Source organism: Gopherus evgoodei, chromosome 7 (genome assembly GCF_007399415.2).
Source record: "Gopherus evgoodei ecotype Sinaloan lineage chromosome 7, rGopEvg1_v1.p, whole genome shotgun sequence".
Taxonomy (NCBI): domain Eukaryota; kingdom Metazoa; phylum Chordata; order Testudines; family Testudinidae; genus Gopherus; species Gopherus evgoodei.
Genome location: NC_044328.1, coordinates 72,047,257 through 72,119,345, shown reverse-complemented (window position 1 = coordinate 72,119,345; position 72,089 = coordinate 72,047,257). Strand labels below are relative to the sequence as shown.

Here is a 72,089-nt window from a genome sequence, read left to right as displayed (position 1 = left end):
TAAAATGGGAATAGTAATGCTCCCTTTCTTCTATCTATTTAGATTGCAAGTTCTTCACTGGAAGGGGGGGGTGCGTGTGTGTGTGCGTGCATGTGCACACACGCCTAGTGCAACAGAGCACTCTATGTGATACATACAAATCATCATCAGCCACCTCCTAATCTGGGGAGGGAGGCGAGAGTGTGAGAGAGAGAGCATGTGAGACACGGGTTCGGTCACAGAAATTCCCTTGGGACTGTCCCCTGATGTGCTGAAGTTACCTCTGAGCCCGTTTTCCCTGCCAGCTTGGGACTTCCAGACATGCTAGCTTGCTGCAACACAGACCAGGGTCTGGTCCATGAAGACTTAACTGAAAACAGCTCAGCAGGTTGCACCCAGACACCCAGTTCCCAACTCCAAATAAATCCAGTTTACTCTGCATAAAGCTTATAAAGAGTAAACTCAAATTGTCTGCCCTCTATAACACTGATAGAGAGAGATGCACAGCTGTTTGCTCCCCCAGGTATTAATTACTCACTCTGGGTTTAATAAAATCACTTTTGTTTATTAATAAGTATAAAAAGTAGGATTGAAGTGGTTTCAAGTAATAACAGACAGAACAAAGTAAGTCACAAAGCAAAATAAAACAAAGCATGCAAGTCTAGGCCTAATGCATTAAGAAACTGATTACGGGTAATATCTGGCCCTCAAAGATGTTTCAATAAGCTTCTTTCACAGACTAGACTCCTTCCTAGTCTGAGCCCAATCCTTTCCCATGGTACAGTCCTTGTTAGATCCAGCAGACACTTCAGGTGGTAAGCAGGGGTTTTCTCATGACTTCCCCTCTTTGTCCTGCTCCACCCCTTTTATAACAATGGCACAAGGCAGGAATCTTTTGTCTCTCTGGGTCCCCACCCCTCCTTCTAAATGGAAAAGTACCAGATTTAGATGAATTTCATTGTCAGGTGACATGATCACATGTCACTGTAAGACCCCACAGTCTGCATTCCCCATGGGCAGGCCCACACATACACAGGAAGGCTTTCAAGTAACTAAGGCCATTTACAACTGATTGTTTCTGGAGCACCCTTAATGGCCTCCACTTAATACGTTTACATCAGTGATACAAGTTTATATCTTATTCTCCTAACTCCAGATTTAGAAATACATGCAAACAAATAGGATGAACAAATGTAGTAGATTACAAACGGTCCAATGGCACCATACAAGGGGTAGTTAGCATACAACGTATTCCAGTTATGTCATATTCATAAGTAAATTTCCATAAAGCATACGGAGTGCAATGTCACAGGGGGAAAGAGATATTTTTCCATTTTAGAAGCCCACATAGTCCATGATTTTCCTGGGACAGGGCCAAGTTGCTGGTCTTGATCTCTAGTGGGGGGTGGGAAAGCTTGACATTTCTTTGGATTGCTCATGCCTGGAGTATGGCAGCTATGTGCCATCTTCCTGGCTTCATAGTTCAGACCCTTGGAAAGCCAAAGCCAGTAAAATGGCACAACTGACACACATCTGGGGCCTGAGCAGCGTAGTGCTGGAGGTTTTTCTGGGGGGCAGGACGACAAAACCTGGTGTACATGGTGAGGGACTCAGTTTGTTTTCCATTTTAGGATGGGGGGGTCCTTAATGAGAGCCTGCTGGGCTCAGGGCTCGCTCTCTGGTTATTGCAGTCATATTTTAGGGAGGAGGGAAAGAAAAAAGGGCAGAAGTCATTTGCAAATTTCCTTTTATTCTTTTGCTGTTCCCACTGGCTGAAACACTTGCAGGTAAAGGACTGGGGGTGGAATACAAGGAAACGTAATGTGGGATAAAAAACAAACAGCATGAGTTACCTGTGGAGCAGTGGCAAGACTGCATGTGGGAAGGAAGGAGCTGGAGCAAGTGCCTCAGCCTTAAAAAGGCACAGGAATTTAAATGCCCTCCCACCCCTCTCCGGCCACCACCATGAAATGAGCTAGCAGTAGCAGCACACACAAGCACTCCAATAGGACCAGTCCTGCTATCTCAGAGCAGAGATGAAAAGGAAATAAGTACACTCAATGCAGGAACTCTCTCAGAAGCCACCAGAAACAAGGGTGGCCCTACTTAATTTTCCTGAGTTGTCCTGGGTCTCACTTTTCCCTCTCTTGAAATCCATCTCTTGAGGATGAGAAGCAGGACTTGGCCTTTATGACTCAAGCACTACCAGCAGCTTGACTCAAACAGCATTTCACTGCTAGTCCCTCTCAAGTCAAATGACTAAGTTGTACTCTGGATTTCTACACACAGATCCTGACTTGTCTATTTGCCAATGTTTTATCCTATTTTATTTTCATAACAGAAGCAACTTTCTCATGACGGGAAATTCTCCCAATTATAACAGGAAACTGTGTTCTCCCAATGTTGACAACTGTGCTAGAGCTTGTCAGAGCGTGTGTTAAGCTGAAAACAATTGTGATGGTGGAATGATGTTAACTAACAGTTCAGCCAAAAAAATTTCCCAGACAGATATTTAGCTTAGGACAGGGCCTGTATTGATAGTTTATTTGTCAAGTGCCTACCACACTTTGGGGGGCTCAACAACAACAACAACATTATTTTTTTTGTGTTTTATTCGGTAAGATGGAAATGCCATCTAATTCATATAACATTTTCTTTAAATGCAATTTCCATTACTTGATAACTGCCCATGAGAATAGAAGCAACAAAAATACTAGCATACCCATGAGGGCCTATTGAAAGTGTTGACAAGTCAGAGCAGATCGCTACAACAATCACAGCTAGTAATTGTGGGCTGGCAGACACCAGCCTCAAGTCTGTGGTTTTGGTAGCAATGATGAAAAAATGTGATCTAGTAACAAAATGTTACCTCAGAGGCACTGTTCTCCATAGCTTCAGGCTCCTGAAGAGCAAGTGTTCCATAAAACCATCCAGCAAAAGCAGAACTTAAATATGTGCAGAAGTCAACAGCAATCCAACCACACCACCATAGTTTTATGTTGTTCTTAACTGACAGGCTGAGGAAATGCTACTCATACCTTCAGCCCAATTCACACCAGTATAGAGTCTTAGGCTTACTTCACACTAGTGTAAACGAGGTGCAGACCAACAAGAAATCAGACTCTTTCTCCTCCAGTCTTACCAATATATTTGCTCCCCACAGAGTCACAGTAATCTGATGCTTCAGGCCTGTCCAAAACATGCATTTCCCAACAGTTCCCCAAAGCTGACAGACTCCTTCCTCACAGTAAAACTACTTCCAGTTTACCAATAAAAGATATTCATACTTAACCCCTCAATTTCCAGCACCATTTCCCATGCCTCGAAGGACTGATTCAACTGTTACGCAAGCAGAGGGAAAAAAAACAAAACAAAACTGATATCACTTACAATGATGCTGGTGACTGCAAAGAACAGACTGAAAAACAGAGGTGCTTGAAACCCCTTCTGTTTCATCCTGAGAGGTGTGCTAGCCTTGGGATCGAGCCCCAAATGCGTATTTCTCTTTGGACCACTTGGTATAGGCAAAACCTGTGCTGTTACTAACAGGACCGATGCCTGCGTCAGAGTGACTGGATCTGAAATGGTGCAGAAATACATAGGCGAGGGAGCCTGAATGATTTGGGGACTCTGAAATGGTCAGAACTAAGGGGGAGGGAGCGGGGGGAAAGCTTGTCATATTCTTTGACGAAAGCAATGCCATTGCCAAAACTGATGTCAGTCAAAATCTCCCCAAGGAAAATTTAGGAAAACAGGGGGTCCTGCATCATATCCTTAAGGCCCAAATTCTAGCTTCTTCCCTTGGCGTGCTGGAACAAGTTCCAAAGCCATAACTAATACTGAACTGGAAGGGGGAATCAGGCATATCCTCAGAGATCACTAATCAATGATGTTGTCTTTTCCTTTTTTCTCCCCTGAGCAGACCTCCTCTCTCAAGCATCACAGCAGAATGTGTCTTTAGGGCCCAGCTTTGCTATGAAATCAACCATGTACCAAATCTACGGACCTGGTCACAACACAAATTATCTACAATATGATTGAAACACAGTAATGTCGATGGGCTTTAATCATATTTCAAACATCTGTCCAACTGTGTTCAAGTTAACATGGCACAGGAACACAGTTATGATCCGTCTATAATACAAGAGAGAACAGTGTTTTAACCATGCTTTGGGACAGCTACGTTGTAACACAGTTCCCCCAAAATGGCACATGGTTGTTTTTAATTTTACAATGAAGATGAAACCTCAGTAGTTCCTCACTTCGAATCATAGTTCATTCAGCTCTATGGATCAATTATTACTGGGGCAAATGTATTTGCTCTGTTTATAGCAGAGGGATGAGACTGGAAGTAATTTTCTTTCACAACTCCAGAGGTAGAAAAGGATTCCACACATTTCTGAGTGTCACCTGGCTATAGATGATGGATATTATCTTTTACTCAACTGACAGAGCCAATTATAACCTGACTGACCTGGCCTGGCATTAACACACCTAGCAGAGCTCCTTCTGTCCTTGCATGATGGAACTCTTGCTTACATGCATGCGACAGCTTTGGGAAAGTCACTCTTATGGATTTGGATATAACAATCATTGATATTTAACCATCAATGCAGGAACTGCCCAAATCAATTCCTATTAGAGGATTACCCTGTAAATACAAAAAACATCAATTTTATGAGATTCTATACTTACAAAAACTTTAATAGGTAAAATATAGCATTTCCCTCAAGAAGCAGAGCAGTAGATTTTCATGAAAATCTGCACGCAAGTGGACAAACCAGAACAATCTCGCTCTGATCACTGTGCTTAAAAAGCCTATAAACAGAGTAAGTCTGTTGAGAAAAGTTTTTTTGTTCTGAAAGAATATGGGAGCCCCCCAGGGGGGGCAAATTATAACCCTGAATTCCCATAGATATTAACCAAAAACGATGTCTTCGGAGGATCTCTAAAATGAAGCTTTTCACATTTTTGTTTTTCATATTTCCACCCCTTCTGAAATGGATCACTATTTTTCATTCGACAGGATTTTTTGTATGATAAAATATTTCACCATATGGAGTATTGACCCTTAGACTAGGGTTGCCACCTCTGACTGAAGCTACTCCGGGAGATTTTTTTCCCCCAACACGACAATGTCATTTTCTTAAAATAGCCTATTCAAATCTCCTGGATTGCTTTTGATAGTCACTGGGGGAGCAATACCGACTCCGGGAGACTCCAAGCCAAATCTGCAGGGCTTAGGCTACCTTAGGCTTCTGACAGTTTCTAGAATTGAAAGAACTTTTGTAGGATCCAAAACCTGGTGTTAGCAAATTCTGCACGTACACAGTAATTCCAGCTCCAGCTGGGAGCTACTTGTCATCAGCAATATGGCTGCTGCACAGCTCATTTTCAATTTGGGATGTGGGATATAAGACCTAGCGCCCAGACAGCCTGCTCCAGGGCCCGACCACATCCATGTTTTATTCTCTATAGCCCAGCTATACACCACAGGAGGCACATGCAGTACACTCTAGGAGGTTGAATAAACTCTGCTCATCTACATTAGTAGTTTGTACACTAGCAGCATTGCACAAATGGCCTGCTCCAGGACATACGCCGAGTGCAGGCCTGCTTATGCAAGAGCAGGATCAAGCCCAGACTATGGTATGTTCCACTGTGGGAGGAGAAACGGAAATGCCAGCTGACAGTTCAAGCCTTTAATAAACCCTCTCAACTAAGTAAGAGCTACAGAGTAATACCAGGAAGCTTATTCATTTCTCAGTCTTTTCTTTCTCTGTGCTTGCTGTCTCCCTTCTTCTATTACTTTCTTCTTTCACTCTTCTCCTTTTAACTTCGGCTACCAACTTCACTGACACTGCACCCTGCTTAATATTAACCTTTCCTTATTGACTATTCCCCTGTTCTAGCCTCCTCCACAGGCTCGCACTACGCTCTCCCCCTAAACATCTAATTCCCAACCTTCCAATGCTCTACCCCATCCCTTAGGGTATGTCTACATTACCCGCCAGATCGGCGGGTAGTGATTGATCTACCAGGGATCGATTTATCACGTGCAGACGCAATAAATCGATCCCCGATCGCTCTCCCATCAACTGCTGAACTCCAGCTCGGCAAGAGGTGGAAGCAAAGTCAACAGAGGAGCCACGGCTGTCAATCCTGCACCACGAGGACAAAAAGTAATTCTAAGTCGATCTAAGATACTTCCACTTCAGCTATGCTATTCTCGTAGCTGAAGTTGCGTATCTTAGATCGACCTCCCCCCCCAGTGTAGACCAAGCCTTATAAACATTAATGCTATTCAGAACGCAGTGTGCACGCAGTGGGGAAGATACATCACTCCACAGTGTCCCATTACACATCCACTGGGCTAAGTATTTTTAATAAGTTTTGCATAAGAGTAGTCTCTATCTAGAAGTTTATTAACAAGGGGATGTGCATCCAAATCAAAAGATGTAAATTAACAGTTGGAATTCAGTAGCAGATTTCAATTTTGTGTCAGTTAAAATGTGCCCACTGCATTATTGAAACTGAATGCATCATTCAGTGGCTAATATTAGCCCCAAAGTTTTTCCTAATTTCTGTATTATTTTCATTAACATATATGTAAATATTCCCCCTCACTTGCCACACGTTTCACTGTGTCCCCCACACTCTACCCCACCTCGACTCCCAGTGCATTTCGGTAGCGTCTACCAGCTGCAGTCATGGGCCAGGGCCCCGCTGTGCTAGGAGCAGTACAAACAGAACAAAACTGTCCCTTCCCCAAAGACCTGACAAGATGAGTGGAGTCTTACTATCATCTAAAATTTTAAAAAAATAGTATCACACAAACAGAGGAAAAGCCACACTGGACCAGACCAATGGTCCACCTGTTCCAGTACCCTGCCTCCAACAGCAATAACCATCCCAGAGGAAGGTGCCATACACACGGCAGCAGGCAACTGTGCGATAACCTGCCCCTAGGGAATGTTTCCTTCTAACCCCCATTAGTTAGAAGTTGGATCATCATCATCATAAGAGTAAGTGTCATATCCCCTCCACAGAAGGTACCAGAAAAGCCAACTTAGATGCAATAGTAGTTTAACCATAGAAAATGCAATAGTGATAAAAACATTCATATTAGATTGAACCCTTTAGGGACACACAGGAGCTCTGAACAGGAGGACAAGGTATCTCAAAATATATCTGGTCTACCATGCCATATCAGTGGCTGCTTTCACAGATGTGTCTGTGTGACTACAGTGGGTTGTTATCTTGCTTTTGTTGTACACGAGAAGTATTCTGGATTAGATAAAATACACAACAGGCATGTAGCTCTGTAATTCTAACCCTTACACGCGCACACTTTAAAAATGGCTGCATGGCACTTTTTATTCAATTTTTAATTGCAGCCAAGAGCTCAAGGACCTTGCAAAAGGAGTCTTTAGAACTGAAATGCAACTAGCTTCAGCAGCCAGCCCTAACAGCAATAGTCATCAGCAAACAGCATTATATAGCCTATCCATTTCCACAGAGAATCCTACAAAGTTTACAATGCACTTAACAGATACATAAATCCAGGATGCTGTAGAGCCAATTCCTTCCTCACTGGTACCTCTTTTCATCGCTCTTCTCTTAAATAATGCACTGAGGTGATTAGAAATCAAGGAACACTGCCACTGCTAAACTATAAGATCCAACCAAAATATTCAGAGATGGCTGCATCTGTATATATACTCTGTGTGCGCATGCCTGCAAATGTTTCCGTATGCATGGGGTGTTTGTTTCTAGCCTCAAATGAACAACTAAAAACAGATGCAAAGAAAAGAGATGTAGACCACTAAGAAGCTGTATTTTATCATCATTGTGCATGTTCTGAACTCTTAACCCTTCTTTGAGAGCATCAGTATGCTAGCAGCACACTAAATAATGGCAAGGGAAAAATACTCATTGAATATTCAACAGAAATGTAAATGCATATTGAAAGCAGGCTTTGAATGAACAATGGCTTTGTGACCTGTGGATATCAATCTTTCATTCAGCGCACTACCCTTCGCTTTTTTCCCTGTGGTACCTTCTGCTTAGTGAGCCCTAGGCCAAAGGAAAACCGTGGTAAGTGAGATCTGCAATTGGGCTCTCGGAGGTCTACATGAGCAGTGACTCCTTCCCTTCTCCCCAAATACAGATCGCACATGTCACAAACAGATATGCCTGCTTTACCCATATGCATAACACATGAAATCAGCAAACTGAGATCAATAGCTCCCCAGCTCTCTGTTCTCATATTTGATTCACAATGTAGAATCGTGAAAAAACAGTTACATACCTTTTCATAACTGTTGTTCTTCGAGATGTGTTGCTCATGTTCATTCCATTTTAGGTGTGAGCGCACCCACGTGCGCAGTCATCTGAGATTTTTGCCTTAGTGGTATCCGTAGGGTCAGCTGCAGCACCCCTTTGAGTGCCACACTCATGCGCTGGTATATCAGGCATTGCCAGCCCTACACGCTCTCAGTTCCTTCTTGCCAGCAACTCCAGAGGGGCAGGAGGGCGGATAATGGAATGGACATGAGCAATACATCTCAAAGAACAACACTTACGAAACGTTTTACGTTTTCCTTCGATTGCTTGCTCATGTCAATTCCATTCTAGGTGACTCACAAGCAGTATCTTCAGAAGTGGGCTCGGAGTTCACAGTCTAGCAGCTTGTCACACTGCTCTGCCAAAGCCAGTATCATCCCAGGCCTTCTGGGTAAGTGAGTAATGGGACGTGAACGTGTGGACAGATGTCCTGGATAGGCACCTGGGCTAGAAAAGCTGCTGAGGAAGCTTGTGCCCTAGTTGAATGGGCAATTATGATCAAGGCAGTAGAAAATGCAGGCACATGAAATCTTTGGGCAAGTACTGGACGACTTTTCATCCTGTTGGCCACCACGACAAACAATTGCGTCGACTTGCAGAATGGCTTGGTCCTTTCAATGTAGAAGGCTAACACCCTCCTGATGTCTAGGGAATGCAATGTATGCTCCTCCTCTGACTTATGCGGCTCTGGAAAAAAAGACAGGGAAGTCAATGTCCTGGCCTGTATGAAACTGAGAGACCACCTTGGGCAGAAAAGCTGGGTGTGGCTCTGTACAAGACCATATAGGGTAGTTCTGAGATAAGCACTCTAATCTCTGAGACCCAGTGGGCGGATATTACTGCAACTAGGAAAGTGACCTTCCAGAACAAGAGAAGCAGGGAGCAGGAAGCCAGAGGCTTGAAGGGGGGTCCCATGAGCCATGAAAGCACAAGATTCAGGTTCCATGGTGGAACAAGGTCCCTGACGTGCAGGTAGAGGTGATCGAGGCCCTTGAGGAACCTGGCAGTCACATGCTAGGTGAAAACAGAGCTACCTTCGAGTGTCGGACAGAAGGCCAAAATAGCAGCCAAGTGGACCATGACAGATGAAAGGAACACGCCTTGGAGCTTTAGATGCAGAAGGTAGTGCACGATCAACTGCAACCGGCCTGCTTGGGCCCGATACCTTTATCCTTAGTCCAACCAGCAAACCAGTTCCATTTGGCCAGGTACGTCTCTCTGGGGGAGGGTTTTCTGCTGTGCAATGTGACCTGCTGGAGAGCGGCTGAGGACTCCTGCTCCTCTGCATTTAACCATGCGGTAGCCAAGCTGCCAGGTGCAGTGCTACCAGGTTCGGATACAGAAGACTGCAGTGGTTCTAGGATAGCAGGTCCAGCCTGAGGAGTAGTTGTAATGGAGCAGCCTCAGCGAGGTCCAGCAGAATGCTGAACGGATGCTGGTGCAGCCAAGCCAGTACAATGAGGATCATCTGCGCCCTGTCCTGCTTGATTTTCATGAGGACTGTCAATCAGCAGCATCAGAGGGAAGGCGTACAACAGAGCCCCCGACCATGAGAACAGAAAACGTCTGACAGGGAGCCTCTGTCGATCCCCCGAATCGAGGAGAAAAGGTGGCATTACCTGTTCCACCTGGGGAGTTCCCCACCTCTGGAAGATGAAGCTGGCCACTTCCAGATAGAGGGACCATGCGTGGCAAGATGAGGTGGTGCTGCTGAGGTGATCTGCCAAAGCGTTCCTGTCGGGGAGGTGTGCAGTTACGAGATGGATGCCATGGTGTACGCAGAAGTTCCAGAGCCTGAAGGCTTCCTGGCAAAGGGCAGATGACCTGGCCCTGCCTTGCTTGTTGATACAGAACATAGTCGCTGTATTGTCCGTCAGGACCCGGACCATCCTGCTGTCTATGTGAGGTAGGAAGGCTTGACAGCCCAAGTGAATCGCTCTGAACTCCCTGACATTGACGTGCAGGGAGCGATCGTGACTCGACCGACAGCCTTGCATGCTGAGATTGCCCAGGTGGGCTCTCCACCCCAGGTCTGACACATCAGAGACAAGGATCACTGACAGGGATGGAGCCCTCCAACACCAATGCAGGATTCCACCACCATGTGAGTGACGACAGTACATGGCCTGGGATCCTGACCACATGGTCCATGCTGTGTCTGTTGGGGACGTAGAGCGACGCGAGCCAGGCCTATAGGGGCCTGAGGTCGAGTTGTGCGTGCAAACCATATTAAGTGCAGGCTGCCATGTGACTCAACAATTGCAGGCATGTGAGAGTGGTGGTGAGAGGATGGGCTTCCATGCACAAGATCATGTCTGCCAAGGCTTGGAAATGAGCTTCAGGGAGGAAAGTTCTGGCTTGAGCAGAGTCGAAGCCCGCTCCAATGCGCTCTAAGCATTGTACAAGCATTAAGGTCAACTTCTTCTCATTTATCAACAGTCCCAGTCGTGACAGATGGACCAGAGTGGAGCCATAGATGCCTGAGTCTATGGCACCGGGTGGAGTGGGAGGGAAAAATCAATGCCTGGGAGACCGCCTAGGCGATGGTGATCTGCACCGTGGTGAACTCTGGCGGGAGGTCCGATGTTACCATGGGTACAGGGATCAGCATCGCGACTCAGGTGTCCCGTGCCTTGCAGGGGGAGACCTTGGCAACAGGGCCCCCTAACTGGGGACCAAGGCTGCGATGCCAGGGTATGAGGCCACGGTGATGGGGACTGACACCTACAGTCTGGGGAATCAGGGACACTCCACTGCTTTACAGGATGGTCCATAACCGCCTTGCCTGTAGATGCCGGGGCCTTGGCCGGGTCCATCGCCTGACCTGGCATCTGCGGTGTCAGTCAGCCTGCTTGCCCTTTGGATGCTGGGCCTGCTTCTAGCAATAATGACCCTAGTAGGGGCCAGGACCCCCTGCCTCTCCCAGAAGTCTGAAACAGGTCCCTGGCTGGACATGGGGGCCTAACCTGCAGCAGTACCCCCAAGCAGCTCCAGGGCAGGCACATGGCCTGACATTGCTCCTTTCCCCAAATCCTCCCTTTTCTGTGGTGCTGGCAGACCCATCAACTTCAACCACTTCTCAGGCACCACGGAGGGGGAACGGTGCTGGAAGGATTCTGGTGTCGGTGGTGCATTGCGTGCCGATGCACCGAGCATGGAATCTGATCAAGAGGGTTCCAAGGTAAGACGAAGCGCAGCCTCCACGAGGAGAGCCCTCAAGCGGATATCCCGTTCCTTCTGAGTTCGAGGACGGAAGTTTTTGAAGATCCTGCACTTATCCTTTCCGTGGGACTCCCCCAAGCACTTTAAATTCGGCGTCACTAATGGGCATTGGCTGGCTGCATGATGAACACGGCTTAAAGCCTGGGGAACGGGGTATGCCCCGCTCCAAGGCAAAGTCCCAGCCAGGACTCTCTAAACAACTACTCTAACAATTAACCTAAAGGTCTAAGTACCTATCAACTAACAACAAAGGAGAGAGAACAATGGACTGCAAGAACCACTAACATTCTTGCGATGCAAGACAAGGACCTCCAACCAACCGTCACAGGCAGTAAGAAGGAACTGCGAGGGCATAGGGTCAGCAGCACTTAATATACCAGTGCATGAGCGCAGCACTCAAGAGGGCACTACAGCCGACCCTGTGGATACCACTAAGGCAAACATCTCTGACAACTGTGAAGAAGGGACAATTTTTGCAGAAAAATACATCTGCAAGTTTGGTACCAGCCTTGTTCTTCCTCCCAGCCCCAAAATCTGACCGCATCTGCTCCTTTTCCACAATACTTCCTGTAAAAGCATTTGCAGGCTAGCTGCTACACAAATTTAAGTGAATAAATTAAGGATTTAATTTCTCAAAACTCAAACTCTTGCAACATAATACATGCAGCATCTGGCAGAAAACTGCTGGAATTCAGACGCGTTAAAACTAAAACAGATGAATTTACTGCTTTTGCACATTCTTTCAAACATGAAAAATAAAGCAACCCATTTTTCTTCCTTTTGTCAAGAATCAGATGTACTTAGACATAACTTGTCAACCCCAGAGGAAACATAGGTTTATGCAGTTCTACTGGTTCCCAGTCTGAAATGCTTGCCTGCACCTGGGCTGGTTCTGGTTTTCGGAACTTCTCTCTCTAGCAGGGTTACTAAAATGTTTCCAAATGCCAGCAAGAGGGGGCCCAGTCACATGTGCCTGAGCCCCACCCAACTACTGTACTTTTTATACCGAGCTGGGGCAATGTTACACCTGACCATTTAAAGATCTATGGACTTGAGTTACCCTTCTCAAAAGGTCTCAATAAATGCTCTCAGGTGCTGTACTGAATTGCAGTTTGTCAAATAAACAATAAAAATAAAAACAAAAACACACCCAGAAATGTCTTTGGTATCCATTAAATGTCTGAGATTCTGTATTGGAAAAAGTAAAATGCTGTGTGCCGTCTGGGTCAGATAATTTTACTGTACTAAACAATCCTCTAGACATGAAAGGTAACCCAGACTCCACCAAAACCTTTCCCCTTTAATTTAAAAGAACTAAGGCAGACTGTGAACTAATGCTTCAAAGTAGGAACACTTCAACATGGAGGGGACCGTGTTCTCCGGGAGAACAGAGGTTTAGAAGCTAGCACCAGAGGTGCTAGCAAATGGGAGTTTTGCGAGGGAGTATGTGAGGCAAATACTCTAAACTTTGGCCAACAGCCCCCTAAAAAAACCCAAAGAACAGAACAAAATGAAACAAAAAAGGTGCAAGAGTAAAAATACCGCTGGCAGAAGTGCTGTAGCAGAGTGGGTGCTAACCAGTTTATTGCACTGAATGCAGCATGTACGATTACCTGCCCAGTGGGCACGTGGTGGACTTGTGTGTGCATTCAGTGCAAGGAATGCGTGGCCTCAGAGACAGAGTATGGGCTCTTGAGACAAGAGTGGCTGAACCAGAGGAGCAAAAGAAGACAGATACACACCCAGGAGACTTTCAGGGACACAGGACAGGAGGAAAAACGATCCTGTATTTGGAACCCTCCAGATGAGGTCATAGTTTCCTCTCACACCGAGGATACCCCTGAGTAATAGTAATGGGGGATTCAAATATTAGAAGCAAGTACAGTTGGGCTTGCGATGACCAGGAAAACCACGTGGTGCATTGCCTGCTGGGTGCAAAGGTTGTGGCCTTCAAGACATCTAGACCAACTTACATGCAGTGCTTGGGAAGAACAGACAATCTTAGTACATGCAGGTACCAACGACATAGGGAAAGGTAGGAGAGAGGTCCTGGAGACCAAATTTAGGCTGCTAGGTAAGAGATTGAAGTCCAGGACCTCCATGGTAGCATTATCTAAAATTCTTCCAGTTCCACGCACAGGGCCAGGAAGAAAGGCAGAACCGCAGGGTCTCAACCCGTGGATGAGAGATGGTGTCAGGAGGAAGGATTTAAGTTAGGAACTGGGGAAGCTTTTGGGAAAAGAGGAGCCTATACATTAAGGATGGGCTCCATCTAAACCAAAACAGAACCAGGCAGCTGGAATGTAAAATTAGAGAGGCCAGAGAGGAGTGTTAAATTAAGGGCATGGGGAAAGCCGCCAGGCACAGAGGAGCACATAGTTCAGGCAGACATCTCTTAGGGGAGGATTTATTAAAGGCAATACTCTATATCCTAGTAAAGAGAAGAGGACAGAAGCTGGTAATGTACAGGAAGGAACTGAAGAGAAAGAGTTATATTTAATTACATCACAGGAAGGCAGACAACTGAATATCAACAAATTTTATAGTACTTGTATAGAAACGCAAGAAGTCTAAATACTAAGATGGGTGATCAGAGTGCCTGGCATTTAACGGAGATAATGATAAAACAGGCATCACAGAAACTTGGTGGAAGCATAAGAATCAATGGGACATGATATTACAAAAAACACACAGGATTGACAGAGTACATCATGCTGGTGGGGGAGTGGCACACTATGTGGAAGAAAGCACAGAGCCAAATATAGTAAAAAATCTTAATACAGTTTGATTCATTTACAGAATCTCTATAGATAGAAATTCCATGCTTGAACAGAGTGTAGTGGTAGGAATCTCCTAGTGACCACCTGACCAGGATGGTGGTGATTGTGAAATGCCCAGGGAGATTAGAGAGGCTACAAAAACAACAATAGAGAGGGATTTCAACTGTCCCCATATTGACTGGGAATATGGCATCTCAGGACGGGATGTGGAGATAAAATTTCTAGACACCATAAATGGCTGCTTCTTGGAGCAGCTTGTCTTGGAACCCACAAGGGGAGAGGCAATTCCTGCTTTATTCCTAAGTGACGTGTAGGCTCTAGTGCAAGAGGTAAACATACGTGAACCTCTAGGGAATAGTGACCATAATGGAATTACAGTTAACATACTTGCAGGGGAGAAAATAAAGAAACCACTACAGTAACATTTAACTGCAAAAAAGGGGAAAGACAGAAAAATGAGGAAGCTAGTTAAATGGAAATTAAAAGGAACAAATCACAAGAGTGAAATGCCTGCAAGCTACATGGAAATGATTTAGAAATACAGTAATAGAGACTCAAATCAAATGTATACCCCAAATTAAAAAAAAACATAGTTAGATGACCCCAAAAATGCTACCATGGCTAAACGGCAGAATAAAAGAGGTCGTTAGTTAGAGACAAAAAGGAATCCTTTAAAAACTACGTCAAATCTTACTGAGGAAAATAGAAAGGCATATAAACTCTGGCAAATCAAGTGAAAAAAGTATGATGAGGCAGGTCAAAAAGGAATTTGAAAAGTGAATAGCAAAAGACACAAAACTTAACAGCAAAAAATTAAGTACATCACAATCTGAAAGCCTCCCAAACAATCAGTGGGGCCACTGATCAAGGTGCTAAAAGAGCACAAGGCCAATGTGGAAAAGCTAAATGAATTCTTTGCATCAGTCTTCACTGCAGAGTATGAGAGAGAGATTCCCACAACTAAGTAATTCGTTTTATGTGACAAACCTAAAGAACTACACCTGGTTGAGGTGGTTTTGGAACAAACTGATAAATCGAACAGTAATAAATCACCAAGACCAGATGGTATTCACCTCAAGAGTTCCGAAGAAACTCAAATGTTAAATTGCACAACTACTAACTGAGGTATGTAACCTATCGCTTAAATCAAACTCGTACCAGATGACTGGCAGATAGCTAATGTCATGCCAATTTTTAAAAAAGGCTCCAGAGATGATCCTGGCAATTACAGGCCAGTAAGCCTAACTTCAGTATCAGGCAAATTGACCGAAACTACAGTAAAGGACAGAATGATCAGACACGAAGATGAACACAATATGTTGGGGAAGAGAGTCAAAACGGCTTTAGTAAAGGGAAATAAAGCCTCATCTATCTATTAGAATTCTTTGAGCATGTCAACAAGCATGTAGACATGGGTGATCCAGGGGATACAGCATACCTGAACTTTCAGAAAGCATTTGACAAGGTCCCATGCCAAAAGCTCTTATCCCATAATTGCTTGCTTTGCTTAAGAGGGAAAGTCCTCTGTAGGACAGCGGGTTAAAAAGATAGGAAACAAAGGGTAGAAATAAATGGTCAGTTTCCACAGTGGAGAGAGGTAAATAGTGGGATCCCCAAGGTTCGATACTGGGACCAGCGCTGGTCAACACATTCATAAATGAACTGGAAAAGGGAGCAAACAGTGAGGTGCCAAAGTTGGCAGACTATACAAAATTATTCAAGATAGTCAAGTCCAAAGCCAACTGCAAAGAGCTACAAAGGTATCTCACTAAACTGGAAAAACAACGAGGGGTCCGATGGCACCTTAAAGACTAAGAGATTTATTTGGGCATAAACTTTCGTGGGTAAAAAACCCACTTCAGATAATCTTCCACCGGACAATCTGAAGAAGTGAGTTTTTTACCCACGAAAGCTTATGCCCAAATAAATCTCTTAGTCTTTAAGGTGCCATCGGACCCCTCGTTGTTTTTGTGGATACAGACTAACACAGCTACCCCTCTAATTACTAAACTGGGTGACTGGGCAACAAAAAGGCAGAAGAAACTGAACCTTGACAAGTGCAAAATAATGCACATTGGAAAACATACTACCGTATATACTTGATCATAAGCCAGTTAGTTTATAAGCCGACCCCTGGAAGACGGATAAGTAAAAATGGAAAAATTTTTATGACCCGTTCATAAGCCCACCCAATAATTCAGGGGTCAGCAAACTTTGGCTCCTGGGCCATCAGGATAAGCTGCTGGCGGGCCGAGACAGTTTGTTTACCTCGAGCGTATGCAGGCATGGAGGTAAACCTAAGTAAACAAAGTGTCCCGGTGTGCCAGATGCTTACCCTGACAGGCCGTGACAGCAACTGGTGGGGAAATTTTTTGCAGGGGAGAAGCTGGAGGTCAGGGGAGTAACCCCTGTGACCACCCCCCACATGACTCCGCCCCTAGCCTGGCACACCCCCCCCTCCCCATCCCATCCCTTCCCAACTTATCTGGGGAGGGCCAGGGGAGGATGTCTCTGGTCTGGCTGGAGCTGCTCCAGCAGGCTGGGCACTGTGGCCACAGCCTGCTCCAGCAGGCTGGGCTGGGCTGGACAGCGTGGCCACAGTATGTTCCAGTAGGTTGGGCCGGACGGCGCAGCTGCAGAGTGCTCTGGTGCCTGGGCGGCATGGCCACAGCCTGCTCTGGGGGGGCGGAGCTAGGCAGCACATCTGCAGCCTGCCAGCCCCGAGATGCAGCTGCTTCAGAGGCTAGGGGGAGAGCAGCATGGCCAGAAGTGTAGAGACTCTGGCCCTGCCTCTTCCCGTCTGGCCCTGCTCCCTCTGCCTGCTCCCTCTGTTGGGGAGAGGGGCTGTGTCCCACCTCTCCCTCTCTATACCCATTCATAAGCCGACCCCCTTCTCTGGCGTTTCTCTTTTTTACTAAAAAAAATTTGGCTTATGAATGAGTATATACTTGGGATTACTGCATACAAACAAAATGATGGGGTCTAAGTTAGCTGTTATGAGTTAAAAATCTTTGAGTCATTGTGAAAAGTTCTCTGAAAAAATTTGCTCAATGTGCATCAGCGGTCAAATAAGATAACAGAATGTTAGGAACCATTAGGAAAAGGATAGATAATAGACAGAAAATATCATAAATGCCAGTGTATCAATCCATGGTATGCCCACATCTTAAATATTGCATGCAGTTTTGGCCACCCCATCTCAAAATAGACATATTAGAAATGGAAAAGGTACAAATAAGGGCAACAAAAATAATAAGGGGTTTGGCATAGCTTCCAAATGAGGAGACAGAAATGCTGGAACTGCTAAACTTAGAAAAGAGATGGTTATGGTAGGGTAGGATCGAGGTCTACAAAATCATGAATGGCGTGGCAACAGTAAATAAGGAAGTGTTATTTACCCCTTCACATAACACAAGAACCAAGGGTCACTCAATGAAATTAATAGGCAGCAGTTTCAAAACAAAAAAAGTACTACTTCACACAACACACAGTCAACCTGTGGAACTCACTGCAAGAGGATGTTATAGTATAACTGGGTTCAAAAAAGAACTAGATAAATTCATGGGAGATAACCATTGACGGACCTATTAGCCAAAATGGGCAGGGACGCAACCCGTGCTCTGGGTGTCCCTACACTTCTAACTGCCAGAAGCTGGGACTGTACAACAGGGGATGGATCACTCAAAATTGTCCTGTTCTATTCCATCTCTCTGAAGCATCTGGCACTGGCTACTGTCAGAAGACAGGATACTGGGCTAGACAGACCACACATATGTTCTTATGTAAGTGTTCAAAACTTGATGCAACTTTAAATGATTAGCTGATGGGGAAGCCATCTCAAATGTCATCTCTGTCTCTTTCCCCCCCTCGTCCAAAAAAAAGATTTACCACCACTGAAAGTTAGACTAAAACAGCCACTATTTTTGTGAGTTTCACAAAGAAACATGCTAGTGCTGCTGCAGTTAGCTAGCATTTATCTAGAGCACCAACAACATCAAGGGATATTGCTATAATAACGGCCAGACCGGGTCAGACCAAAGGTCCATCTAGTCCAGTATCCTGTCTTCCAACAGTGACCAATGTCAGGTGCTCCAGAGGGAATGAACAGAACAGGGAATCATCAAGTGATCCATCCTGTCGCCCATTCCCAGCTTCTGACAAACAGAGGTTAGGGACACCATCCCTGTCCATCCTGGCTAACAGCCATTGATGGACCTATCCTCAACCCTGTTATAGTCTTGGCCTTCACAACATCAAAAAACAAAAGCTGCTACAGTTTGAGCTACAGAGCCACTAAACTATCCCAACTAAAACGTTTGGGCATGAGATTATCTGTGTTAAAATTGTGCTGCAACTCACTAAAGCAAAATTTGAATACCTTTTAGAACCTTGTTATTGGCAATAGCCTAGGAAACCCCAAGCCATCTGCCTATCCCACTTCTGCACTGACATCTTGGCTGACCGCAGGGTTCCCTGTCAATCAGTGAGAAAGTGCTGTGCTGAATCAAGATATCACTTTGTCCTTCAACACATATGATGCACATCAAGCTGGACCACTCCAGCAGAGCGCACTAGCAGCGGAGAGGGGAAAAAGTTGAGAGGAACATATATGCATAGGAGATCAGAAGCCAGTCAACAACAAAAGAAGAAGAGGCACAGGAGAAGAGTAAAAATGGGTGGGGGAGAATATCTTTGGGATTCACCCACCTGATTCTAAGAGAGGATGCTCAATGTTCCAGGGAAAGGGAGAAAAGCTTCAAGTGCCCTAATATACTTGGAAGGAAAGTTCCTTCTTGATCCAAAACAAAGCAAATGTGAGCAAGAATCAACTACATTAAGCATCGACGGGATGGTCTGCACTAGAAAAGTTCGACTGATATAACGATATCAGTAAAAATAATCATCCCCCAGCTGACAGTTATGACAGTACAGACCTTACTATAGATGCAGTCATATTGGTATAGAAAGTGTCTTATACCACTATAGCTTATTCCACTTAAAGAAATTCCCAGTATAATTAAAACAGCAAACCTTTCTAGTGCTGTCAAACCCCAAATCACAAGTTATAACCCAAGACGCTGACAATACCAAACTGTTTTAAAAACCTCCACAACACCAGTTCTGCCAGTACCTGCTAAACTTTAATTGTTTAAGAAGTTGTGTTTTTTCCTATTGCTTCCTGAATCGGTAGCTAAATCCTTAATTATTTTGCTCCCTCTTTATAGAAGCAATAAACCACACCTAGCCACCTCTTCTCCAACTGCATAGGTTTAAGCTCTTCAGAGAATTGTAGTTAAAACATTCTGAATTGCCCGTTAATATCTCTTTTCCAGACAATTCTCCTTAATTTGTATATCCCTATGGAAGTAAAATGCCCCAAAACTGGATGCAGTGCTCTGAAGATGCAGCTACACCACAGCCTTGTGCAATGGTATAATGATTTCCCAGGTCTTGTTTATAATACTCCTTTTGATGCAGCCCAGGATCCTATTAGATTTCTTTGCTGCAACTGGACAATGTAGTCTCCTCTTTATGTTACAATTAAACTTGAATCCCCAAGTTCCTTATATTGTCAGGAAGACTGAATAAAGCCAGAAGAAAAGGAAAACAGCAGGAGACGTAGAGTCATGAAGAGAAGGAGAATGCTCCTATAAACACTTCTCTTGTTAGTGCCAAACAGGAAGTGCTACATCAAAAAAAAACACCCAAGACATAACTGACAGGAAAGCCTCAAATTATCTCTCTTAACGTAGAGGAATAAGACAAAGTGAAGCAATGGGAAGTGTCTTGGTATCAAAATGTTTTAAGATTACATTTGCTCCACATTAATCTGGGATTCAAACTCTCCAGAAAATTCAGCTACTTTCTTTGTTTTCACTTCTTCTTACCCCTCCACACACAGAAACAAAAAAGGCCACCTTCCACACATCAAGCTATATATGGCATATTGCATAATTCACACCACGCACACCCCTTTTCTTTGTCATCACAGTCATCAAACCACAGACAGGTTTTTTGCAAGGGGAAAAAAGGGTATATTTTTTATTTATGACAAACAGAATGCCTAATTTTTTTGTGCTGGTCATTTCTTACTTCACAAATTCAGGACTTGTCTACCCTGTTTTACTTAGAAAACTCTATGGATGACTTGATAACTAGTAGATTTATCGTAGCACAGGTATCGCTCGAGTGAGGATTAACTGATTAAATTGCTTCCTCTCTTGAAGTTTTCTTTTTTTGTTTGCACAGATTTAACTCGAACAACTGACCGCAATTTGGAATGCGGCAGTTAGGCTCAACATCCCTGCCACTTTGGTTAAGGGGTAAAAGTGCCCTGCATTTGCCTCCGAGTCCTCCAAGGGAGTCCCCCAGCAAAACCAGGAAGATGAGACTTGACATTCCTGACACAGCTAAGATTTAACAAAAAAACAGAAAACTCACCCCCACCCCTACCCCATCCAGACATCCTTGGGAGAAGGGAACCTTTCAGGATCTCTTTATACATCATAAAACAGAAGTGAAAAGGAAAGGGGAGGATGGTTTATCCAAAATCATTTAGATTCACCCCAAACCTCTGGGACAAATTGCCTACTCCGACAGAAATACCATGGAAATCTAATGGAAACTCCACAAAGGTCTACCCTATCTCCCGCACCCAACCTTCAGCACACCTCTAAATACAAACTGTGTTTAAAAGACAAATGTGTCTTTTTGGCCTCTCTTCAAAATAACTAATTTTGATACCAACTGAAACCCCACTTTAAAATAGAATCACACTTGGCAGGTTTCTGAAGAAGTCAGAACTTCCACCACTACTTTCCATTGCTGGAGTATTTCAGCTACATAGGACTGGCTCATCTCCACTTATGTGTGGTTGATGGAGCATCCCTGATGCTGAAAGTAATAAGCCCTATTCTTCCGCTATTTTAGCATTTACCTAAATTTCTTCTCTAATCCCTTGAGTTCACTATGCCAATCACTGGTTAGAAATATAAGCATCTGCAACTGCTGCTCTCTTATGTAGATTAATTTGTTCTGAATCTCCTCATTCAATAGGAGCAGCCAAAACACAGGACAATCCATTTGGTCACTTTTGCTTGATGTACAAACCCCTCACTATTATTGTTCTGGATCACAAAACACAAGTGGCAGTGGCAGTAAACATTGACAGCATTTCGAAAACAGGAGTACTGGTCGTACTTTTGTCAAATCATAAACAGCCAGCGTAGGATAAAGTTACAAAAATTCAATAATAGTACACAAAGATCTCCAATTAAAGTAATAAAATTCAGTGGACTGGCAATTTTTTCTCCTCTGCAACATTCTAAGTTTAGAAAAAACAAACAGATTGCCTTTCACCACACTTCTTTAGATTGTAATCAGTCATTTGGAACAGTTATGTGACCCTGCTGGAATATCGCAACCATTCCATTTGGAGCCAGGAAGTACTTTTGCAAAATTGCAGCACAAGTAGTATTGTCTAATACCTGCTTTTGTAAGCAGTCTGTGTTCTATTCTTTGTGCTTTCTCACATTCCTGCCCAAAACACTCCACTGTAATTGAATTTCTAGCCATAGCCATCAGTTTAAAACAAAATATCAGGAATTCAGATAGGAAGCCACAGACAAGAGATTGACTTACTTATCTGAATGCTCCCCAAGATACCATACCCTTGTTACAAGTACTTCTGAAATACCAGGAATAGCGTCTAGGAGGATTCAAAATCAGTTTATGTAGATCAGTGACCACCTCGAGAGAGAGAAAAACATAAATGGACTCTCACATGCAAAAAAATAAATAAATCACCATCAGCAGAATTTCAGTTGAAATGGGTGATATGATTTTCAAATATAGTAATATCTATTCTGAATAGCTAACCTGCATTTTACAAGAATTTTAAAAAAATAAATGTGAGAAGAGACTCCGCATACTTGCACACAACTCAGTTTAGCAAATCTCTCTCGCTCTCAAAGGTTGAACCCACCTACAGAAAGCAAATAGTCAAAATTATTGTACCCTTTTATGATTTAAAGGCTAACCACTTTTTTTCTTTTCTTTTTTTTTTTTTTAAAAACACCTCCCCCTGGCCCAGCCAACCAATTACAAAAATACCCAGACAAATCATTAAGCAATTCCTGTGGATTTATTTATTTAGTTGGCAATTGGTCAGTAATCTTAAACCACAGTTATCACAGGAAAAAGGAGTCTTAGCACTCCCTACTGGAGACTCTATGCCACACCCTTAAGAATAAGAGAATGACAATCTGACTTTTATCTGTCTATTTTAGGGACTGATGTGTATTTATTTGTTGTTTGGCCTATGGTATGCCAAAATGGCATATATAATCTATGTTACTAAATGAAGATCACTATCCTCTCATGCTACAAGAGAACTACTCACTATTACCAGCTTCAGTCTTATTCCAACCACCCTGTTACAGAAGTGCCCTAGCCTCAGGAAGAACTGAAGGTAGAATCATCATCTCCCAGACGCTTTCTAGGAGTGGGACTACCTCAATCCCAGCCTGCCACAGAAAACAAGTTCTTTAAGGAAAGGGGACACAAAGGTATTAAAACAATTTCAGATGGTCATTTATGCAAATACAAACTAAAAATATGATAGGAAAAACCACCACAAGTATCATCAGATTAGATTTCCAAAGTTCGTTATTTCTGCAACTGGAAAAACAGAGGAGTGGGGGAGGGGAACCTATCACCTGAAATTCAACAAAAAGGAGCTTCCGGTTTACAAACTGTTCTACTCCACTGACATTATCTACACTCACTGAAGCAGACTTTATTCACACAGGATTTATTTTTGCAAATGATGGGACATCAGTGGATTAGGACATCATGAGCTCAGATTTGCTACTCAACGGACAAAAAGAACATACTCCTTTGCTGGCAGCAGATTCCTAAATATGATTGCTATTCAAAGCATAGTATTACCAGGTTCAGAGACCCTATCCTGTGCCTGGAAAAGGAAGAGTTAATAGCAACTTGGTTCACGCAGGTGCTGCACAGAAGCAGCTGCTCCAGGAACAAAGGGATTGCCTGATAGAAGGCTGTTCTTTGAACCCAGGACCAAGTAAAAAAACTGTGAGCCAAGAAACATCTCTGTGTTTCATTTTTATGTTTGTTATCTGTTTTTCTGAGACCAAGAGATAAAATTCTCCCTAGGAAAGTGGATCTATCCGGCTGACCCTGCACTTTTGTGCTTTATTGCTTCATCAGCTTACACACCAATATGTTCACAATACTTTGAATTAAGGACCACAAGAGTATTATGATGGAAACCCAGAACAGTTTGTTTTATTACAAATTAATAAAGAATATTAAAAAATACATCAGAACATGAAGTGTCTTAAAAACAACCTGTAAAAACACTTTTCTTCCATTAGAAATGAACAAACTAATGGACACCCTCCTGAATATATATCCAAGCACAGTAATACAATTTAGAAGCTTATATTTGTACTACATAGTGAGTAGTGAAAGCGTGCAAGACATAACGGACAAGAACAGGTTGGCAATTTCAACAAACATTTAGAAGTTTCAATAAAAGAGGAAAGAATTTTCCCCATTTTTGTTACTAGCTGTAATAGACATCAATGAAGAACATCCAATATATATTTTTCCTGTTTATTTGTAAATTGATACTTCATCTTACAGCATACTGTTCAGCAAACTTCTTCACAAATATAAACGTTACTGTCACACAGTCTTGATAGTTTTGACACACTATTCTCTTAATTGGTTAAGAGCTTTTTCTCTCCCTAAAAAAAGCAAGCATTAAGAATTTCGAAAATCCTGAAATACCCTAATCTATAGGCATGGTTTAAAGAGAATTATAGTATCTGCCATACTTGTTTTCCTATCAATTTTGTAAACACTTCTTTAAATATAAAATCAAAACCTTGCTTGAAATATAAATATACATGTATTAAAAATACACAGACGCAGTTTCTGCACCATGAAGAATCCGTATGCTCCCATGGCTTGTGAGCCAAAAAGTGCAGCATTTTACTACAAAACCTGCCTCCAAATTCCATGCACAAGCCATTTCTTTCTGCTTGGCTTTCTGCCATACCAACTTATAAGAAAAAAAAAGTGGTCCCATGTAAGAGATCCACCAGAATATCTGCAAACTCCAAAGAGGCGACAGTCTGATTATGTAAGGAAGAAGCTAAAAGTACAACACATGCTCCCTCAGGGGAAAAGAAAGTATAGCTCTAATCTTGCAAACATTTGCACAGATTCTTAGCCAAATCAATGGGACCACTCCCATGCATAAAGTACATTAATAAATGTCTTTATGGGATCAGGGCCTAAGCTGCTACAGAAAACTGAGTAAATGGATGCTCTGAACAGCAGTAACCTGCTACTGGCAAAATACAGACACACCTCAATTGACATTCATATACATAGGGCAAGCTGTAAGGGAGGTGAAGGAGCAGTACCTCATCAAGAACTGCCAGAGCACTGGAATAGTTTGCTGCACCTTGCGTCCTGTCGCAGTCACTTACTACAAATTTTGCCATACGTAGTAATCAAGTGCTCCATATCTTTCCCAGCCCAGAATCTGCAATTCTGTCTTTTCAATGAGTGTTACTAGAGACAACCCCTACTGGTTACACAGCCATTCTCCCTCCACACCTGGATGGCATGGTACATGACATACACACTCTTAGGTGATTCCTTTAAAACAGGAGTTCTCAAACTGGGGGTCAGGACCCCTCAGGGGGTCACGAGGTTATTACATGGGGAGTTGCAAGCTGTCAGCCTCTACCTCAAACATGACTTTGCCTCCAGCATTTATAATGGAGTTACATATATTTAGAAATGTTTTTAATTTATATGGGGGGGCTGGAGGTTCGCACTCAGAGGTTTGCCATGTGAAAGGGGTCACCAGTACAAGAGTTTGAGAACTATTGCTTTTAAAAAAAAAAAAATGTAAAAAGAATCATACACAGGGAAAAACGTAGACCATGGGATAGAATTGAAATTTAATAAAAGTCATGAAATTCAGAGTTAAATTCTGACCCTTGTACATTTGCATTAAGATAGTGTACTTTAAGACATGATCATACGATATATCTCATAGTACAAAATATTATGTATGTGCATGTGTATGTACTATTATAGTGCAATTTCTTTGAACGGTTGTAAGGTATTTATTATTTGCTGACACACAAGTAACACTGTTCTGTTCCATATTGTGCAATCATGCAAGGGAAGAGCCTATTGCAGGGGTAGTCTATTTTTTGTCAAGATCCAGATTTCTTAGTCAAGGTCCAAACTCCAGAGGAAGTAATAAAAATCCCAACAATAATAGTAAGTAAATAAAAAGATTTCAAATAAAAAGTCCACCCATTCATTCCCCCTGCCCTATTGTAATGCATAGATACAAGGAGGAGGAATGAAGATTAAGCATAAACCTTAAAATAAGTGTACCTGACTTATGTGCAATTAGAATCAAGCAACGTTGCATTAAAAGCTCCTTTTAGTTTGTTTTTCCCTTGGAAGTCTCCTATGCATTTTTATTTATTATTATTATGCAGTACTGAGCCAGCCCAATGGCTTAATTTACGACAGCTGAAAGATTACAACCCTCAGTAGAATAACGGCAAGTTGATTATTAAGCAAGAATCAAATCAAACATTATTATTAAGCAAGATCTGAAACATAAAAGCCTCCATTATTGGTCCATCTATGAAAGAAAGATTTCCCAACAAGATCGTTGCAGGTGCTCAACAATTTGGTGAACATGGGTTATCTTTGCTTGGATGCAGAGGGAGAAGTTAGCAAGATGTATTGAAGTGTTATGCCACAAGTATGCTGATGACACCATATCCCTTTTCACTGGGCCAAAACTGAAGCCATGAATGAATGTAGGATGAGCGCAAGCAGGCTCAAGATCAACCCAAATAAAAAGGTGGCATATTGGTAGCAGCTCAATTCCTTCAATGGGGGAGGTGGGGACAGAGTATATTTTAAGAAAGTGAACAACCAGAGCATGTGTGTGTGTCAGAAGTTCAGAAAACAAAACATTCAGCATGCTCAAAATACTTCTTAAAATACCCATAACTTTGCTATTTCAAAACCACTTCCCTCTCCTTCCTCCAAACAGAACAGAGAGCATGCATTTTTCACTCTACATTACATGTCAAATAAGTGCTAAAAGAAAGCTATATTGTTAAGCTATCAGAGCACAAAAAGACCAACCAATACTTCTCACCAGTTGAAAAAAAAATGTTTTTCCATGTTGAGATAGCTCAAACAACCAAATGGATATGTATTATGCTTTGTGCACACAAGACAGAAAGAGTACTTCAGAAAAAGCATGAGAGATTTCAACCAAAAGGCATCTATAGAGAAAATAAAAAGCAACTGAAAAATATGCACCGAATGGACGTTCCATATCACCTCTAACTGCATCAACAACATATCACAACAGTAAGCCACAAGCATGAAGGGAGGAAAGTATAATTTAGTTACAAATTAATCAGTTGTACAAGTTAAAGACCACAAACTTTTTAAGACTAGCTCTTTAATATCTTGTATTCTCACCTGTTCCATATAGTCCCCTCCTCCTTCTGTACTACACCTTTCAGGTTGGGCACATTCATATTTAACTGACATTTTAGTCAAAATTCTCTCCACCTAAACTTCTGATTCATATTAGAAACCAAACAAGAAACCACCTGTAATTCTCACGCTTCAGATATTTTACGAAAGAAGCTGAGGTTGGAATGGTATTAGTAGAGCAAGATCTAAAACACCATCTTTCATATCAAATCATGAATTAAAAAGATTTCGTATGCATGAGGGCCTCATTCTGCCAAGATAATCTTGTGGGTGAGAAGTAACAAGGCTAAAAATAAAAAAAGGTAAGAAAAATCTTTCTAAAAATTGAATCTGTCTCCCCCACCCACCCACCGGATTTATATAATGTTTAGATAGGCTTATTAGTACTCTTGTTAAAGTGTTTCTTCCTGCTCCTCTTGGTGACAAGACTATTTTTCACTTTATGTGCAAGCAGAGCATCATCCAAAATATTTCTGCCTCTACGCCTGCCCCAAAGCACAACATACAGATAAAACAGAAGGAGTACAAAATCTTCTGCTTGTTTATTTTCTAAAAATAACATTAAACTGGAAAGAATTAGCTAGAAGTTCAAGCAGCACCTGCACTCTTCAGACAAAATGATGTCTCAGCAACCACACACACACACACAGGAGCACCAGAATTTCAAACGTATTAAATTGCATACATGGAAAAAAGGAAGTTTCATAATATAAACTAAACTAAAGACTGTAACCATGACTATCCAATCGTCAAGGGGGTACTGAATAAGTGTGGACAGCTGAATTTAGTCATTCAATAATCAAGGAGTTTTTCAGTGTTGCTATTAGACATTGGGTGGGCCCGAGCCTCTTTCAGATACTTTTGTTTCATTGAGGCTGTGCTGTATTTCATTAAATGACTTGTAATTGATAATTTTGTATTTTTCAACTTAATTGGAAGTACTAGTTTTTAAATCAAAAAGGATAGAGTCGTTTAATAAACGCTAACTATAAGACACTAGGCCTGATTCTCCTTTCACTTACACAGCGGCAAAGCAGACAACTCCATTGACATCTATCTAGTTACACTAGTGTAAAACAAGCGTAAGGGAAGAGTCATGCCCACTACCTTCACATGTAGCTTTGCAATAGTTCCCTTGCTGACAGAAGCACCTGACCCAGTCTTTTAGCAAGTGTACCCAAGATCTGGGGATGGGGCTGTACACCAGAGGTAAGTACAGCAATCCAAACGTATTTGCGTATTCTACAGCTAACCAGTTTTCATGTTTTAGCTAAAATAGCTAGTAATATTCAGAAGAGGCTTTTTTTGTACCATCCAAAATGGGCTATCAGCACACCACTGCCCTGTCCTGTACCTTGGCAAGGGTGGCATTGCACCCAAGGAGCCTGCCCCTCTACTGTTTTAGTGGCTGATTCTGCAAGGTCATTCAACTCCTACTTAAATCAATGAGAACTGAAGTCACTCAGGGAAGGCCTAATTCAGCAAGGCCCTAGTTACACAATCTAAATTGATGCTGCACAGCAAAAGATAAATTTTAAAATTAAATACTTTCTCTCTTCCCCTTCCCAATATTAAATAGGAGTATGTCCTATGGGATAGAAAAGACAGATTTTTCTTAATTATGAAAGATTTCCCTACTCTACCCCAGCAAGCATTATTTTCAGAGTATTCATCATATTCCAGCAACTGTAGCAATAGTGTGGTTTATGTCATTATGTTTGTCTGAAACCTGAAGGGTTCTCTACAGTTATTTGTCTTGCAGTTTTGAAAAGAATGTGCCCTAAAATAGAGCCATCATGTTATCAGACTAATACATAATGAGCAATAAATCTGAACAACATACATTTGTCAGCAGTTGCTGTTTGCTATAGGAAAGCAGCAGTAACTAGCCCAAGCAACTGCCATCCCCTCTCCTCCATACTGTACCTTTTAATCAATTTACCATGTTCCGACAAAGCAACATAGCATATCTCTGGCCTAGTATACCATGTCTTCACAGAATCTTTTCCTGATTGAGTGAACATATTTATATTCACCATATATTAATAAATATTTAATTTGCTCAAGAAACTAGGAGCTAAGTAAAAACACTTATCAAGATGATCCATAGGAGAATCCTACAGGAAGATGCATATTATCTGAAAACCATCATCATCATAAAAAACAAGCGTAAAAATGAATGTGTACTTTTCCCAAAACAACCCTGAAATCTCTCTCCCTTTCGCTAAGGGCATTTACTTTCTTAAAAATATACTAAATGCTTAAACCCTTGAAATGGGTCATTCCATATACTGTGGTTAATTTATTTCTATTTAAAAGCCGTTTATAAGAACCAGAAATTAAAGTTTGTTTTGTTTTTTAAAACCTACTTTCCAAGGTTTTCACTAAATAATTCAGAGAACCAAAAGGTAAATAGTAATTTATTATCCAAGCTAGCTAATTTCCACCAAAAGACTAGGCTGCATTACATGCTCTGGGTTCACAATTCTGAGCAAGTTCTCACTAAGGATTGCCATCAAACTACAATCATTTCACCTAAAATACACTAGCCTTGAATATAAAAAGGTGCAAGAACAGATTTTTATCCACCAAATCCAAGTATTGAATGTGCTTCATTTATTATTACTATGGAGATACCCTTGCATCTTGCTCTGCTTAAGAGGGTCATAAAGCTGTGAAGGGACCAGTGTAACCTAAGTAAGAAGGCCCACATTTCTGAGCATGCAAGATTTAAGCATGACACTTCCCATAAAACCACTGTAACTGCTATTCAATTCAAAAATAGAACCATACGTACCACACACCAATAACTGCTAAGGGCATAAAAAAAATCACATGTGACAATCTGAAATTTATTGGGAGTTTTCAGTAGTAATTTAACTACTGTTTCGCATATACTGCATCAGGTAAAATCGCTATGAATTGCAAGAGATTTCCACCTCACTTTCAATACAAATAGCGGCAGCACCCTTACAAGTAAGTCCATCACCCTCACACCCTGCAGTTTTGCATATGTTTGAAAACAGGCACTGATCCTTTTGATCAGCAGTTTCAATTCCTCCAGATTAAAACTCTTAGCAGCTGCTTACTTATCTGCCTAAATAAGTATCTCCCACCATCCCTCATAATAATATTCTATGGTAAGGCTTTGACTGATGTGAGTCTTTGACATCATTAATTTGTAGTTTTTAGAACTATTCCATCTAACATTGAAATATAACAAGGCTGAAAATTGCAAGCAGCGTTAACTGATTTTAGTGCAGCTACCAGGAGTCAGCCAACAGGTAGCTTTCCTAAGCAGAAACAGTTCAGAGAAAAGCCACCTTTAAAATGCCTGTCTACCACTCACTGAAAGTACGTTATTCTAATATGTTATTGTTTTTCAGGTTCCTTCCTCCCCAAATACCACAACAACAAAAATAATTGTACAGATCCAGAGCTTACAAAAAACTGAAGGTGAAAAGGACTGAAATTTTCCATTAAACCACACCTCTCTTACCAACCGACAAGCATGTCTCTAACTGTTCTCATCTTTTTCACTTACAAGATATGCCTACAGTGACAGAGGTAACGCACTTTCCTCTAGTTCTGCCTGAAAGTGCCTCTTAAGATCAGGATCAATTTCCTGGATGAAAAGAAGAGTCAGCAGTTCAGCTCTATATTTTCCATTCCACTACCTGTTTATTAATTTGACAATCTTGAATAAAGCCCTTTGCATCTGTTGACATGTATATTTAATGGGAAAACAAATGAGAAACAAAAAACCATACTTCACTAAGCACTGGGGGTGGATGGGGATGCGACAGATTCTGACTGTCTGTAAAACGTACTTAAGTTTCCTTAATACTGAAAGATAAATAAAGTTCATAATATTGTTATTTCAATGTTTTGAGAAGAGACTCAATTAATAGTTTTCAATTAGTCTGCTCTTTACTTTCAGTAGTGTGACTAAAAGAAAATCTTTAGCAACTGTAAAACAAAAAATTTTGGCCCTGATTCTGCAAATGCTTCAGCATATGGCAGCAACGTTAAGCAGGTGCATAAATGTTTGCAGAATTGGGGGCTTAAAGTGTATTTTTTGTAAGACTAATCTGTTTTCCACCAAAGTCTTGATCAGTAAACATAAATAGCCCGATTTAAAAAAAAACAAAAAACCCAAAAAACCCAGCTTCAGTTAGGCAGCTCCCTAAATAGGAACTAATCTCTTTTGAAAAATCTGGCCTTAACACAGTTCTAAGTACTATTTTTATACACAGGCCCTACAAGCGTTCCTCACTGTAACAACTCTGCAACTGTAGTTTAAGTGAGTTTCTAAGCAAAAGGTTTGGGCTAATAAATAAAGCCAGTTCCTCCCCTTCTCAGAGAAAGGTAAAGAAAATGCATTCAGTCTAATTCAGTGCTGGCACAGTGCTATGTAGTTACATGTTACAAGGACTACGATGAATTCAACACTTCAACTATAAGGACCGAGTTTCTTCTGTGTAATTGTAACAGGTTTCAAATCACAGGAAATATACATCTACAATCTCAAGTTTTTGATGGCCAGCATTACTGTACAAGTTGTTGAAAGTATCAGGAAGTTAGGAGCAGCTCTAAGAAAAGAAAATTTCAGGTTTAAGTTAACAAATCTACTTAAAGTATAATCAATTAAAAAAAGAAACAAATAGTTTCAAGTAAAACAGCTGCTCCCAAGACTTGCCAATTTTTGCACTTTTACAAATATGTTTTTCCTATTAAATATCATCTCTCTGCTTGTATGGGCCTTTCATAGAGCAACGGGGAAAACTGACTATATACAAACACAAACAAGTATTTTTACGTAATCTTCAGAGTTACCTTTAGAAATAATAGGTAAAACAATCAAACAGAAGTATGATTTTAAGTTGATGTCTCTTTAGTACAAATTCCAGTAAACATAAATAAATCCAGCTATTTATAAAATACTTATATAGCTCTCATTTTAAAGTAAAATTTCTACCAGTTCTGTAACTCATTTCCCCCCTTCAAAAAAAAAAAAAAACACCCAATCCCAAAATATCAGCATAAATAAAAATTATATGTTCCAAGAGAGGACAAACAGCATTTACCCCACCCACCAATCTCCCAAAATGCTGTCATTCTTTGCTGTTTTCCTGCACTACTTCACAGCTAGTAACTTCACAAACATACAGTAAAATTCCTATTGCCATACACAACTCTGAGAAGAGACATCATCATAGGCCCCAATCCTGTAAACATTTACACATGTTTAACTTTAAACATGGAGGGGTCCCACTGAAGTCAATGAGACCACTCACATGCTTTAATGTTAAGTACACGCATTTAAGTGTTTGCAGATTTAAGGCCTTAATATTTTAGCACCAAAATAAAGTTGCAGTGAACAGCCAAAAATTGTTCCTCACTGGGGTAATACTGTGTAGCCACTTTAAAGAGGAAACAGACATGACTCTTTAAACAATAATAGTTTAAAAAAAAAGGGTCAGGTGTCAAATGCCCAATACAAAGTGGTAATTAAGAAGGCAGATGGTGTTTCCAAAAGAATAAGGATGTTTTCCAATAATCCCCACATTACCAAGATATACAAGAATTTAAGAACTCACCTATTTTTAATTGGCATATTTATTAGAAATTAAGGAAAGATAGCTTAAAGAGTTAGCCTCCATTTTGGATTTACACATAGACACAGTAGTTCCTCTCCCATATATTTTCAAAACTAAGCATCACTGCTAACTGATTGTCATTTTCTTCCCAAATTAAATATTGAACAAAAATTAGAATGCTATTCCTATGAAAACTGTTTTCTCATGCCAAGACAAAAAGCTGCTTTAATTTTTGCTGTCCAACAATCACACATGCTCATTAAGATGAAATAGGAGTAGTTTACATGTATGGTTGCTAAAAACTATATGTTATTAATACTAAGAGTCACTTTTATTACCTAATTGTTTCTTGCCCACAGTAGTCCGTGCTAGCCACGAACAATCACACATCTCACATGGCTACCATATGCAGTGGATACCCTATGAGTATTATTAAAGTTCTGTTGTTCTGTTCAAGGATTCAAAGTCTATATTTAACAAAATATTGTATGAGGGCATAACCACAACTGAAGCCAATGTAAAGGGAAAGTAATGTCAAGTAAATTCAGACCTACTATTGCTATAGGATAGGAAAAATGAAGAAGATAATATATTATTATATTAACAACAGATGTGCTATTTCAACTTCAACTACAGTCTCTCTACCACAATAGTATAGTTTATAATTCTGCATCTGACATTAAGAAAAAAAAACCTGAAACATCTCAAATGATGGAATAATTTTAAATGCTTATATACTAACTTTTAGAATATAATCTACATGGCAGAGATTACTCCAATGGACAATATGCAGCAAGAGAATTAAACACCATCCTTTGTGATGCTCGAATGATTGAATTGTCTGCCCAAAAATTGGGAGTAAATATGTAAAGAAGGAAAGGAAATATCTCCTCCATGTGGTCTTGTAGATTCGATAGATCCACAATGATCTAGGCCAATCTATTTCTCACTTTGATTAGCATAAAAGTTTCAGTTGTACTGAAAGTTACCATGAGGCAAAACTTGAATAAAATCACAACCAGTTTATTTACTTTGTTGTATTTTCTCAAGATACTTCCTTTAAAGTCATTTTCCTAGGGACCTGAGCTTCTCTTCTCCCTGTATGTGCTGCTTCCATGTCATCCTGGGGACTTATCACCTCACAGCTTCAGTCTGTGTGACAACACTGTGAGTGTCCATGAAAATGACTGTGAGCTCAGAGCTGAAGTCCTCATCAGATCAAGGTTTCCCCAGCAGAAATGGGACAGATAAAAACAGGAAAAAAACCCAATTTATGATGAGTGCGGGGTAGAAAAATACCTCCACACACGGAAGTCTCTCCATTTCTCTGCACCAAACTTCCCACAAGTAAGCAGAGAGCATGTTTAATGTCTGATATTATATATACCCACCCACCACCACGCTGTACAGACAGACACATGTCATCTTCCCTGTGGGGACTGATACAGAGAGATTGCTTGGAAAAGCTAAAGCTGAACAACTCTGCAGAACTGTTACAGATTGTGTCAACTTCGGGAAAACAAAGTGGGCTGCTACTCCTATGATCTCTTATGGCAGCCCCCGCACCACCCAACTCTTCAGTCCCCCTAACAACCCTCCCCATCACCTCAAGTCCCAGCAGCCTGTCCCTGGAGCACTCCTAGTACCCCCACAGCCAGGCCCCCAGCACAGCATGTCCCAAGCAATGTCTCCCCGACCTTTCTTTAGTTCCCCTGCACCCCACCCAGCACCCACATCAATCCCCTCACATACTCCACTGCCCCCGTTTCCCCCCCCATATACCCCACTCCTCCTGCATCCCAATCACCCCCCTCTCCCTACACCCCACCCCACATCCCCACTCCCCGTCCCGGTACCTGGCGCGGGGGCGGCCCGGGGGTGCCCGTGGCCGGCGGGGCTGCCTCTGCCCTGGCTGCGGGCTCCCTGCTCCGGGAGGCTCGGCCCGTGGAGGGGCGGCGGCGGCGGCTGGAAGTGCGCGGCGGCCCCGCTCATGGCTAGGGTGAGGAAGCCGGAGCGGGACCGGGAGCGGGTGCGGGGCGGCTCCAGCAGCAGGAAGGGGGCCGGCGGGGAGGCGGCGGCGGGGGCCGGCGGCTGCGAGAGGAAGACTGGCGGCGGCGGCGGGGAGGGGAGGAAGGCGGCGGCGGCGGGAGGAGCCACCGCTCTGCCGCTCAGCCCGGCTGCCGGGGCCGCCTCGCCGGCCTGGCCAGGGGGATCCAGGCGCCCGGCGGCCCGCGGCTCCTCGGCGCCGGCCCCCTGCTTGGCGGGGTCCCGCTCCCGCAGCCGGGCCGGGGGGAAGAGACGGGCGTCGGGCTGCGCGCCGCGGGGCTGCGAGCTGGCGGCGATCGGCATCGGCTCGCCCGGCCGGCGGGGCCGGGGTCTCCCCAGCGGGACGGCGGGCGGCGAGGCCGGGGCGCGAGGGGGAGCCCGCCGGGGAAACTTACTTTGCTGGGGGGCGGGGAAAGGGCTGGAGCGGAGCCGCGCGGCGGGGAGGGGCCCGGGGCAGGGGGGCCGCCTGGAGCCGGGGGCTCAGCCGCGGAAGAGAGAAAACAAAGGCGGCTGCCAGCCCGCGGTGCCCCCTCCCTGCGAGCCGCCGCGCCGGGGAAAGGAAAGCGAAGGGCAGCCGAGGAGCGGGGGGCGGCAGCGCCTCACCCGGGTCCCCTCCCCGCCGCCTTTGTGTGCGCGCCCCTCGGCCCGCCTCCGGCCTGCTGGGGGCCGCCGCGCCCGGGCGCCGGGAGAACTTGCGGCCGCCTCAGCCGCCCTGGGCAAGGAACTCGGCTGGCTCCGTCCCCCGGCGCTGCGCTGCGCTGCGCGGCCTCGCCGCCCCGCATCAATTACAGCGCGGAGCTCGCTCGCTCGCCGCCAGCCCTGCGCCTTCCCACTTCCGTGCCCAGCCAGCGAGGGGGCAGAGCTTCCCCGGAACACCCCGGGGCTCCCCTCCGGCCGGCCCCGGCAAACCCACAAACTTTTCTCCCCCCCGCCCCGCGCTAGCAGCTCGGGATCCAGCCCCGCTCGGCCCTCCCCATTGCTGCTGTGGGGAGCGGCGGCCGCGTTTTCAATCGCCTGGCTGGGGCTTCGCAGAGAGCTCCTCAGCGCTGCCCGGGCCGGGTGGGCACTGGTACTAACCCAGAATGGGCCGGGGGGGCACTGGTACTAACCCAGAATGGGCCGGGGGGGCACTGGTACTAATACAGAACGGGCAGGGGGGCACTGGTACTAACCCAGAATGGGCCGGGGGGGCACTGGTACTAATACAGAACGGGCAGGGGGCACTGGTACTAACCCAGAATGGGCCGGGGGGGCACTGGTATTAACCCAGAATGGGCCGGTGGGGGCACTGGTACTAACCCAGAATGGGCCGGGGGGAGCACTGGTATTAACCCAGAATGGGCCGGGGGGAGCACTGGTATTAATCCAGCACTGCCGGGTGTGGGGGCCACTGGTACTAACAGCGCTGCCTGGACCGGGGGTGGGGGGGCACTGGTACTAACACAGAACGGGCAGAGGGGGGGCACTGGTACTAACACAGCACTGCCCGGACCGGGGAGGGGGGGGCACTGCTACTAACACAGAACGGGCGGGGGGGGGGGGGTACTGGTACTAACACAGCGCTACCCGGGCCAAGGGGGCACTGCTACTAACACAGCACTGCCCGGACCGGGGAGGGGGGCACTGCTACTAACACAGAACTGGCGGGGGGGCCCCACTGCTACTAACACAGCGCTGCCCTAAGGGGGCACTGGTACTAACACAGCGCTGCCCGGGCGGGGGGGGGGGGACGACACTGGTACTAACACAGAACTGGCTCGGTGAGGGGCATTGGTACTAACACAGCACTGCCCGGGCCGGGGGGAAGTAGCGGGGGGCACTGGTACTAACCCAAAACGGGCCGGGGGGGCACTGCTACTAACACAGCGCTGCCTGGGCCGGGCGGGCCACTGGTACTAACAGCGCTGCCCGGGCCGGGGTGCGAGGGGTGGCACTGGTACTAACACAGCGCTGCCCGGGCCGGGGGAGGATGGCGGGGGGGAGCTGCTTGTCATGTTTCTTCCCCCTCGCCCTTTTAAAAAGCTCCAGGGCAAAACGAAATGAAGTGTGCTGGCCGCTCCGTGTTTGTACACGCGTGGCTCTAAATGCGTGTACACATATCGGCTACTGTCGTACAGGCATGCACGTGTGTGCATGCAATAAACCCAGCCCCGCCACGCAGTGATCCGATCTGCTCTTAGTGGTGTGAAGGGGGTGGGGACATCAGAGGGCTACCCGTGTTCATAGACTTTCCATGCATGTGCCTTTTGCACGCCCAGGTGCGCGCTAGCACGCGGGCCCCGGGGGAAGTTGCACTCGCGCGCCCACACTACCCGGGGAGAGAGAGGAGAAATGTGAAGAGATCAATAGCATTGGAAAGCCCTGAGCAGACCAAACACGCAGAGCCCAGAATCATCCTCACCCCTCCTTCCCTTCCCCTCTTTGTTCCCAGCCGTGCAGGGGGGGAAACGCCACCCAGGGAGCCCTAGCTACTGGTGATTCCGCCTGCAGCTTTGTGTGCTCAGCCAGCTCTCGCTTCTCCCCTTTCTCACACGCAGCAAATAAAGGAGTTCCTCCCCCCCTGGCAGCAGCTCTGGGGGAGTGAGTTAGCAGGCTGGCTTAGAAGCACAGCTGAAGGGAATCGCGTTTGCAATCCCTGCACTGAGATGCGTGGAGTGCATGAAAGCTGCATGCTTTCCGCGGGTTTGCTTCACCCCCCTGCAGCTGGCATGCTTTGCAGGAGAGGCGGGCGGCTGCGATCGATTGGGCGGCTGGGCGATTGCACAGGGCTGGTTGCTCCGCTCCGGGGCTGGCTCTCCATCCATCACGCGCGAGCGCTAGTGGGGGGCAGCCAGCGGGGCAGGGCTGGGCGAGCAGGGGCCGGAGGCGGTGGGGGAGGGGACGGAAGCAGTGATTTACAAATACCCAGCAGCTGTTGCAGGGGAGAGAGCTGCCTGTGGTCAGGGCAGGGGCTGGCTTGGCTTCTGCTGCGCTGCCACCAACTTATTAACAGCACCTGCCCCACTGGTGGGTGCGCCTAGAAACCGAGAGTCCTACATCGGGGGGGGGGTGTGCATTGCTCTGAGATCCTGCCCCTAGGGGCCCTAGTGCTGCTAGTGCACCTGGCGCAGGGAGTAAACCTTAGGAAAAAGTGTATTTACCCCCAGATGGTTGTTACAGAAAATTAACTATAAGGTTGATTTAATGGGGGTGTGGGTGGTGGTGCTGCCTATAGAAAAATGTGCACCTTGCTGTTTATTCATAGTGCAAGGCAGGGCTGCATGTGTTTTCAGTACTAGAGTAATCTTGAAAACTCACCCTTTTTAATTTTCCTTCCCTCTAAGGGTGAAAAAGTGGGTGCTTAATCGGTTAGTTGTTTCAACCCCTCTTGCCTAACTGTCAGGTCAATTAGTTACCTTCAGAGAAAGGGCTCTCATCTGCAGAGAGTGCAGTAGGGACTTCAAGTTCTCATGGGGGTTACATTCAGCCATTGCAGGCTCCTGCCATGAAGATTAATTTTCACTTAATAATCCCAGATGTTTAATTAGCATAGTGATGCCCAATTCTGCTGTCAAAATCAATCAGGAAAAGTGTCTGGAAAGACAAACAGTTAATTTTGTTTAAGAACAAAACTGAAATGTTTGGCCAGGCTAAAACAAGACTTTTAAATTACATTGATTTGCTTCCAAAAACACTGTTCTAGTTGTAGAAGGAGTAAAATTCTCCAAACCTGCACTTTACTATCTCTTGGTGCTTGGGATTAAGTTGATATTCCCATTTTATATAGAGAGTTTGATAAATCAGTAAACTTTAATTAGTTATAATATGTGACTGTATTCTGCAATATACAGCATATGGTGTTGGTAACATATCAATGACAAACATCTTTACCTTAATCCTTATACATGAAAAGATACCAAGCGGTTAGAGATGACTTTTTTCCTTACAATGAAAATCCTTACAGTAGTTGTGTATGTTAAAGCAAATGTGCACATCTGCAATGTTATGCAGTTCAAAAACATATTGATAAAGTTTTCAGGGATAGTAAAGAAAATAATGTGGAAAAGTGACATTTTACTGAAAAAAAAGGAAGTCTTGGTAGCCAACAATGAGATTTATTACCTGGAAGGAGACATGCATTGTGTTGTATTTTAATGAGGACATTTACTTTGGCTCTTTATCTAAACTTACTAAAATCTTATTCATTGCATACTGCATTGTAACAATGCCATCTTTACATGACACATGGTACAAAATATTGAGTAGGAAGAGGCTTCTGCTATTTTTTCTTTTTAAAGTATGGCAACAGTTAAACCCCATCACCAGGCCCCACCAAGAGCCATCTTTCCACTATATTTCCCTGAATATGGAGGCCACCTGGCAACATATACGCCCTGTGCCACCCACACCAATTTCTTTTATTTATTTATTTTTTGTTACTCTATCTGAAGAGACATCACCTTGCCAACACCTGCCAGACAGGATGACTGCTTTCTGCAGCCTAATGCTGAGAACCAGTGTACAGCAGGCCCCTTCACAGTCCACACCACCACATGAAAACTATGGAGGAAGGGCAATAGAAGGAAGAGGAGGATTTGGAGGGCAGCTGTTGATCACATCTCCAGTCCATTCCTCTGGGGAAGTTGCTTTAAATTGTTCCTGCACTTTCAATATCACATATTACTGAGTCATAGCACAGATTCACCCTTTCACAAGCCCTCCAAAAATTGGTAGGGTCAAAGCTTAGGGGATTTGCTTTCCTACAGAACAGTTTCCAAAGGGGCTCACTCCATTAATTTGCCTCCTCAAATAGGTAATAAAAGGATAGTCCTGCCTTATCAAGCTGCTTTGGCCATTTATCTAATGTGCACTCAAAGATTTGTCTTTCCAGTAGAAATGAGAAGGCTGCAGACCATCTGGAAGTTCAGGGCAAGCTCTACTTTTAATATGCATGTCTAGGTTATGGACCTGTAAAACCACAAAGTTTCTGGTGTTTATTTACTACCAGAGTTATGTTGTATTTCCTTACAAAGTTAGTTTTAAATTTAAACCAAGACTTTTTAAGGTAATGTAACTGTTGGGTTAGATCTGGCTTTTTTCAGTGCATGGCTGCATAAAGACATCATTTTCCCACTTCTGAGATGAAGACAACTGGTACTATGCACCATTTAAGAAAATGGTACTAACAGGGTCATTTATCAATAGTTTCCAGCAACCTGATCTAAGCAATATGTGACCAAATGCACCCTACAGTCACACCCTATACACTATTGTAATAATCTTTGTACAAAATGTGCCTTGAGGTATCCTTTGCAAACTAATGACTCTCTGGTCAGTAACATGGTGAGATGTGTGTAATGACATTGTGTGCAAAGTTATGAATATGAGCTGAAATCATGACTGAAATATTTGACCAGACAAGTCTAGGGAGGGGTAAACCTGTTTCTCAGAGACAAAGGACAAGCTGATGCTTCAAGGCAGCTGTCATCAAAGTTGATGAGCACTCACCAGTGAAGTGGCCATTCTTTGGCAACGGGGAAGGAGGGGTGGGGCAGGAACAAATTGATCTGTATTTTAACAACATGGAACCTCTTTCACGACGAGAGTCTGTATCCGTCCTCACAGTGGGAAGGAACTTTATGCAGGAGTAACCCTTAGGAAATGCATTATATGCAAATGGACTATAAAATTGAGGAACAAAAAACACCCCACATATTCTTTCTTTATTTCTCTCCCTTTCATTTAAGATGACAAAGGATCCCACCCTTTGACTTTAGGAAGGATCCTGACATGAAAATTTGGTTAGCAGTGTTGTTGGGAACACTATGATGAGTTGCTCCCCTTTAAGGTGCCACCTGATGTACTGGGATACCACTGAGCCTGCCTGTTCCGCCAGCCTGGGCCCCCTTTTATCCTGTCTTACTGAGCCAGGCTCTTAAGCCTCCTCTAGCACGCACCCAGGCAGGGCCACATCCAGCTGCAGAAAGACACAGTCACTGAGATCAGCTCTGGGAAGACTCAACTTAAGGGACTTGCCCCAGCACTCAGGTGCCCACCTCCCTTGTAGTGCAGACCCAAAGGTATATTGACTTGTGTTGTACAGGGATTTATACACTGCAAGCTCATAAGACTTCACCCTCTCCCTCAATGTGAAGAGAGATCTGCACAGCTTCTTGCTCGCCCCCAGTTAGAAATTGCATAAATGGGGTTTAATAATAAACAAAAACATGTTTATTAACTATAACAGGCAGATTTGAAGTGATTATAAGGGATAGCAAACAGAACAAAGCAGATTACTGAGCAAATAAAACAAAATACATGCGCTAAGCTTAATACATTTTGTAACCTGTTTCTTGAGTGTAATTTCTTACACTAAAGGTTATTTTAGGCAGGTTGCAGAGTTTCTGTAGCTAAGAGTTCCAGTTATTTCTCTTTACAGACTGGACCCCTATCTGAGTCTGGACTCCCCCTTTGCCTTCCCTTCAGGTGTTTTTAGCAGTCCCTCTTCTTGAGCACTCAGGCAAGCCTTCCTTCCCAGCCTTAAATATAATTTACATAAGGCAGGAAGCCTCTGTTTCCAGTGGAAAAGTACCAGCAGTGACCAAAGTGGGACTCTGTACCAAGTGACATCATCAGATGACCCTGCAGTGTCAAAGCAACATCCTAGGAAACTCCTTAGGATGGTGGGAGATTAGTGTCTCCAAAGTTCTACTATCCTTCTTAAATGGTTCATCCAGGCTGATTGCTTACTGTCTGGAGGGTGTTCCTCCAAATATACACCCAGTTGTAACTGTAACAAAGTCAATATTCCCAGCTTCAGATACAGAAATGATACATGCACACAAATGGATAATCACTTCAGTAAATCATAACCTTTCCAATGATACCTTACAAGACCCACCTTGCATAAATTATATCAGTTTGCCATATCATAAGCATATTTCCATAAAGACTGGGGTGTAACATCACAAACACATGGTAAGGATTTTACCTAGAACCAAGTCTAGCTTGTTAAATTTTAGTTACTAGAAAGCATTCTCTTTTTCCTCTTGTAACCATTTCTGACTTTAATGCCTATTACTTGTACTCACTTAAAATCTATGTTTGTGATTGAATAAGTTTGTTTTATTTTATTTTTTTTAATCAAAACTAATCCAACATCGTGTTTAACTTGAATTGTTTGGTAACTCCAACTGAAGTAGCAAACTGTTGGATATTGATCCCTTACAGGGCACAATGGACCTTTTATATCTGAACTGTCCAGGAGGGAGCTAGACAGTGCAAAATGTGTTTGTGGGGAAAATCTGGGACTTGGAGTATGTTGGGGTCACCCTGCAGTAGTAACCAAGGCTGCTGGAAGCCAGAGCATGGCTGGTGTGTTGCTGACTGGCTGCAGGTGTCAGAGTTGCTGGACCAGGTCTGTAGCTATACAAAGACTCAGGACGCAACATGCGTGCTGTTAGGCTATTTGTGAGCACCCCAGGGGAGGATCTATAACAACAAAGCATTGTGAGGTACCCTAGGGCAGGTAGTGACGATCCCTCATTGTTCTGGATTGCACCCCAGAATGTGATAGCATGTCTGTCTTTTTCTATGTAATCAGCCTTTTCATTTTCAATACTGCAGTAATCAGAAATCCATGGCAAGCTAAATATTAAACATTTCCTTTAGTTTCAAGCCAGTCAAAGCTCACTAGTTTGATCAAGAATGAAAATTTGATATTAAAAATTTTGCTACAGATTTGGAGTAATTATTTGGTGTGTTATTTTTTTTCACAGCAACTATTTTTAACAAATTGCTCAATTATGTTTTTGTTTTTAAAAGAAAAGTGAAGTATGTCCTATAAATCAATAAAAATCCCCAATCTTCTATCAGAATCTTACCTGTAATGTGCTTTTCACTGCTCTCAATATAATCCACTATTGGAAATGATTAATTAGATATTGTTTCACCGAGAATTAAACTCACCCCATAGAAGAACCTATCCTAGGTATCACTTAAGCCCCATAATAAAGGCTCAAGTGGTGCTTAAGTGATACCTCTGCACTGAGTGATTTTAATCCTGAATGCCTTAATTATCTGTATCTTCTGACCCAGCTAGTGCTGTTCAATGCCTTCCCAAGGGCTTAGCTAGAGGGGGGCATGGATGAAGGCTACCTGGTTAATGTTTCACTCCAACCCTGCTGTGACACTGGTAGGCTGGGGAAAGCAACCAGAAGATATGGTGAATGTGTTCATTAGCTACCCCATCTCTACAGAGATTTTTCAACTCCATAGGCAAATAAAGAAGGCTGGCCATTTCCCCAGGGGAAATGCACAACCAGTGCTGTAATCCCTCCACCACCAATTTACCATTAAAATAGTTGAAGACCTGAGAAATTAAACAACTGACAAGTCTGGCAATGGTGCCCTCTGATTTGTCATCATGTGCAAGACATAGAATTGTCCTTTCCAGTATGGGCAGTGGAGCTAAACACACTAGTCTAATGTAACTTACTACAAGGGGTTATGTTATATCAATTCCATTCCCAGAGACCACTTATGCTCTCTGTAGAGGGAGGGTGATTAGTCATTATTTATTGAGGGCCCAGTCTTGCCAAGTGTGTAAGATTCTTAACTCCAGGTTGAAGGGAAATGAAAGTACTCAGCAGACATCAGGATTGGGCCCACAAGTTCCAAAAGGGGAAATCCCATATAGGCCTTAGCTGGAAGAATGCTACTCACAGGGCAGAATTAGAAATGTGGAGACCAGAAAATGGGGGATCCTCGGGAGTCACTCAAGGAAACACAGATTTCCCAGGAAACAAATATTGGCAGCTGTATTGCATGTGACTGTTTTTGAGTCCTTATCTCTCCAATGAGACGACATTTTCCTAATACAAATTAACTTTGAACTGCATCACCGAAGTCTTAGAACAGTCACATGTAGCCTACCCTACAGTTCCCTTCTCTAGGCTTACGGACTGGTGCTGAGCTTAATTATTTTCAATCTAATATAGCTACACTCATCTTTAACAACAAAAATGTAAAGCTCTGAAATAGTTTTCACTGAGTGGCAACATCTCATGCTATGCAAAGCTCAGTAAGGAGACGAAAAAGAAAAGCAAAGCTGAGCAAACATCGCAGTGGAAGAACATGTACAATTACTTGCTTATTAGTAAACAAACAGAACCAAGGAACATAGGTGACGAGAAATGTTTTGCCTGTGGATGTGGAAAAAACTAGTTTATGGGTGGCAGCACATGAAATAATTTACTCTTTAGAGTCCATCTGTTGTCACCTGCAGGGTCCTAAGAACTTCCTCTCATTATGCAATTGAAGAATATCATTCATTTGGGTGTAGAATTAATATGGTTATCCCTTCTGATCCAAGTCGTTAGCCAAAAATTCAGAGCCTTATAAGCTGCTCCAGTTAGGAGGAGAAATTGGTGAGAGTCAGTTATTTCTTTGATGCAATTTTGTTCATTTACAAGGAAGCAGAGATCAGTGGTTCTCAGCCAGGAGTATGTGTACCCATCAGGATACACAGAGTTCTTCCAGGGGTACATCAACTAATTTAGATATTTGCCTAGTTTTACAGCAGGCCACATAAAAAGCCCTAGCTAAGTTAGTACAAACAAAAATTTCATACAACTTGTTTATACTGCTCTGTATACACTGAAATGTAATGACAGTATATTCCAATTGATTTATTTTAGAATTTTATGGTAGAAATGAAGCAGTTTTCTAGTGATAGTGTGACGTGACGCTTTTGTACTGTACCCCTGTTGGGAGTCCGATTTGTCTTGCATTTCCCAAGTTTCACCTCACGTAAAAACTGCTTGCTTACAAAATCAGACAAAAATACAAGTGTCACAGCACACTGGTACTGAAAAACTGCTTACTGTTTCATGTTTACCATAATTATAAATCAATCAATTTGAATATAAATATTGTACTTACATTTCAGTGTATACAGAGCAGTATAAACAAGTCATTGTCTGTATGAAATTTTAGTTTATTCTGACTTCACTAGTGCTTTTTATGTGGCCTGTTGTAAAACTAGGCAAATATCTAGATGAGTTGACATACTCCTGGAAGACCTCTGTGTACCCTCATGGTCCAGAACCAGTGGTCTAGAGGACCCAACTGACATCAGGGCCCCATTGTGCTAGGTACTGTACAAAGAAAGTACCTACAATCTAAATCAGTGGTCCCCAACCTTTTTTGTGGCCAGTAGCACATTCATGTTTTCAGAAGAGTGTGGTGGGTGCCAACAATTACTCACATACAGGGCCGGCTCCAGGCACCAGTGGAGCAAGCATGTGCCTGGGGCAGCACATGCTACGGGGCGGCATTTCGTCCATTCTGCAGAGTCAGAGCTTTTGTTTTTGTTTTTGTTTGTTTTTTGGTGCCAGTTCTGGGCAGTGCAGAGAGAAGCTGGAGAGAAGCCAGGAGGACTGAGAACACCAGCGCCCGCAGTCTGCAGCCCCGGAGAAACCAGACAGAAGCCGCATCCTCGTGCCTACCAGGGACTGAGAACACTCGTGCCCACAGTCTGAAGCCCAGGAGTTCTCTGACCCCGGCAGGCGTGGGGCTGCAACTTTTCTCCGACTTAAGCTGCGGCCCTGCACCTGCCAGGGACAGAGAACACCCGTGCCTGCAGTCTGCAGCCCAGGAGTTCTCTGTCCCCGGCAGGCGCGGGGCCGCGGCTTCTCTCCAGCTTAAGCTGTGGCCTCGCACCTGCCAGGGACAGAGAACATCGGCGCCCACAGTCTGCAGCCCTGGAGTTCTCTGTCCCCAGCAGATGTGGGGCTGTGGCTTCTCTCTCCTGCTGGGCACTAAGCAGGCACACATAAATGCCCCGGCGGGTGCCATGGCACCCGCGGGCACCATGTTGGGGACCACTGATCTAAATAGACAAGAGAGGTAGGGTGGAAGGGGAAACAGAGGCATAGGAAGGTAAAGTGACTAGCCTCGGGTCATGTGGCAGACCCAGGTGTGGAGCCCAGATCCAGCTGCACCACGCTGCCTCCCCCAGGATGAAATTCACCTCTATTCAGAGAATGAGCATGAGGCCCTGCTCTTCTTCCACAATGTCTATGAAAAGACAGTCCACAACGGATTGTTAATATCAGTATTTACTATTTTTTTTAAATCAAACACTCTAGAAGTGCACCTGCCTAAACAGCATGACTATATTATGGCTTAAATTGAGAGGCAGGGATAACAATGCTGCTGCTCTCCCAATCTCCACCAGCAGAGACACCAAAATAAAATGCCATTTAAAACCAGGGCATGCAGACATTCAAAATCTGATCCTGTGTCCTCCCTGAGGTTTGGCTACACCCCTGGGGGGAAAGGGAGACAGGGCTGACTAAGGCACTGGCACACTATGCACATGGCTAGGGTCCTGGATCCCAGAGTCACGTGAGCACATCAGAATGACAGCTATCATTTCAACTCCCCCTCCCCAAGCCCACTTGTTTCTGGTCCTCATGGTTGAGAAGAAAAGCTTGAAAACATGAACTGAGTATAACCAAAGCAGCGATGTCTGCCAGCGGAGGGAGGAACAGCCATCACTAGAACCAGGACAAGAGATATTTGATCCCATCCCCATGTCCAGAGCAGACCTGACTCCTGCTGCTCCCGGCAGGCTTGGTTGGGAGTCCTCCTATGCACTGTGGGATTAGCCTTCCGTTAGTAGTGCTCACAGTCACCCCCAGGCTCTGTTCCTCCCTCCTAGGATCACACGCAGATTGGAAAGAAAAGGGGGGTAGTCCCAGCCCAATCTTGGGGCACCAAACAGATGCCCCACACAGTAGATTATGCACATTTTTGACACTTCCTCTCCTCTCTTACACACTGATCAGCAGTGAAATAGTTAAGGTCATTAAATTCCTCATCAGTGGGCATCTGAATTAACCCCATTTTGATTAACAGGGCAGTTCACAGCTCTCAGAGCTATTGTTTCAGGCTTTCTGCAGATGCAGGCAGGCTAGAGAGACTCCTTTCCCTCCCCGCTTTCAATGAAAAGGTAGCCTTTGCAGAACTAGCCACCAGCGTCAGGTTGCCAGCTCAGCACAGTCCAGCCCAATTCAAGCTCTGAACCACATGAAATTATTGCTGCAAGCCCCGTCCTTCTTCCTCCATACACTACCTGCTGTTTGGTATCACCACTTGTTGTGTCATGTTTAGAGTTAAATCGGAAGCTCTTTGTCGTGTCCCGTAGAGAAGCCAGCACACTGTGGGACACTGTAAACATTTTTTAAATTGCAATGAGAAGAGCGTATGGAGCTCTGAAACACCACATTAAGGACTGAAGTGAGGATGGGCCCCTGGTTTAAGTTTCATCCCTAGGGTGTAGAGGGAAGAAAGGGCTGAGTCTATGCCAAAGCCCACTGAAGTTAATGGAAAGACTCCATTGAAGTCAAAATTTAATAGGCTTTGGAGCAGGGCCACAGTGCTTGCAGAGGAGGTAGCAAAATGGGACAGTGAAAGGGAAAATGTGTCTATCATATGTGACCTATGCAACATGCAGAGGGAGAAAGTTAAGTTAAACTGGTGCCAACTCCTCCTCCCAGATTTTACGGGAATGCTTGTTGGGAGTCTCAGGGGATGTATATTGTTAGCGCTCAGACCTCAGTAATAGGTGTGCAGGTGCTAAGCCTTCCAAAAAAGACTTCCTTCCTCCAGTTGTTAGGCTATCATAGACTTTAGTGTTAACAAAAAGAAAGGAAAAACAAAATGAAGAATTGAAAAAATTTGGACTAAAACCTCCTTCCCCTCTGAGGGGTCATCTGTACTGCAGATTTAACTCAGATGATTGGCCTGGCCCTGGTGTGGTAGCCACCCTACAAAGCCCTACCCAAGTTACTGTGTCCTCACTGGGGCTGCACAAACCTGTGTGCCTCACTAGCACTTCTAGGGTCACAGTCCAGGGTTTTTTGTGCCACAGTGACCCCAGCAACGCTACGTCGCTTTCCTAATGAATTGTGGTACAGGAGAACTTGTCTGTCCTTCTGGGCACAGGGGAATTGTGGGAAGGCATTGGAGGACTATTGGCACTGGAGTGGGTTAGCCTGCATCCTCACTGCAATGTGGGTTACCAGATCAAGTGGAAGCAGCTCCCGGGTTTTAGCCTGTTGCCCCTGCTGCGCCAGCTAGCCTGGGTGTAAAGCACCACCACACTCAGGTGAGAGGGGTTTGTGTCTGGACAGAAGGGGGCTTGGGCAATACCTGAGTTAACTCTGAAGTGGAGACAGACCCTCACTTGCTTCACTTTAACTCTTTTGGCTCTCATGATTCCACGATCTCACTCACTGTCATGGGCTCCACCGACAGGAATACATTTTACTAGTGTATTAAGTACAGGGGCACCGGTACCATTGTAAGCTGCAGTGTAGGTGGGATATGCAAGTCACTAATACTGTGTTAGTCAGTTCTAATCAGGACCTAGGCTAGCTGACACAGTATTAAAATCCCTAGCACCCAGCCTACATTACAGCTTAAAATATCAGTAATACTGTGACAGCTGCACCTGGGCTACATATGGCTAAATACAATTACAGAATTTACAAGTGTGGATAAGACCATAGAGTCTTGCAGGTTACTACAGACCTGAATCTCTAGCATATAAAATGAGCAGAAAGATCTTTCTGAAGGAAAAAAGAAGCCTTGCAGGTCTTTATATATCACAAAAAGGGCACAAGACTAAATTCTCTCCTTTGCAGGTCACTTTTAAGGTGCAAACATTACATCCTGTAACACAACATATTGCTCAACAAGGTGTGATATCACATTTTGTGCCAATCTCTTTTTTTAAAGGGATTTTTTTATTTGCTCTACATTAGCAAAATGCCCTTGAATGTACACAGATTTGCTATTCTGTCTGAAGGACAGAGACGATCAAACAAACAGAAATACATTGAGGAGGAGAGGAAGTGATGACCACTCACTAATGGAAGAAACCTTTAACATTTGAGCCTCAACCTGCGAACATTTATGCATGAGTACATCTATACACACAAATAGTCCCAGTGATGTCAGGGGAACAACTCACATAAAGTAAAAGCATTTGCAGCATTGAGCGTTGGTGTCTCTGCTCTTTGTTGGCATGTGACTTTTGGAGATAGTTACTCCTGAGGGAATTCTGTGCCATTGCGCATGCTCAGAATTTACATCCCCCGCAGATTTCTGTGTTTCCCCACAGAAAAATGAATTTCTAAAGGGTAAGCAAAGGGACGTCACAAGAGCAGTCATGTGACTCTTCTCAGCAGTATGTTTTAGGTGCACAGGGCAGCCAGCAGAGAAGTAAATCACTGTTGGGTAAGGAGCAGGATTGGGGAAGACCCAGCTGGTGGCTCCTACCCTGCGCCAGGCTCAGCTTCACTGGGCAGGGCAGGACAGGACTTACTCTTCCCCTGCACGGCATCCAGGGCCAGGTCATATCCACCCCCAGATTTCTCCCCCAACTGCAGGAAGCACTGCAAATTCTCCCCTCTCCCCCCCCGCTTCCTGCACCCATTTCTCCTCAGCTGCAGGGGAAGGGATCCCTATATAGGGAGTTGCTCCTCCATCTGCCCAACTCCCATGCATCTAGATCCCCTCATACCCAGACCCTCCCACCAAGCATCAGGCCCCTGCACTCAGAACCCCCGCTCCTGATAAGCCCCACTCCCCCTGCACCTGGACCACCCTCACAAGCCACCAGTACCCAGATCCCCACTTCACCCCACCAAGTCCCAACCAGCTGCAACTGGATCCCCACTCTACTAAGCCCCACATCCCCAGCATCTGGACCCCCCCCAGGCTCCCCCAGACCCAGAATCCCCAGCCTAATTCTATCCCCCCCATACCCAGACCCCACCTGTTGAGCCCCAACTGCCTTCACCTGCAGAGTCCCATTACCATAGCACTCAGAAACCACCTCCCCCAACAAGTCTCTGTGCATCCAGATCCCCCCACACCTGGATCCCCCACTGAGCTGTCTGCCCCCAGATTGCCCCACACAGAACCGTCTCAACCCACATCTAGATTCCCCCCACACTTGGATCCTGCCTTGCTGAACCTGCCTGCCCATGCCTGGTGCACCTGGCACGGAGGGGCAGGGCCCTGGGGTGTTTCTGAGGTAGGCCTGGTCCTTGCGCTCTGTCAGGGTTCGGTGCAGCCTCATCGCTGAGTCCATGTCCCAGGGGAACCTGCACATTGATCTCCCACCTCCGTGCAGCCAGTGGCCTGTGCTCCCCACTGCCATGCTGGAGCCTCCACATTTATCTAACAAATAACATTTGCAGAATTTTAAAATATTGTGCACAGAATTTTTAATTTTTTGTCACAGAATTCCCTCAGGCATAGATAGTACCCCACATCCCAAAGACTTGTGTTAGCAGGCAGGGGTCACCACTGAATCCTCAGTTCCTGTGAAGTGATCCTATACAATGGTTACCATGTGCCTCTAGCCAGAAGGCTGTGACCTTTTCTCTTGGATGTAAACATGGCTACTGTGATCTATGCCTTTACCATGGTGAGACAGCCCAGATTAGTGCCGGGCACTCTGCATTGCACTACCCCTTGAATCCACTCAAACAGAAGTGCATGGAAAATACAGCAAAGTGCAGTTGCTCATTCTGACTACATGAAACCAGTGCTCCAGGATCTGCAGTGGCTTCTGGGGGCTTATAAGGTGTTGGTTTTGACCTGTAAAGCACTCAGTGGTCTGGGAGGTGCCTATCTGAGAACAGGAAAGATGCTGGAGCTGCAGCCCCTTGGATTGAAGAAAAAAAAAAAAAAAAAGAGGGAAAACAGGGAATTCTCTGCAAAGGGCTCCCCCTCTATGAAATTCACTGCCTCCCCCACACTCTTGGTCTGAAACAGCTCAAATCAGTTCCTGAAACGCCCTTTTCCTAGCCTTTTGGGGTGAATGGGGATAGGTACAGGAGGGTGGGATGGGGTACTTTTGGGGCTTGCCTGCTCCTGCAAAGACTTGCGCTCAGTTGACTCTACATGTCATTAGACGCCCCAAAAGAGCTACTCACACATGTACCTGCTGGGCAGATCATGGCTCTAAGTTGGGTATATTCTGGGTTGGGGCAGATGAGAAGTTGCTGTATAAGAAGCCGTGTTGCTAGTACACGTAGCAGCGCTTATTCTTGGGTTGTCATGGCTTGTATCGTCGTTACAAACTGAAGTAAAAGGTTATTCTAAAGCTGTATTTGTAACTCGGGACTCTAGTAACCGGCACAAAAATATCCCTGATGATGCAAAAGTGCGTTCAATGAGCAAAAACGTGCCCCTGCATAGGAAACAACTTCTCTATCTGGCCCCTTACCTATAGAATCCAAGCACCTCACAGAGCTGGCTACGCTGAGCGCTGCTCGCCCCAAGCCTCATGCTCAGCTGGCCTGATGGCCCCCTCCCCTCCCATGCCGGATAATGGCCCCTCCCCCACCCGGCACAGTGCAGCCCTCGACCAAGGGCCCCCCCAGCCAGCCTGGTGCTGGAGTGAGCCCCTCTCCCCCCCTCCCCACCCATGCAGCACAGAGCTCACCGAGCCCCTCTCCCTTTCCCTCTCCCCCTCCCCTGTGTGGTGCTGAGGTTCCCCCAAGCCCTCTCCCCTCCCCTCCCCCATGCAGGGCTGGCCCAAGCCCCACTGCTCACCTCACCCCAAACTCCTTTTCGGGAAAACTGGGCCTTTGTCCCATTTGCTCTTGTCAACTGCTGATCAGTTAGCAAGAGAAAATGGGACAAAGGCCCAGTTTTGCCAAAAGAGTTGAGATATCTGGGGCCAAAATGGGACACATGATCACCCTAGGCCAGGGATCCAAACTTTTTCAGTCACACCCCGCTTTGCCCAGTCTGCACACAAACAACACACAGAGCCAGGGCAGGAGCGGGGCCGGGGCCCACAGTCGGGGGGGGGGCTGTGAGAGGGGGTGTGCCAAGAAGCAGAGCCCCAGCTGAGGCTAGGGGCAGGGCTGGGGTAGGACCAGAGTGGAGCTGGAGGGAAGGCTGTGCCCCCCAAATGTTTGTGCCCCCTAGGGGGGCATCCACAGTTTGGGGACTACTGCCCTAGCCTATGGTAAGAGCTATGCAGGGAGCCTGGGCAGCTGTGGGGAACCCTGCATCTGTCTTGGGCAGGGGGCCGGAGTGCCCGAGAGCAGCCCCCAGCCTGTATCCCTGCCCCCCAAGGCAGGTGGAGGGTCCAGAGCTCCCCAAAGTGGCCCAGGCTCCCTGGGAAGCTCTTATGGCCTGGCTTCTGTCCAGGCCTGGGGAGTGGTGCCTTGGGGGGGGGAAAGAGGTAGACCAGGGCCCCATGGCAGGGATGGGATGTGGGTAGCCTAAATGTTCTTTGTGCCCATGGCCCCAGTATATCTTAATCCACCTCTGACTGAGAGGCCTGGTCTACACTAGAAAATTAAGTTGGCTTATGTATGTTGCACAGAGGTGTGAAAAACCCATGCCCCATAGTGGCATAGTGAAGCCAACCTAACCCCTAGGATAGACAGTGCTAGTTCGATAGAAGACGACTTCCACTGACCTAGCTACCACCTCTCGGTGAGATGGATTCCCTACACCAGCTGGAGAACACTTCCTGTCAGCATAGGTAGGGTCTACATTGAAGCACTACAATGCCAGAGCATTTCAAGCTTAGAGAAGCCCTAAAACCCAGATCCTCATATAGGAAACCTGTTACAAAGCAGGGAATTAAACCTGGGTCTCCCAAAATCTTATTCACTGAACCATCCTTCACAACAACCTACCACCATTCACTGGAATTGTGTTGAAGCCTGCTCATCTGCAGCTAGCAGCGTGTGTATTTGGGGTGACATGCAGCGGTCCCTAGGGGTCTGATCCTGCTCCCACTGGAGTCTAGGGGTTCTTTGCCATTGACTTCAACAGAAGCAGAACTGGGATCTATGCCCAGACAGTCGTGCTATGTGCCTCTTTGACAGATAGTCATGAAAATGCTGTGAAACTCAGGGCAATTAAGGCTCCAACTGAGGTCTTCCTTGTTAACGAGCCCCTTGCTGGGTTAAGTCAAAGTGCATGTCTCACTCTAGCTCAGGGGATCCCAAACGTGGTTCGTGGCTTGTTCAGGGTAAGCCCCTGGTGGGTCACAAGACGCTTTGTTTACCTGAGCGTCCGCAGGTACGGCCGGTTGCAGCTCCCAGTGGCTGCGATTTGCCGTTCCTGGCCAACGGGAGCTGTGGGAAGCAGTGTGGGCCTGGATCTGTAAAAGCAGCAAAGAGTCCTGTGGCACCTTATAGACTAACAGACATATTGGAGCAGGAGCTTTCGTGGGTGAATACCCACTTAATCAGATGCATGTAGACACCCCACCACAGACCCATGGTTAGTTTTTAACCAGTAGCCAGTTATCTGCCTGAGTTCAAATCCAAGGATTTTGGTTCTTTCAAGGTGCTTAATTTTGACTATCAAACACAGAACAGGGTCACAGGACATTTAAGTACTGGAAATGTCAAAGATCACGTGAACGTAAGAATCTAAGTTATTTGATCAGAGATCATTTCAGAGACTATAGCATACCTCCCTCGTGACATCATAGCATTACACATCTGGGTAGGTGTATTACCAGTTGGCCTTCCTCTCATTTGTTAAGTGAAGAATATCATGAATAAGGCTCTACTTGAATCTCAGGATGATCATCAAATAGCTGTGGCTGCGTTGTGGACAAGACGTGAAAATGGCGGAAAAGTAATAATGGACCTTTATTAATTGCGGTAACTTGGAAAAGCCAGAGAAGACCTGCTTGTTTAAGAAAAAAATCCTGGAACAATATAAACACTCAACTACTAGGTTATGCCTGCTAATTTTTTTGATAACCAGACATTTTGCTGCAACTATATTAAAGTCATTAATGTGTGGGGTTGTCAACCCCCAGCCCTGGAGCACCTGTAGAGTTGGTGCCTATGCATGCAAACACATTTTCTAAATACATTCACAGAGTAGCCACATATGTGAGAGGGAAATGTCCAGTCTTCACTGCTTTTGAAGAAGGCAAATTCAGTCTTTTCTACTTGTTTTGCATCCCTTCCAAACTGTGTTTTCACAATAGTCGCTGTGGGTGGAAAAAGGAGCTGGGAGACAAAGAGGGAGCATATTTCTGTAGCACTTCTCTCTACATCCTTATCCAATGCCTCCAGCAGTCAATAGGAGTCTGTCCACTACCCTTAATAGGAGTTGGGTCAGACCCCTAGTATTTTTCCTCATGGAAATAGACAAACCTGGATGTAAACTGTTTTCCCCCCAATCCACATCCCCTATGTTATGCTTACCTCAAGCTCTGTTCTGAGGAAAGGATCTGGAGCATCCAGAGATTTCTTGGAGGTTTGTGCCTGTCCTTTATCAGCTGATCGTCTGCAAGCTGTGGGGGAAAAAAAATCACTGTTTCTTAACTCCCTTCAAAGAGAGCCTTTTACTTTGTCTTGGAGAAGAATGGCACCTGACCTCCCATTCTGACCTTGGACAGTAAACAAGATCTGAAATGGAGCACAGTGGTCTCAGCTACAGTCCCAAGCCAATATTCAGTGAGACCGAGACAACACAGACTCTCTTTTAAAGGGGCTTGGGTGGAACAACAGAATGAGAAAGAATGCCTTTGTTTAACCTGCAATGTCTATACCCTTACCCTCGTACGGTTCAGCGAGCGATGCTACACTGCCAATTCTTTTGCCACATAGAACGACCATCCTATTTAAAAGAGATTGATTAAAAACAAATCCTTGGCATATTCAGAACACTGAGAAATTCAGCAATTAAGGAATTATATTTTTTCATAGGAAAAATAATTCAGCCTTTTGATTACAGTTTACAATGAACATTTTCCTAGTTGAGTAAAATGACATCTTGAAATGAGTCGGTATTTTGGCTTATGTAAAAATGTAACGTGTAGAGTGAAGTTGGTCTCACGGGGCCAAATCTGTGCTCTGTAGGTTCTTACCCGCCCCACCCTATCACTAGAGTATCTGAGTACCTTCTTGCAGTGCATTGATCAAGGTGACTAACACTGGGTTGTTTTGCTAGGGTTTTATTTAAATGTACATGTTCCTCTATGTTTGTTAGAGAAGGCCGGTCAAAGAAATGCACCTTGCACCAGGACTGGGAGGTTGGGGAGGATTGTGATGGTCCCGAGTTCCTGGGGGAAATTCATTCCACAGATTGTAGCCCTGAGTAAGCAAACTATTTGTGCTACATTGCATCCTTCCAGCAAGAATATTTGATGGTTTTAATCTAACTTCTCTGTGTGTGTGCTGTGAGCATAACAGGATCCATAATACAAAGGATGCAAAGGTGACTGAAAACTACCTTTTCCCCCAACCCAAGCATGCTGTGCTCCCAAGCTGCAGCTCACTATGGGGACTGGGGTATCCAGAATCTGTTAGCGAGCAGGTGATATAAAATTCGCTATTTCCAAAACATTCTAGTCTCCTCTTTCCTTTTCAGGCACAGAAAGGCTGATTCCGGGAGCAGCAGAAGGAAACTGGGAATTCCCAATGTCCTGCTGTTTCCTCCCCTATTGGCTGCCTTACAAAGCTAAACCAAAGTTATCTCTGCACAGGAGAAGACACCCTGCCATGGTGTGAGAACAGGAAGGAAAGAAACATTAGGAGGATACAATTTTATCCCCTCTTTGCTGATGAGTTAAAGACAGTTATTACAAAACATATCATGAATGTGGAAATCAATTAATTAAAAATCACAGAACGTGCCCAACTTTGGGGGCGCATCCATTTTATTTCTAACAATAACTATCCAGACCTTCATTTATGCCTTAAAGCAGCATAGTCTAATGGGGCAAAGCACTGGCAGGAGAGTAAGATGCTACTCTAAGTTCTGTCACTGATGAGCTGTGATTTAGGCTAGTATTTTGAATGGAATCTAAGGGCTTTAAGCGCACATCTCCAAAATTTAATGTCATTCTGTGTCTCCATTTATCCCACCTATAACTCTGGCCTGCTTCCCAGAGGCTCTCCCATCTGTATTTTTACCAGGAGAGGAATATCTGAACACTAATATGTAGCAGCGATCTCCACAATTTGTATCAAAGAACCAAAATGAACAGCAGTTCCTTTTTTTTTTTTGCTGCCATACCTGCGTGTGTGTTGTTATATCTGCCAGCTGGTGGCCAGACATTGGCATGGACTTGTCTAATTAGTAGTAAGGTTTGATTTATTACGGTGAAATGCTCCCTTCCTGTGAAGAAGCCTCACAGTATGGGTGGGGAGGAGTGCTCTGGAAACCCTGCAAGTTAAAGCTGGTGGCATGCCTCCAGGATAAGAAAGAGCTTTGCAAGGACAGACAGCATGTAGGGTGCAGCCTTCAAACTGTGGGGATGAAGGGTTTGAGGTGCATGAGGGGTTCCAGGCTGAGGTAGGGGGCTGGGGCTGAGGGATTTCAGAGTGTGGAGGGGGCTGTGGGTTGAGGCAGGGGGTTGGGATACAGAAGGGGGTATGGGCTCTGGGCTGGGGCCAGGGATGAGGGCTTTGGTGTACAAGAGGAGGCTCTGGGTTTGGGAGGGGCTCAGGGCTTGGACAGGGCATTGGGGCTCGAGGTTGAGATGCAGGCTTATCTCAGGCAGCTCCCAGTCAGTGGCGCAGCAGAGGAGCTAAGGCAGGCTGCCTGTGTGTCCTGGGGCACTGTGCTGCACCCCGGAAGTGGCCAGCAGGTCCGGCTCCTAGGCGATGAGGGGACCAGGAAGCTCCATGGTACGTGCTGCTCTTGCCTGCTGGCACCGCCCCCCAGCTCCCATTGGCTGGGAACTGGCCAATGGGAGTGCGGAGCCGGTGCTCAGGGAGGGGGTAGCGTGCAAAGCCCCATGGCCCCCCCATCTAGGAGCCAGACCTGCTGGCCAGTTCCGGGGCGCAGCACGGTGCTCCAGGACAGGGAGGGGCTAGCCTGCCTAGGCTCTGCAGCATTGCTGACCTAAATTTTAACAGCTCTGTCAGTGGTGCTGCTAGAGCCACTAGAGTCCCTTTTCAACTGGCTGTTCCAGTCAATAACTGGACACCTGGTGACCCTACAGAGGACAGGACCCCCCCTGGCCTCCTGACTCCCTTGTTAGCCTGCCCGCCCTGTCAATCAGGCTGTTCTGGAGCATTGGCCTCTCCCCATTGCTCCTGAGGACTGTCAATTTCAGGGTCCTGCTTTCCCATCGACCCTTCCCCTCTCTTAGTACTGGGAGCTAGCCAGCAAGCCAACCTTCCATCCCCCTGCCCCCCAGGTTTTAGTTAGGGGCCAACAGTCTTCTTACATTTGTTTTTCTAGGCCATGCTTTACAGTGTTTTGATTATTTTGATGGCGGACATTGTATGTGATTGTCCATCACTTGTCCCGAGGGCTTGGCCAGGCTGGCTGTATTAACGAGAGAGTAATTTTATAATGCAGCTGCATCCCACCCCAAGGCAATACTGCCTGTAACAGCACAAGAGGCACTGGAAACCAGAGGCGTGATGCCAGCCCACTGCTGTTCTTCCTCCTTCTCATGCAATTGTAGAAAATTCCATTTGTTTTTTACCTATTTTTTAAAGGGAGCGTGAAAAAGCAATTTGCGATAAAGTGGAAGAGGGAATGCACCCAGAGATGTGTGAACTGACACATCAAGGACTGCACTGCCTCTGCTGTGTCTACTTGATCCCCAGTGCTATTAACAGGCCCAGAGTGACAGCATAAGGGAATGCTAAAAAACCTTTCAGAAAAACTCTGGAAGGATATTAGACCTTGGGCTTCTGGGTTTAAATCCGTCTCAAGTTCCAGATGTGACCTAATGTGGGGGGCAGATTATCCCCCCTCTGCAACTGTCGGGTTCTTACACCTTCCTCTAAAGACCTGGCTCTGCCCCGGTCAGAGCCAGGACACAGGTCTAGATGGACCTTTGGTCGGATGCAGTCTGGCAGTTCTGAGTTCCTAATATTAAGGGCTAGACTATGGCTTTGCTACATAGCCTCTGTATGGAGCAGCGTGTTGCTGCTGTGCCCCAGGAATGGGTTAGGGATGGAATCATTCTCCTCATGCTCTTGCAAACGGTCAAGGGAAGACAGTAATTTGCTAATGGCCTGCGCAACCCTGCTCAGCTGTGCTGGCTGGTGCCTTGTGGGCCAGGGCCAAAGCTCCACCCACTTCCCTGTCACACCACAAAGGAGAGGCCCATGTGCCCCTCCCCACCCAGAGTAAGGTCTGGATAGCCAACGCTGGGGCAGCAGGGGATTTGTATGCTCATTTTTATGCCCTTGTGCAGGGGCACAATCTAGCCCCACATGAGCAACAAAACTCCAGGGTGGATGCTGTCATGGTGTCACAACCACGCACTTGAATTGGGTCATTGGGCACTGAGAAGTACATATATGTATGGGAGTATAACTGACTATCCTGGAGTCTCTTATTAATTGCTATTTTAACACCTTGATTAATGACTCTGAATTGTGTAGATAGGGCCTTATCCCTACACATCTCATCATCTTCATAGATTCATAGAATATCAGGGTTGGAAGTGACCTCAGGAGGTCATCTAGTCCAACCCCTGCTCACACAGCAAGACCAACCCCAACTAAATCATCCCAGCCAGGGCTTTGTCAAGCCTGACCTTAAAACCTCTAAGGAAGGAGATTCCACCACCTTCCTAGGTAACCCATTCCAGTACTTCATCGCCCTCTAGTGAAAAAGGTTTTCCTAATATCCAACCTAATCCTCCCCCACTGCAACTTGAGACCATTACTCCTTGTTCTGTCATCTGGTACCACTGAGAACAGTCTAGATCCATCCTCTTGGAACCCCCTTTCAGGTAGTTGAAAGCAGCTATCAAATGCCCCCTCATTCTTCTCTTCTGCAGACTAACAATCCCAGTTCCCTCAGCTCTCCTCATAAGTCATGTGCTCCAGGGCCCTAATCATTTTGTTGCCCTCCACTGGACTCTTCCCAATTTTTCCACATCCTTCTTGTAGTGTGGGGCCCAAAACTGGACACAGCATTCCAGATGAGGCCTCACCAATGTTGAATAGAGGGGAATGATCACGTCCCTCGATCTGCTGGCAATGCCCCTACTTATACAGCCCAAAATGCTGTTAGCCTTCTTGGTAGCAAGGGCACACTGTTGATTCATATCCAGCTTCTCATCCACTGTAACCCCCAGGTCCTTTTCTGTAGAACTGCTTCCTAGCCATTCGGTCCCTAGTCTGTAACAGTGAATGGGATTCTTCTGTCCTAAGTGCAGGACTCTGCACTTGTCCTTGTTGAACCTCATCAGGTTTCTTTTGGCCCAGTCCTCTAATTTGTCTAGGTCCCTCTGTATGCTATCCCTACTCTCCAGTGTATCTACCACTCCTCCAAGTTTAGTGTCATCTGCAAACTTGCTGAGAGTGCAGTCCACGCCATCCTCCAGATCGTTAATGAAGATATAGAACAAAACCGGCCCCAGGACCGACTCTTGGGGCACTCCGCTTGAAACCGTCTGCCAGCTAGACATGGAGCCATTGATCACTACCCGTTGAGCCTGACAATCTAGCCAGCTTTCTATCCACCTTATAGTCCATTCATTCAGCCCATACTTCTTTAACTTGCTGGCACGAATACTGTGGGAGACCGTATCAAAAGCTTTGCTAGTCAAGGAATAACACGTCCACTGCTTTCCCCTCATCCACAGACCCAGTTATCTCCTCATAGAAGGCAATTAGGTTAGTCAGGCATGACTCACCCTTGGTGAATCCATGCTGGATCCCGGGATGGGGGCATGGTCATGGGGGGGGTCCCATGCCCCCCCTTTAGCTGGTGCAGCATACCGGTATGAACTGAATTCTACTTGCACCACTGTTTAAAAAATAAACAAATACTCCAAGTGGGAGGGATGAGACCCAGAAGGGGAGATTTTCAGTAGAGAGAATCAACAAGGTGAGGAAGAGTGGAAGAGAGAGTCTGGAAGAGGGGATGAGAAACAGAAGGGCAGAAACATTAATTAGAAGAGAAACAAGCACAGACATACAGCGAGAGAAGAGAAGAAAAAACATGGATAACTGATAAAGTGCAGAATTAAAGACACAGTACATTACAATTTATAACATATAAAAACTAGGTTTAAAACATTATATAGGTTGCAGAGTCAAGCACACACAAACTGATTACATAGAAGACAGCTACATAAAATGAACATTATCCGGAAATGCCAGATTTAGTTGCCTGTGCAACCTTAATTTAGCCCACTAGAGCACGTGCATTATGATAGTCTTTATTTATATGATCACATACTATTTCTTCCACCAGATGCTTGGCTCCATTAGTACAAAGGATGGACTCACAAGAAAGCCAAATTCAATTGCATGGGCGACTGTAAATTAGCATTTCTTAACTGTAGAGGCTTGACTTTCCCCAACCTAAATGGTCTTTTAGTGAAGCTTTTTGTATGGAACCATTTATGTGTCCCACCTTTGAGCTCATGTTACACATGGTGCCCCATGGCTGGACATTGGCAGACTGAGGGTATGTCTACCCAACAGCTAGAAACCCACAGCTGGCCTGTGCCAGCTGACTCAGGCGATTAGGGCTCGAGCTGCAGGGCTGTTTCATTGCTGTTTAGACTTTAGGGCTTGGGCTGGAGCCGAGGCTCTTAGACCCTCCCACCTCACAGTGTCCTAGAGCCAGGGCTCCAGCCCAAGCCTAGACATCTACACAGCAATGAAACAGCCCTGCAGCCCGAGCACTGGCCAGCCATCGGTTTTTCTTTGTTGTGCAAACATAACCTGAGAGGTAAGCGTGAGTATGCCGAGTGCCTCGAGGTTCCGGTGCACGATTGTTAGCAATTTAACGGAACAAAATTTGGCCCAGTGGCAAGTAGTTCAGATACAAACACACACTGGGGTGGCATATTTGACATATATTTTTTCAACAGGCTTAATTTTCTAAGATGTAGGAAATTTAAACCATTTTTTCCAAAATTTCCCAAGGCAAAGCCCTTAAAGCCAAACACTTTTTATATTCTTGGCCTCCTCACAGTTTCCTCCAGCCTCCCCTGGTTTAGCTGGCTGACTGTGGGCTGGGAAGAGATACTAGGCAGCTATTGTGGCTGAGAAGGAAACACAAAGCAAGAGGGTGGCTGGCAAGCTGTGGGAGGTGACAGTGGGCCCTCCTAGGGCAGCTAGAGCTGTGGAGACCACAGATGAGGATGACCAGAATCTGCACTAGAAGGCTTGAATCATAGTCAGTTCCATGCTAGGAAGAGGCAAAGAACTGTGATGGGCACTGATTTGCAGTTCAGAGGCCAGATTCCCCATTCCTCCGGAGCCGTGTTTGTTGCAGAAAAGGAGGAGGGTGAAGGGTGGCCCTAGGCCAACTCTCACAGCTACCAGGGCAATGGAGTATGGGACATAAGCAAGTGCACTGCACTCTGGCCATTCTCAGCTAGTGTCTATTCCATTGGGGGGGGGGGGTTATTGCAGCTGCATGTAAGCTAGAGCAACCTTGAGGCTGCTCTGCGTTACACCAGAGGTGGTGTAGAGCTTTGTTGCTGCTTTACACCCTCCCCCCCCCCCCAGGAAACACTCTTATGCAGGAAGAGTTCCTGGGAGGCCATTTCTCCTGGGGGGAAGAGCCCTTTTAGGCAACTGCAGTGGTGTAAAGGTACCTCGATGGACAAGAAACTCTGGCCACAGTGGGGCAGAATGTGTGCAGCCAAAGCCTCCTGGGGATAACTATTGGTGTAGCAGGGGAAAAAGCCAGTAGCTGAGCCTGGTAGAAAATCTTCATAAGACAGTAAGATTTAACACAAAGAGCTGAGAGCATGAAGCCATTTGTTAATCTCTGTATATTACTGGCAGTGGCTGATTGTCACATCTGTCTGTAAACGCTGTGTTAATTGAACTGAGTCCAAGTCCACATAAGATTCATGATTAGTGTTTCCTCATCACTGAGATCAAGTAGATTATACCTGGGGGAAAGAACCCTCCTGGGGCCTACATTTCATGCTGCCAATAAAGCTTTAACCCGGTCATTGTCCCTTGCTGGGTCATTGTCCGCTATTGCATCCAGAAACTTTGTGAGATTCACTTCCCTCATTCCACCCCTGCAGTTGCCTCTTTAATTATCAAACTCAAACACTTTGGGGAAAGTCGCAGGTTAGTATTTGAACTGGGTTTTGTTTTTAAACTTTTTGTACTTACTCACAGTCGCGCACACAAAGGAATCTAAACCACAGGAGATAAAGATAAAGAAAACCATTTGGAAAGAAGCATTGGTGTTATCCCTCACAAGTGACAGAAAATAAAATGGAATCCTTCCAAGCCTGATTAAAACCTAACTTGGGTGCTTGAAACATTTAAAAAAATGGATCCCTATCCCCTAAGGCTAGTTTAAAGGTCATTGTCCGCCGAGATGCCTACAAAACACTTGACAGTCATTAGGCAGCGAGTGTCCCGCAACTGCTGACCAGTGTTGCCTCACTGTTGCCTTATGCTTACTCAGTTGGCTCTTGTCTTATATCGGGACTGTAACCTCTTTGGGGCAGGACTGTCTTTTTTGTTCTGTGCTTGTACAGTGCCTAGGGCAAGGGCGTCTGGTCCATGCCTGGGGCTCCTAAGTGCTACAAATACAAAGTAATAGATAATTTAAATTTCTGGTCCAAGGGGCCTATATTGCCTCTTTGCTTGGGAGCCATCATGCACAGGTGTCAGAGTCATTGATGCATCCTTTTCTCATTAAAGCTCTTGTGTTGTGTCTGCACAAGTGGCTGGGTCCTTGGACAAAAGGATGAAAGACCCCAGTCACCTGGCATCCTTGGGAAGGGAAAAGACATTGAGACAGAAGAAAATATGGTAGCTTCAGTGTCACCATGTCTGGAGTGTCTCACAACTAAGCATGCCAATCTCGGGTCAGGACTATGAGAAAACAGGGCACACCACCCCAGTCTGGTACTATGTTCTAGTGTTAGATTTCACCAAGTCAGTAACAAATGTGTGCTCCTGGACTACTATATTAGTCTCACCATGGAGCCACAGACAGTCATCTTAGGGGACCCCAGCCAAGCTTGCCACCCAGACAAACTGGACTTAATGATATGGTCACAGAAACCAATATCACATTGTACCAGCCAGTCACTTATCCCAGGTCAAGGTATATTTCAGATCTCACCGAAAAGAATGCTGCAGTCAATGCTTTAGTAAACTAAACTAAAGATTTATTAGATAAGAAAAGAGAGTTATTAAAGTATGTAAAATACATTACAGATGAATCAGAGTTTGTAAATCCAATATAATGGCAAAGATGTAGTAATTTGTTAGTTTTCCATAAGTCTCTCAGGACTTTCCAAATTGGCTCTGGGGATTGTGTTTAGTATGCTCCCTGACCACATCCAGATAGATCAGAGATGCAGAACTTCTTCCAAGATTCCTTCTTATCGTTGAAAACAGTCTGACAAGTGTTTTTGGCACAGCATGGCTCCGTAGACTTCACAATGTTGATCACTTGATGACCCTTGCTTTGAAGTTAACATTCTACTTCCTATGCATACATAAGTAATTCAGTTACAGTGATTTACATAATGCAATTGCCGGCCATTCAGATGATTGTATATATTAAACAAATTCTCATCCAAATGCTAGCACGGCTTTTGATCTAGGGTTATCTAATCATAGGGCATACATAATACATACAGAATCAATAAGTTACAGACAATAGCACCACCATTAGCTTTTCACTAGTTTTCAAGCATTTAGGGCAAATGCCATGTACATGTAATGTGATAACATCGCCCCTTTGTTCTATTTTGACAGGTGAATGGGCCTGTGCCTTTGATTTGAGCTGGCTCCTGGGTAGGCAGAGTCATATCCTGGAATTAATTTTTTTTTGACAAAATTTCTCAAGAACTTTTCCTCCTAGAAGGTAATTTGCCTTTGGAATTCTCTGCTCCAGGTGGCTGACAGATTCCACCATACTGGAATCCAACAAGAAAAGGACTGATAGTTACTTGTATCTCAGTGGGAACATAAATGGTATTTGATCTCTCCCTGTAGGAGAAAGATAAATGAATCAGGTTGGGTTAAACGAGAACCACCACTACACCCCATTCCCAGCCGGAATTTAGTTCATCCCTTGAACTGGGCACTTTAAGCTTTGGACAGTGCTTGCGTGATGATGCAGCACCCTTTCCCCCAAGGCTCCTGGAAGGGAGAAAATCTAAAGATGCTTCTCCTACAGCCTCTTACCAGTTTACTTCTTCCATTTCTTACCTGCCATGGCAGGTCTGCTTCAGATAAGGGGAGACAGTGGGACTCCTATCTCCCCCTGGCACTGGGGATGTGAAAGGTCTGTTGTCTCCATCTCCTGATTCCAGGGTGCTGATAGCCAGACACACTCTTTGCCCTCTTCTGACAGCTATTCCACTCTGGGGACAATGCCTGCCGGTGACTTGCCAAAGCCCTTTCTGCAAGAGCCCCCTGCTCTGCTTCCTTCATACATACCAGGCAACTGCTCCTCTGGACTGAGGACACCACCAAGAACTCCTTGCTCCCCATTCATGCCACAACTTTGTCTTGCACAGACCTGACCCTACGTGAGCAGTGGGGCCTAGAAATTTGGTAGCATTGGTAACTGTGGCAAGTCCCCCCAATCCTTGTCCTAGAGGTAGTTGAACTACTGGGTGTGGTCTTCAGGGAGAAGCGAGAATTTCATGCAATCTGTTGATTTTTTTCTAATTTTTGAGAGAAAGTTTGAAATTTTGATAAATTTTAATTAAAAAAAGAAGCAAGATTTGAAAAACGTCATCCAGTTCTACCTTGGCTTCAGAGACTCTGCCACCTAAAGCCTCACAGATATTCAGCACCGTCCTTCAGGAGGGACCCTACTCACTCACATATAGGAAGACAACAATGAACAAACCCTTTCCCCAGCTTCCAGCAGTACTCAGGTGCAAGGTAATGCAGTTCAATAGACATCTCAGCATTCAATATTTCAGATAACACTATCATCAGCAAGAAACAGAGAGGCTTAGTGACAGGACTCTAATACAAACATACTGCAAGGCCAAAAGCTTGGCAAGATAGAAACTCCATTTGCCAGTGCCAGTGACTTGGTGGAATTGAACTAAATGGATAGAGATGACCCAGAAAACAACTTGGATGACCCAGAATAGGGGCTGCAAAAAAACAAACAAAAAACGCCACACAACCTTTACTCATCGTGCATTAGCAAGATCTATAAATCATGAACTTCCAAGACTTCCAAATGGGGGAGTGGAGCAGTAAATACTAGGATCCCAGTATATGAAGTGCATTGGGAATCTATGGAATAAAAATCATGATAAGATAATCATTTGTACTGCAGTAGGCCCTAAAAGCCCCCACTGAGACATGCTAGGCACTGTACAGAGACCAAGTAAGAGACTAAGTTCTTTAGGGCAGGCACACTCTAACAAATAAGACAGACAAGGAAATAGCTCAGGGGTTTGAGCATTGGCCTGCTAAACCCAGGGTTGTGAGCTCACTCCTTGAGGAGGTCACTTAGGGATCTAGGGCAAAATCAGTACTTGGTCCTGCTAGTGAAGGCAGGGGACTGGACTTAGTAATCCTTTAGGGTTCCTTCCAGCTCTATAAGATAGGAAATATGTTTCACAGAATAGGCACAGAGCAATAAAGTGGCATTCCAAGACATGCAGGTTGCTTTGTGGCAGAACCAATAATTGTACACAGATCTTCCCAGGCCCATGATTCACCACAGCTAATGATAAATGGATACATTCTATTTTGCTTTTTATTGCTACTGTCAAACAAGTTGGACAGGCCTTCACCAAAAACCATGGTAGCCATTTAAAAAAATTAACCCAATGAACACAAATTGTATGTTCCTTGTCAGGCTTTATGACTTCAGTGAATCATAGGTAGTGTGCCCCTAGAAAGAGAACAGGTTAAAAGCTTGAGACAGGATTTAGACGGCTCTAAGCAATATAGCCTGTGACATCATTCTCCTGATTCCTGCCAGGAACAGGGGAAGTTCTTGCGATGTGACCCAGGCTTGCCGGGGTCAGCTGACTTGAGCTTGTGGGGCTCAGACTACATGGCTATCAAACTGCACTGTAAACATTCAGGCCCAGGCCCATGGGCATTTTATTGCAGTGTAGACATAACTTTATACTGCACACTAACGCTATGGAAACAATTTGGAGCCATATAACTTCTCTGAAGAGTAATCTAAATTTATTGTCAATAAGAAAAAACTATCAAGAAATATAAGACAGAAAGGGGAGAAATAAATAAATGTCTAAATCTAAAGCAGTTTATATGGGCCCTATTACTGAGCATCTCCCAGCCTTTAACATATGTTTCTCATCACCACCCCTGTGATATAGGGATTATCCTAATTTTACAGATGGAAACTGAGGCAGAGAGCGGTCCAAGTGATTTCCTGATCGTCACAGAAGTCTGTGGCAGAATAGAACTGAACCTAAGCTAGACTAGTACCCCAACCACTGGCCCCCGCTTTCCTGGAAAGTCACAAGTGTAACTTTAGCGCCCTAGTGGCCAAGATGGAGTCTGCTCTGCAGGCAGCTCTGGCCAAGAAAAGGCGCGCCCAGGAATGCAGCAGGAAAAATCCCTTCCACCTCAGAGGCACCTGTTCCAACCCCTCCCAGAGTGAACACAACCACCACAGGAAAAAGTATAATGGATATAACAAAGGGAGATATTTATTACAGAGGGATGAGAGAAGAAATACAACAGAGGAAATATAAGGAGAGCAGTAGAACAGGGTTGCATCCAAACCAAGGCCCCACAGGCCCATGTGGTAGCACAGTCTGGAAGGGCAGACACTGAGGGTATGGCTACACTTACATTTGTGCAGCGCTGGGAGTTACAGCTGTGTTCGTACAGCTGTGTAGGGCCAGCGCTGCAGTGTGGCCACACTGACAGCTACCAGTGCTGCAGTGTGGCCACATTTGCAGCATTTGCAGCGCAGTTGGGAGTGGTGCATTGTGGGCAGCTATCCCACAGAGCACTTCATCCCATTTTGGCGCTGTGGGTTGTGGGAAGGGAACGGAGGGTGCAGGTCTTTTTCCGCTTCCTGTTCCAACGCCCCGTGGTGCTTTGCTACACATTCCAAGCAGTTTGGCACCATTGTGAGTCTGCAGCGCAATTTCTGTTACAAATGGAGCCCGAGCTGCTGAGGACCTTGCTGATGAATGTTGCCAGCACATCATGCATGGCAGTTGAGCTATTCCTTCAGCTCCAAGTGACAGTGAGGAGTCAGACTATGATATTGATTCGCCTGACGCGCAAGACACTAAATTGTTTGTTGCAGTAATGGACGTGCTCAGCACCGTGGAATGCCACCTCTGGGCTCGGGAAATGAGCACTGAGTGGTAGGATCACATCGTCCTGCAAGCCTGGGATGACGAGCAGTGGCTGCAGAACTTTCGGATGAGAAAAGCACTTTCATGGGACTGTGTGCTGAGCTCGCCCCTACCCTGCGGCGCGGGACATGAGATTGAGAGCTGCCCTGCCAGTGGAAGAAGCGGGTGGCTATTGCAATCTGGAAGCTGGCAACTCCAGACAGCTACCGATCAGTGGCGAACCAGTTTGGAGTGGGAAAGTCGACGTTGGAATAGTGTTGATGCAAATTTGCATGGCCATTAATCGCACCCTGCTAAGAAGAACCATGACTCTGGGGAACGTGCAGGACATTGGGATGGCTTTGCACAAATGGGTTTCCCTAACTGTGGAGGGGCACATAGATGGGACGCATATTCCTATTCTGGCACCACCCCACCTGGCATCCGAGTACATTAATCACAAGGGTATTTCTCTGTGGTTCTCCAAGCGCTTGTGGATCACCGTGGGCGTTTCACTGACATTTACTCAGGATGGCCTGGAAAGGTGCACGATGCCGCATCTTTCGGAACAGTGCCCTGTTCAGGAAGCTGCTGGCCGGGACTTTTTTCCCAGACCGCAAGATCACAGTAGGGGATGTCGAATGCCCATTGTGATCCTTGGAGACCCCGCTTACCTCTTAATGCCATGGCTCATGAAACCGTATATAGGAAGCTGACAGGAGCAAGGACTGGTTCAACTACAGGCTGAGCCGGTGCAGAATGATTGTGGAGTGTGCTTTTGGCCGTTTAAAAGCGCGCTGGAGGTGTCTCTACGGGAAGCTAGATTTGGGGGTATCATAACCTATTCCCAGATTTGGACCTTAGCGTCCAAAATATGGGGGTTAGCATGAAAACCTCCAAGCTTAGTTACCAGCTTGGACCTGGGTAAAGCTGCCACCACCCAAAAAATTAGAGTGTCTTGGGGCACTCTGATCCCCCAAAAACCTTCCCTGGGGACCCCAAGGCCCAAATCCCTTGAGTCTCACAACAAGGAAATAAACCATTTCCTTCCCCCCCTCCAGGTGTTTCCCTCCCTGGGTTCCTGGAGAGAGACACAGAAGCAAGCTCCGTGAATCTAAACAGAGGGATTCCACCCTCTCTATTTCCAGTTCTGGAAACAGAAGTACTTCCCTCTTCACCCAGAGGGTATGCAAAGTCAGGCTATTAAATCTAACACACACAGATTTCCCCCTGACTTCTTCCTCCCACCAATTCCCTGGTGAGCTGCAGACTCAATTTCCTGGAGTTCCCCACCAAAGAAAAACTCCAACAGGTCTTAAAAGAAAGCTTATATAAAAGAAAGAAAAAATACAATAAAATGGTCTCTCTATATTAGGTGACAAATACAGGGTCAATTGCTTAAAAGAAATATGAATAAACAGCCTTATTAAAAAGAATACAATTCAAAACACTCCAGCAATTACACACCTGTAATACAAAAAAAAAACATATAAATCACTATCTGATCTTTGTACTCACAACTTGGAAACAGAAGATTAGAAAGCAGGAAACAGAAATCCTCTCATAGCCGAGAGAGAGACAGGCAGAAGACCAGAACAAAGGACTCAGACACAAACTTCCCTCCACCCCCAGATTTGAAAGTCTTGTTTCCTGTTTGGTCCTCTGGTCAGGTGTTTCAGGTTACTTCTTTCCAGGTGAAAGAGACATTAACCCTTAGCTATCTATTATGACAGGGGGAAAGCAGCATCTCCGCTGTTATATCCACGTGCTGTACCCTCCATAATATTTGTGAAGGGAAGGGTTGAAAGATTCAGTGAGGAATGGACCTCCGAGGTTCGACGCCTAGAGGCTGAATTTGCACAGCCAGAGAGCAGGGCTACTAGAGAGGCCCAGCAAAGGCTTCAAGGATTAGGGATGCCTTAAGGGAGCAATTTGAGGCTGAAAGCCAACAGTAATGTTTAGTGCCTTTGCTGTGCCCGTTTTTTCCCTTGGGATACAGTATTTCTCACTTTCTGCAATAATAAAAAATGTTTTAAAAGCCAAGAAATCATTTATTCAAAATACAGTACATAAAGGACAGGGGGGGAGGGTGGTGGACTGTACATTCAGAGGTTTGAGTATGTCCTGCTTGGATTGCTGTTCAATGCCTGCTGCACTTCAGGATTAATATGTTGCATCGTGATGGGGGTTGAGTGCATAGGGTAAGGGTTGTAGTTCTCAGGGCTGGTAGGTGAACGTACAGGTGTTGGGGGCAGCTGGTGGTGGTAAGAAGCAGGCTGCTGGAGAAAGGTGTTTTGTGCAAACACTGGGGAACAAGGGAGAGAGCTTTGGGAGGGGTGGGGGTTACCACGGTACTGATCTGCCTGCATGGCTACGAGGGACTGCATACAGTCCGTTTGGCAAGCCAGGAGGCTTATCAGCTGCTTTGTGCTTTTCTTGGTAGCCAATTCCTTTCTCCTGCTCTGTGTTTGCCTCCATTCATGCATTTTCTCTCTCCAGTCATGCAGCCTCTTACTGTCTCTGGCGTACTGATTCATAACTGCTTTGATCAAATCTTCTTTTGATTTTCTAGGATTTTCCTCAAGTTCTGTAGTCTTCGCGCAGGCAGTGATAGGGCTGGAGTATTCAAGGACACTTAAAATAACAGAAAATAGAAACATTTAATACAGAGGCTACATTGTTTATTATAACAGTGAAGGAGTTTGTAGACTTTTTGTAGCATCATTTCCACATACCAAACATAGCACAGAGAGGACACGGCAGCGAAGGCATGGCGAGCAATGGGGTGAGTGTTTCTGCCACGACTTCAGCCTGAGAAGGGTAACTGCCTGAGGGCTGGGGTTTCTGTGCATTGGGGAAAGCAGAGAGCAGGTACTTGGGGACCTGCACTGGGGAAAGCAGAGGGCAGCTACTTGGGGACCTGCACTGAACAGTCATCACTACATTTTCACCAGGATTTTCTACTGCCAGATAAATCACTGCTGCGTATTACCTGGGAAGAGAGGGAGGGTCTTCTACAGCAATGTGGATTCCGCCCTGTCCCCTATGCAGCTTGCCTGTGTGCAGCAATGGTCCCCCACCCCTCGCGGCACAGTGGCGCAGACGAGTTAGCCTGACCGAGACAAGGACCACGGTGGCTCTCCCTATAAACTTGCGCAAGCACATTGCCCACGCTTTGGTTGCAACTTTTGAAGAGATTACCGAGGCCGATTACAGAGACGTGATAGACCAAATCAATGGGCTATTCCACATTTAGGCATGCATGCAGGCAGCCATAACACCCACCCTCCTCTCACAAACCATTTCCATCTTAAAAATAAAATCTGCTTACCGGGAACACGCTCCTCTGCTTCTTCTTCACCAACAAGTTCCAGCAGCTGTGACTGGCTAGCCTCCTCCTGGCTTGAGAAGAGCTCCTGGCTGCATGCCTCCTGGGACTCCAGGGTGTCTCCCTCCACCCCAGTAGCCTCACTCTCGACTTCCTCTACATCTTCCCCCACTTCTCCCTGCTCTGAACTCTCCATCGTGCTCCTTGGATTGGCAGTGGGGTCACACCCAAGTAAGGCATCCAGCTCCTTGTAAAAATGGCAGGTCGTGGGGGCAGCACCTGAGCGGCGGTTTCCCTCACAGGCTTTGCAATAGGCACTGCGCAGCTCCTTTACTTTTACCCTGCACTGAAACACGTACCGTTCAAGGCCCCTTAGCAGCAAGGACTTTGATATCTGCCCATAGGTATCATAATTTCTACGGCTGGAGCGCAGCTGTGATTGCACAGCTTCCTCACCCCAAACAGTGATGAGGTCCTGCAGCTCGGAAGTGTTCCATGCTGGGGCTCGTTTGGGGCATGGAGCATGGTCAGTGATTGATTGATTGATTGCACTCCACACCTGGCTGAGCAAACAGGAAGGGGATTTTTAAAATTCCCAGGGCATTTAAAGGGCGGGTCACCTGAGCCCAGGGCAGTGGAGTGTGAAACGATGAGCAGAGTGGCTGAAAAGTTATGCTGGGATACCTCCTAATACCCTGGAGGCCAATAAAAGCGCTTTTGGTGTCCACACTTGATGACCAGCGCTGCATCACCAGCGCTGGAATCGCTACACCCCAGGCAGACCAGGTGTACAGCCAGTGCTGCAACCAGGGAGTTGCAGCGCTGGCCGTGCTTTGCAAGTGTGGACACAGAGTGAGTTGCAGTGCTGTAACCCCATCACCAGCGCTGCAACTCTCCAGTGTAGCCATGGCCTGAGAAATGTGTCTGCACACAGAGTTCAGGAGGCCTGAGCAAAGTTCCAGTCTGGTGGTGAGTCTTGGGTGCTCCTGGTCGTCTTCGGCGCCAGTGAACTCTCCCCAGCAAACCCCTCCGGTGCCCTCTTCTGCCGCTGTCTGCAAAACCACACAGAGCAACCACCTCCCCACTTAACTATCTAGCAACCTCCCTCCTTGTTCCCAGTGCAGAGTTACATGCACCAGTACTCAAAGCCCCATGCAGCTCTGGGCAGCCGTGATACTGGGTCCAGCTCCAGCCTGTCCTTCTCGAGCGATTCCCCCCTGGCACGGTGCTCTTCCTGGCTCCTCTCCTGGGCTGTCCCTGATCGGGCCTGTTCTCCTCAGGCCTCAGGCAGGTTCTCCCTGCTTCCTTCTCCTAGGGCCTGCAGACTGCCTCTCTGCCTCCCTGGAGCTCCAGACCCACCCCCTGGAGTTTTCCTCCTTTTTTCTTACTCTCCCCCTCCCCCCGGGAAAAAGATTTAAAGGGGCCATGCTCTCTAAACCCCAAAGGAGTTACACAAGAATCCCAGTATGTCAGGTCAGTACAAGTTGTCTTCAAGCTCCGAAGTATTGTCTTCAGTCTTTGGGGAGGGCATGCACTGTGACCCCAAAACCTTTTAACCGCATACGTTTTCTCCCAGTCACCCCCAAGGCAGTAAGTGTGCAGTTATGTACCTATCACATTTCCCAAATCTAGATGGTTACTTTGTATTCAATTAAAATATATATTTAAATGATCTAAGACACAGATAAAACTGTAAAAAGCGGCAACATTTGGAAGGAAGAGGAAGCTGCAGAAAGGTAACAGTGAGCCCCAAGATAGAGCAAGAGGTTTGTGTGGGCGGTGTAGCATGGGGTGACAGGGCAGAGATGCCTGTAAGTGGCCTTTCTGTTTAGGAAAAGGGGACTTTGCAATGATCAACTAGGAGTGTCTGAGGCCTATCCAGCAGCTATTAGCCAGAGCCATCTGAACAGCTAAACACTGCC

General features: G+C 45.4%; 1 long non-coding RNA gene across 1 annotated transcript; it reads left to right on the top strand.

Moving 5' to 3' along the window:
* The first annotated feature begins 27,573 nt into the window (after positions 1–27,573).
* On the top strand, positions 27,574–48,739 carry LOC115655568. Its single transcript, XR_004001419.1, has 3 exons — positions 27,574–27,584; positions 45,201–45,206; positions 48,655–48,739. It is a non-coding gene; the product is annotated as an uncharacterized LOC115655568 (long non-coding RNA).
* Positions 48,740–72,089: the final 23,350 nt, after the last annotated feature.